At 50.8% G+C, this 71,421-nt stretch overlaps 1 protein-coding gene across 3 annotated transcripts; it reads right to left on the bottom strand.

Moving 5' to 3' along the window:
- Window positions 1–26,597: 26,597 nt before the first annotated feature.
- SYNGR1 (synaptogyrin 1) lies at window positions 26,598–51,858 on the bottom strand (the record flags this gene model as incomplete). 3 transcript variants are annotated; one of them, XM_082849468.1, is made up of 4 exons in its annotated part: window positions 26,598–26,819; window positions 30,906–31,045; window positions 32,474–32,711; window positions 51,758–51,858. In XM_082849468.1, the coding sequence occupies 4 exons, from the start codon at window positions 51,854–51,856 to the stop codon at window positions 26,598–26,600; spliced, it is 699 nt and encodes a 232-aa protein (XP_082705594.1). The 3 variants fall into 3 exon arrangements, with proteins under 3 accessions (XP_082705594.1, XP_082705593.1, XP_082705595.1); XM_082849467.1 differs by having other exon boundaries at window positions 51,650–51,856; XM_082849469.1 differs by lacking the exon at window positions 26,598–26,819 and adding an exon at window positions 29,581–29,673.
- Window positions 51,859–71,421: the final 19,563 nt, after the last annotated feature.

Below are 71,421 nucleotides of genomic sequence, written 5' to 3'. Positions count from 1 at the left end.
GTGATAATCTACCTGACAGAATGACTGCAAGGATTAAATGAGATGCCACGGGGAGACCTGACCTGTGGTAGGTGCTGATGTTTATTACATTCAGAGTAAACTTTAATTTTTTAAAAGAGAATAAACACGCATTGAGCATCTACTGGATGCCAGGAACTTGTTGGATGTTTTTTCATCATACACTTATTTACTTCTCACTCCAACCTGGTGAGATACGTATTGTAATCTCCTAATTTATAAAGCAGGAAACTCCAATTCAGCAAGTCATCCAACATAGAAATGTCAGGATTTTGAACTCAGGTCTGACTCTGCAATGTTGTGATATAGTAAGACATGTATATTTCGTCTTCGTCCCAGTTCCTAGCGCAGAGCTTCTGAAAGGGTTTTGAAATTTCCTGACAGAGGTGATAGGAGCATCTTTTGTTTTTCGTAACAAGCAGCTTTCCACTGTACTGGAGTTTACGGTTAATGAATGACTGGTGTCTGGAGGCCCCTAGATAACTTCAGGTTGGGGGTTAATCGCAGAGGGACCAACCTTGTGATTAGAGGATTGGAACTTTCAGTCCCCCCTCCCCTGCCCCAGGGAGGGGAGAGGGGCTGGAAATTGAGTTAATCACCAGTGGCCAGTGATTTCATCATTCATGCCTATGTAATGGAACCTCCATAAAAACCCTAAATGAAGGGGTTTGGAGAGCTTCTGAGTTGTGAGTACATGCACTTCCTGGGAGCGTGGTACACCCCAAACTCCATGGGGACAGAAGCTCTGTTCTCTGTGGACCCTACCAGATCTTACCCTATGTACCTCTTCATGTAGCTGTTTGTATCCTTTGTAATAAACCGGCAGAAGTAAGGTGTTTCCCTGAATTATGTGAGCTGTTATAGCAAATTATGAAAGGTGAGGAGGGGGTGGAGGGAATCCCTGATTTGTAGCCAAATTGTACAGAAATGTGGGTAACCTGAGGAATCTCTACTTGCAACTGAAGAGGGGGACGGTCTTGTGTACTCGGCCCTTAACCTGTGGGGTCTGCACTGACTCCAGGCACTTAGCATTAGAATGAATTAAATTACAGGGCACCCCATTGGTGTCTGCAGAGAGCTGGAGAATTGCTGGCTGGGGGAACCACACACTTGCTGTCAGAAGTGTCCTGCTGGGACTTCCCTGGTGGCACAGTGGTTAAGAATCCGCCTGCCAGGGCTTCCCCGGTGGCGCAGTGGTTGAGAGTCTGCCTGCCGATGCAGGGGACATGGGTTCGTGCCCCGGTCTGGGAAGATCCCACATGCCGCGGAGCGGCTGGGCCCGTGAGCCATGGCCGCTGAGCCTGCGCGTCTGGAGCCTGTGCTCCGCAACGGGAGAGACCACAGCAGTGACAGGCCCGCGTAACGCAAAAAAAAAGAATCCGCCTGCCAATGCAGGGGACACGGGTTCGAGCCCTGGTCTGAGAAGATCCCACATGCCGTGGAGCAATTAAGCCCGTGTGCCACAGCTACTGAGCCTGCTCTCTAGAGCCCGCAAGCCACAACTACTGAGCCCACGTGCCACAACTACTGAAGCCTGTGCGCCTAGAACCTGTGCTCCGCAACAAGAGAAGCCACCGCAATGAGAAGCCTGTGCACCGCAAGAAAGAGTAGCGCCTGTTCGCCACAACTAGAGAAAGCCTGTGCGCAGCAACGAAGACCCAACGCAGCCAAAAACAAATAAACAAAATTAAAAAAAAAAAAAAGTGTCCTGCTGTTGTGGGTAAAAACACGTTAGTAGGAGACACCAAGGCCTTTCCTGGCAACCAGTGAAGTAAGCAGACCCGCCAAGGCCCTTCCCAGCTAAGCCTCGGCATAACTTCTTCAAGTTTCTCAGACAGCCACGTGTTTCCTGCCTCCGTCTTTGTCTCTGGGGTTCCCACACTTGCCTGCCCGGTGAACTTCTGCTCCATCTTCAAGACCCTTAGCAAATGAAAGCCCTTGACATTTTTCTTGATCCTGTAGGGGAGGAAAAATTTCCCCCTGCCCTTCTAGGTTCTCTTTGGCTGGTCTAATATAATTAAATTGGCATAAGACAGATCAACAGGAGAAAAACAATCAAATTTAATTTCGAACGTCCAGGAGCCCCAAACATATGAAGCTCAAAGAAGTGACTAAAGCAGGCAGCTTTTATACCTTGTAGGCAAAGAAACAATCACTTGTGAAGATTTGACAACACGGAAGCCTTTTTGCTTGGGGTAGCAAATTAATGAAGAAGTAACAAAGTTTGTTTATACAGCCTTCTTGGCCTTGAGACCTTGAATTCGCTATCTCTGGCGATAAGCATGCCTCCTCTCCTCCTGGTAGAGGGTATCTTCACATGGGAGATTTATTTCCTGCTTTTTCAGGGGGACAAAGGAGGGTAAGCATGTTCTCGCACTGGCTGTTTCCCAAGAAACTTTAATTCAAAATAATCAATATGCCAGAGTGGCATGTTTGGAGGCGGCCTGCCCTGAACCCCATCAATTCCCTCACCAAGAATCACTCCCTCAGTCATTTTTTGATCATTTAAAACCACAGGGCTTCCCTGGTGGCGCAGTGGTTGAGAGTCCACCTGCCGATGCAGGGGACACGGGTTCCTGCCCCGGTCCGGGAAGATCCCACATGCCCCGGAGCGGCTGGGCCCGTGAGCCATGGCTGCTGAGCCTGTGCGTCCGGAGCCTGTGCTCCGCGGCGGGAGAGGCCACGGCAATGAGAGGCCCGTGTACCGCAAAAAAAAAAAAAACACAGTTATTGTTTGGAGTGACCTTTCCGAGGACAGGAACTATGGCATTTCAGCTCTGGGTCTCCTCGTAGGCCCTGGGGAAGCTTCTCAGTGACCGTGTGTGGCATCAAATTGATTGAAGAGTCAGAGATGAATGGATACATTGGTAGATGAGGCAGGTGGGGGACAGGCAGTCCCAAGGTCCTCAAGTGACTTACAGGGGAGCTGGGGCTAGACTTGGGGCTTCTAGATAACCCCCCAATGCCTCTTTCCACCCCTGACCCCCTAACCAATGCACTATGATGGGTCCTTTTTCCAAAATCCCTCGAGTCTGATCTTCCAGGGAGCAAAAAGACGCCGGGCTCAGCATGGCACCTGGGAGAACAAGCATTAAGTCAGCGCCTCCTGTTTGCAGGACACTGAGCTCCCAAGGGGTAGGGGTGGATCCAAGGAAGTCCGCTGGGACAGGCCCCCTTCTCTGCGGTCACCGTGCCTGGGAAACAAGCTGTAAAGTGGATCCTGTTTTCCCCAGGACAACCCTGTGGGTCAGGGTTTGCCAGCAGTCCAAGTCATGCTTCTCCAAGGAACAAAGATGTCACAACTGCTGACCTTGATAACTGTTTAAACGGCCAGAGCAAGCTCCAGGTGCCCAGGTGGGCAAGCCACCTGGCAGGGACAAGGGCCCCGATGCGCAGTGAAGCACACACATGGCCCAGGACATCAGATAACTCCGTGCCACCACACCGTGGCCTTTCCAAACCCCCAACAGCAGAAGAACAAACAGCCATGCAGAACAAACAGCCGTGCAGCTCGTTGGCCACCTTCTGGGAACTGAGAAGGGCTGTGCCTGGGGGTTGGATCCGCCCTTTGTCATGAGGTCTTCAGCACGGCTTTCCGTGGCTCCAGCAAGCTCCCCACGGAGCCAGCAGATGCCATCAGTCCTTTGTTCAGCCTCACACACAGCCCTGGCGAATCTGGCTTGCAGGTAACAGCTTGGAAAGGTGCTGTTAAAGACGCTGAAGAATACTTGGAAGAGAGAATCGCAGATTCGCCCACATCCCACCACCCTCATCCTCACCTTCCTTTCTGCCTTCTCCATTCTGGCTGGGAACCCAGGCAGATATTTTGGCCTGGTTGCCAAAAGGGAATGCAGAGACCACCTTGGGCTGGGCTCTCTGCCTTTCTGGGCTTTTCTTGGTCACAGGCGTTTTGCCATGGGGCTGTGTGGTCTTCATACTGACCATCTGAAAGGATGCATCAGAGTCCTCTGAGCACCCCCTCATTTTCAAATGTTAGCTGATAAGCGTGTTTCCAGCTGGGGGCTATTATAAACAGCTTGGCAGCAGTCATTCATGTGATTGAAAACCATTCATTCAATTTGTTAGAGAAGCACAGTGAAATACATGGCGGCGGGGAGAGAATGATTTGCTTTACAATTTTAGCAAAGGGGAAAAAAGAAAACAAGGGGAGAGAGAGAGAACCAGTGGGACAAAATCAGTATAATCTGGGGTGATGCGTGAATGGGATTTTATGGTGCTGTTCTCTCCCTTTTTGGTGTATGTTTGAAATTTTTCATAAAAAATTAAAAATAGAAATGTAAACACAGTTCCTGCCCTGAAGGAACTCACAGTCCTGCAAGGAAACAGACAAGGAACCAGACCCTGGCAGAGCAGCGTGACAGGGCTAGCATGGGGCTAGGGGACCCAGAAGAGGGCCACCTCCTCTGACTTAGGAAATCAGGGAAGGCTTCCCAGAGGAAGTGACATCTTAACTGAGGCCTGAAGGATACATAGGAGGTGGTCAAATGATATGGAAGGGAAGGGAAGGGTGTTCCAGGCAGAGGTACCTGCAAGAGCATACAACTGGTAGAGAAAGAAAGGTGGCAGCTAACGCCTGAAGCGATGGTCTGTCTGGCTTCAGTGTTGGTGAGGCTGAGCCAAAGCTGGAGCAGAGGCAGGGGCAGGACCAGCGGTGCTTCGTGTTCCGTAAGTGTCTGGGGGCCTCCAGGTGCCTGGCAGCTGGGGAAGGATGTGATCAGATCTGGATTTGAGGCTGATCGTTCTGATCTCTGTGATTCCTGGGCGCGGGGTGGATTGTGGGTGGTGGAGAAAGCCCCAGGCGTCCTCACGTTCGCAGCTTTACTTTCCCCTGAATTACTCCTTTAAGATCATTTCCAGAATGCTCACCCCCACGTCGTGCTCTCAATTTCTCTGTGCACTACTGCTATCTTCACTTTGGTTTACCTCTTCAAAGATGCTGTGACCTCTTTGAAAGCCGGGACTAGGTTTTACTCATCTCTGCAACCCCAGTGTTTCGCACATAGCAGACACTAAATAAATGCTTTGTGAATGAATGAACTTTTATTGAGCACGTACCAAGTGCCAAGCACTTTTCTCAGTGCTTTACACATATTACTTCGTGTGCAGGGTTGTCATAACCACTCCCGTGGAATGTGTTACTATTACCCCTGTCTGGGATATGCCATCAGACCATGATGCAGGTCTGAAGGTCTGACTCCTGGGGGTGGGGGTGGGGGGCAGGGGGTTGAGTAAGAAGGGTCTCAGATGGTAGGTATTGCAGTCATAGGAAAGTGTCAGGAGACTAACCTGGAGAGTCCTGGTTAAAGGCGTCCTGTGTCTCGTGGGGACCAGCCCGAGTTAGCTCCCCTCTGCTCAGTCACTAGTTAGGAGCAGTCCATTCCTGCAACCTTGGCAGGAACATGAGGGTGGATCTGGAAAGGCAGCAGCTGGAGCCGTCTGTCAGTGATATGCACAATCCCTATTTTACCGTCATGAGAAATGAAGCCCAGAGAAGTTAGGTCACTTGCCGAAGGTCACACAGCTAGGAAGCAGTGGAGCTTCTTTGCTTCAAGGGCTGTCTTTGTGACCCCCTACTTCATGACAGTGTTGTTATGGGTTGAATCGTGTCCCCCCAGATTCATGAAGTCCTAATCCCCAGTACCTCAGAATGTGACCTTATTTGAAAATAGGTCGTTGCAGCTGTAATATGTTTTGTTTTGTTTTGTTTTGGCCGTGCTGCCTGGCATGTGGGATCTTAGTTCCCCAATCAGGGATCGAACCCACGCCCCCTGCAGTGGAAGCACGAAGTCTTAACCACTGGACCGCCAGGGAAGTCCCAGATGTAATATGTTAATATGTGATCATACTGGAGTCAGGTGGGCCTCTAATCCGATATGACGGTGTGAATTCCTCTCTAAAGTGGAGCCGTAATACCTACTTCACAGTGTTGTCGTGGGTTCACAACACGTGGGGGAATGTATGCAAAGATGTCCAAACTGGGAAAGGCAGGGTGGTGCTCTTATTACAGAAAGGGAGACTGAGGCCCGGGGAGTTGAAGCGGCAGCTAGAATGTGGCAGAGCCAGGATGTGAACGCAGGCCCCTTGGAGCCCCGGGTGGATCTGACTTCCTCTGGTCCCTGCCAACCCCTGGAAATGGCCCAGCGTGACAAGAGGAAGCCGACTCCGGCAGGAATGTGCCCCGGCCCCCAGCCAGCAGCATGACCGAGGCTGGGATCCTTCCCCAGCTCGGTTCCAGCTCCTGACCATGGCCGGGTGCTCGCGGACAACACCATGTCCTGTGGCTCCTGTCCCTGCCTCCTGTGGCTCAACCCTCTGGAGGATATCTGTGCGGGGGACTCCTCTGGCCAGCCACCCCCGGGGCCCAGTCGTGACCTCCCTCCTGCATCTGCCCCTCAGCTCTGTCTGTGGAGACTCCTGGCTTCTGAGCCGTCCAAGGGAAGCAGGTCCTCCTTGAGTCCAGCCCGGTGCCACCAGGCTGCCCATCTGCCAGGCAGGCTGTTTCCCCACCTGGCAGCTCCTGGAGACAAGCCTCTCCTTTCCGGTGCTCCAGACCCCTCCCTGAGCACCCCAGACCCCCAGTGCCCACCCCAGGCTTCAGGAGCCCAAAGGAAGGGGAGTTTGCTGGAAGACGGTCAGAACTGACAAAGAAAAGGGCAAAAGGTGTCTTTCCTGAGCATCCAGAGGGCTATGGAAAAAGCAGGACCGGTGTTTGAGTCTCAGCTAGAACACTGCTAGCTGCGTGGCCCTCCATCCAGCCACTCATTCAACAAACACCTACCTAGCACCTACGGTGCATCAGACCCTTAGAGAGGGCGGTATATGCACGACTCTGGACTCAGACAGACCTGGTTCAAGTCCCAGCTCAGCCCTTTACTGTGTGACCTCAGATGAGTTGCTTAACCTCTCTGAGCTTTCTTTGTCTCATCAGTTCAATGGAAGGAATTTTACCATCCTCTTTTCAGGATTGCTGGGAAGATAGAATAGACATCGGTGAGGAGTTTTGCATGCACCCGGCACCCAATGAGTACTCCATAAATGGCCTTGTTGCTGCTATAGAAGGTGCTGGAGGTTGAAAGGTAAGTAACATGGAGCCCCTGCCCTTGAGAAGCAAATGGAGAGAGAGAGATGAACCTGAATCAGTGATTAGTAAAAACACACCCTGGGTTTGGCGTAGAAGGACAGACACGCTGGATGGGGTGGGGGCGGGGAGGAATAAAGAGGAAGGAGAATCCGAAAGGCTTCCCGGAGGAGGTGCCCAACCTTAGGGAATTCAGCTAACTTCTCTAAACATCTCATCAATTGTTTATTTTCTTTAATGAGTAATTCTTAGGCAAAACTGTAGTCACCAAAAGCAGGTCAGTAGGTACCAGGGGTGCAGGGAAGCAGTTGGATAGCACTGTACATATTATTTTATAACCTGTTTTTTCCACTGAATATAATTTTAATGTTTTATTTCATTATTCTTCTACAATAAAGTTCTTATTTCCCTCATGGTATTCCATTGTAAAGATACAACCAAGATTAATTAACCAGTTTCCCTTGCATGATGTCTTGGTTGTTTCCTGCTCCTCAGGATTCAACTCCAGGTTGCATGGTGTATCCCTGTAGACCAAGATTTCTTAACCTTCTCTGTGCAAGAGAGCCCCTGGCCACCAGAAGAAACCTGCCACCCCCCAAAAATAATATTTTAAAATGCATAAAATAATATACCAAAGTTTGCAAAGGAAACCAATTATCCTGAAACACATTTATCAAAATATGTTGTAAAATTGGGCTACAGCGGTCCAAAGAAGGTGTGAGACCCATGGAACAGAGCAGCCCACGGGTCTTCAGGCTGGCTGTGGCCTGAAGCACCCAGCCCCACCCAGCCCCGCCCAGCCGCGATCAGCTGAACCCCGTAACACCCACAGATGTGTGAGTTTATTTTAAACCACTGAGTTTTGGGACTTCCCTGGTGGAGCAGTGGCTAAGACTCTGCACTCCCAAGGCAGGGGGCCTGGGTTCGATCCCTGGTCAGGGAACTAGGTCCCGCATGCATGCTGCAACTAAAAGTTTGCATGCCACAACTAAGGAGCCCACGTGCTGCAACTAAGGAGCCCTGGAGCCTCAACTAAGCAGCCCGCCTGCCGCAACTAAGACCCGGCACAACCAAATAAATAAATAGAAATAAATATTGAGTTTTGGAATAGTGTGTTACATAGCAAAGGCTAACTGATAACAGTGGGGGAGGATAGTCTTCCTACAGAAAGCATCACCTAAGCTTATGATTAAACCTGGAGCAGAAATGGCAAATAAGCATGTGAAAAGATGCTCCACATGTCTTTGGGGAACTGCAAATTAAACAACAATGAGTTACCACTACATACTTATTAGAATGTCTAAAATCCAAAACACTGACACCACCAAATGCTCGCAAGGATGTAGAACAAGAGGAATTTTCCTTCATTGCTGGTGGGAATGCAAAACGGCACAGACACTTTGGAAGACAGTTTGGTGGTTTCTTACAGAGTTAAACATAGTTTCACAATATGATCCAGTAATTGCGCACCTTAGTATTTATCTAAATGAGTTGAAAATTACATCCACACAAAAACCTGCACATGGATATTTATAGAAGCTTTATTCATGATTACCAAAACTGAAGCAACCAAGATATCCTTCAGTAGATGAATGGATAAAGAACTGTGGGAATCCAGACAAGGAAATATTATCAGAGATAAAAAGAAATGAGCTATTGGGACTTCCCTGGCGTTCCAGTGGTTAGGACTCTGCACTTTTCACTGCTGTGGCCGGGGGTTCAATCCCCAGTCAAGGAATTAAGATCCTGCAAGCCGCACAGCACGGCCAAAAAAAAAAAAAAAAGAGCTATTAAGCTTCATGAAAAGACGTGGGGTAACCTTAACTGCATATTGTTAAGTAACGAAGCCAGTCTGAAAAGGCCACGTACTGTATGATACCAGCTATATGACATTCTGGAAAAGGCAGAACTAGACACAGTAAAAAATCAGTGGTTCCAGGGGTTCAGGAAGAGAGAGGAAGGGAGGAATAGGTGAAGCACAGGGCATTTCTAGGGCAATGCAAATATTCTATATGGTACTGTAATGGTGGATACGTGACATTATGCATTTGTCAAAACCCATAGAATGTGCAACATAAAGAGTGAACCCTGATGTAAACTGTGGACTTTAGTTAAGCATAATGTATCATTCATATATACAATGAAATACTACTCAGCCATAAAAAAGATTGAAATAATGCCATTTGCAGCAACATGAATGGGCCTAGAGATTATCATACTAAGTGAAGTAAGTCAGGAAGAGAAAGATAAATACCATTTTATATCACTTATATGTGGAATCTAAAATATAACACAAATGAACTTATCTATGAAACAGAAACAGACACACAGACATAGAGAACAGACTTGTGGTTGCCAAGGGAGAAGGGGGATGGGGGAGGGAGGGATTGGGAGTTTGGGGTTAGCAGATGAAAACTATTATATATAGAATGGGTAAACAACAAGGTCCTACTGTACAGAGCAGGGAACTATATTCGATATCCTGTGATAAACCATAATGGAAAAGAATATAAAAAAGACTATATATATGTATAACTGAATCACTTTGCTGTACAGTAGAAATTAACACAACTGTACTTCAACAAAACAAATTTTTTCAAAGTAGTAATAATAATGCATCATTATTGGTTTAACAATGGTGACAAATGTATCAGTAATGCAGGACATTAATAATAGGGTAAACTCTGGGGGCAGTGAGATGAGAAGTATGTGGGAACTTTCTGTATTTCCTGCTCAATTTTTTTTTTTTTCTTTTTTTTCCCCGGTACGTGGGCCTCTCACTGTTGTGGCCTCTCCCGTTGCGGAGCACAGGCTCCGGACGTGCAGGCTCAACGGCCATGGCTCACGGGCCCAGCCGCTCCGCGGCATGTGAGATCTTCCCAGACCGGGGCACGAACCCGTGTCCCCTGCATCGGCAGGCGGACTCTCAACCACTGGGCCACCAAGGAAGCCCAATTTTTGTTAACACTTTTTAAATTTTTTATTTATTTATTTTTGGCTGCGTTGGGAATTCGTTGCTGCACACGGGCTTTCTCTAGTTGTGGCGAGCGGGGGCTACTCTTTGTTGAGGTGCGCGGGCTCAGTAGTTGTGGCTCACAGGCTCTAGAGCACACGCTTGGTAGTTACGGCTAATGGGCTTAGTTGCTCCGTGGCATGTGGGATCTTCCCGGACCAGGGCTCGAACCCGTGTCCCCTGCATCGGCAGGCGGATTCTTAACCACTGCACCACCAGGGAAGTCCCTTCCTGCTCAATTTTAATTTTTTTTTTTTTTTTTTTGGCCACGCAGCGTGGCTTGTGGGATCTTAGTTCCCCAACCTGGGATTGAACCTGGGCCCTTGGCAGTGAAAGCGCCAAGTCCTAACCACTGGGTCACCAGGGAATTCCCTCCTGCTCAATTTTATTTTCTGTCGGTTTTACTGAGATATTACTGACGCACAGCACTGTATAAGTTTAAAGTGTACAACATAGTGATTTGACTAACATACATCATGAAATGATGACCCCAGTAAGTTTAGTGAATATCCATCGTCTCATATAGATACAAAATTTAAAAAAATAGAAAAAAGTTGTTTTCCTTGTGATGAGAACTCTTAGGATTTACTTCCTTCAAAACTTTTCATATGTAACATACAGCAGCATTCATTATATTTATCAGGTTGTGCGTTACATCCCTAGTACTTATTTATCTTATAACTGGAAGTTTGTACTTTTGACCACCTTCATCCAATTCCCCCTTTCCCCACCCCCCCACCCCTGCCACAAATCTGATCTCTTTTTCTATGAGTTTGTTCAGTTGTTTTTGAAATATAATGACCTACAATACTATGTTAGTTCTTGGTGCACAGCAGAGTGATTCGATATTTCTGTACATTTCAAAATGATCACTACTCAACTTTTACGTAAACCTGAACCTGCTCTAAAAAATAGTCTTATGAAACAAAAGAAAATGGGTTGTACTTATGGCTGTGCTTCTTATGAATGCATTTAATAGCAAGATCCCATAGTGGGGCTAATAATGATGGAACTCTGAAATGGTGATGAGTGGCCGACGCTCTGATTTCTGCAACGCTGTGATTTCTGTTGACAGCAAAGCCACAGGTATGGCTAATTCTACTGTGGTTTGCTGCCTATATTTGTAAGTGAAGGAAGTGCTAAATTTCATCGAGACGTTCCTGGAAATAAAGGTGTCGTGTTTTTGTTCCCCATCCAGGTTCACAGATCCCTGCTGTACAGTTACCTTTCTTTGACCTTCTGATAAACTCCCAGAAATGGTTTTGTCGGGTCAGAAGATGCACATTTTTAAAAGGTTTTGCTGCAATTGGAAAATTGTCTTCCAGTTTGCAGGTGCAGTTTCCAGTCACCCAGCATATAAAAGGGCTTGTTCTCCTGCCTCCAACCTGCAGCCAGGGGTCCTGGGATTCTGCATCCCCTGGGCCACTCTGCTCTCTAATACTGAAGTGAAAATCACCTAAGCGTCAGCCCGGGAGACCACGCCTTCCAAGGCTCACTTTGCCAGTGACTTCCAAGCCATGCTTTCTGTTTCCTGCTCTGACCTGGTTGCCACTCGTCACCTCGGCCACCTCCCTTCCTCTGGACCACTGCCCTTCTCCCCAGAAATGGGTAACCTCCTGCCATCTGGTGACATCTCCAGGCTTCAGCTCTCAGGATGGCTTCTCTGGGCTCAGCACCCCCCCTGAATTCCCTAAAACACAGCTATCACCAACCTGACAAAACCTGGCTGCAGGTTTGGGGAGAACAAAAGACAGATGTAAATCAGAGATCAGGGACTTCCCTGGTGGTCCAGTGGTTAAGACTCCGTGCTCCCAATGCAGGGGGGCCTGGGTTCGATCCCTGGTCAGGGAACTAGATCCCACATGCCGTAACTAAGAGTCCACAGGCCGCAACTAAAGACCCAGCACAGCCAAATAAATAAATAAATATTTAAAAATTAAAAATAAACTGGAAGTCTACAGTCTGGGATTCTTCACGGGGGCCACATGCCTGCTTTCTTCTTAGCCCCCACTGGCCTCTGTGCAGGGGCTCAGTGCCCTTGACTGGGTCCCTATTGCCCAGCATGTAGACCTCCCCATCCCCCCACCCCAGGGGAGAAGAAATCCTGGCCTCCCGTCTAAAGCTTGCTTCACCTCCTTCTCCTACACCCTCCTGCACAGAGCAGTCCAAAATCGAGATTAAGGGGGGAGAAAAAGTTCTTTAACTAGCTGACCCAGTTTATATAACTGAATAGAATACTTAACATCTTAGTCTAAAGCAGCTGTCTTTGGGCGTCCCCAAGAACAGCAGGAAGCTCTTACTTCACAGCTGCCTGACCAAGAGGGCTCAAGAAAGTGGTCTTTCCAAGACAATCCAGAACAAAGGGACGATCGTCTCTGTAAACAGATCCCCTCTGCTGCCCTAGAATGCAAAAGACGTTTATAACCTTTACGGTTGTCACAGTTTCTCTCATCGGCAGTTTTATGATGCATTCTCCCATGGCGCCCCATGACGCTCTCGTTTTATTAAAATGAATGTTTGATAATTTAGTAAAATTTATTTTTTAAATTAATTTATTTATTTTGGCTGCATTGGGTCTTCATTGCTGCGCACGGGCTTTCTCTAGTTGCAGCGAGCAGGGGCTACTCTTTGTTGCAGTGCATGGGCTTCTCATTGCAGTGGCTTCTCTTGTTGCGGAGCACGGGCTTTAGGTGCATGGGCTTGAGCAGTTGTGGCTCGCGGGCTTTAGAGTGCAGGCTCAGTAGTTGTGGCACACGGGCTTAGTTGCTCCGTGGCATGTGGGATCTTCCCAGACCAGGGCTCGAACCCGTGTCCCCTACATTGGCAGGTGGATTCTTAACTACTGCACCACCAGGGAAGTCCCTAATTTGGTAAATTTTAAATGGTACTTCAATTTGATTTAATTTATATTTCTCTGGTTACTAGAAAAATTGAACTCTGGCCCATTTAAATTTCTTCCTATGTGAATTGTCTGTTTAGATTAGGAACCTATATTTCTCTCTGGTAACATGTAGGAAGTATTTTTCCCAGTTTTCCATTGTCTTTTTAACTTAATTTGTTGACCTAAAGCGTTTACACTTTTACGTAGTCAAGTCTCTTAGTACTTTCCTTTCTGGTGGCCACCTTCTGTGTTATGCTGAGAAAGACCTCCCCTACCCCAAATTCACATAAATAATCACTTAAATGGTTGTGTTTACTCCATTTGGAGTTTTAATGCAGTGTAAGGGGTCCAACTTGATTGTTTCCAAGTATATAGCCAATTTCACATTAAAGTCTTCTATTGAATAGTCTCTTCTTTCCCCCACGGCTTTGAAATGCTACCTTTATTAGTTTTGGAAATCCTATACACCAGTTCCTTTGTTTTTAAAATCCCTACTACCTCCCAGCGATGTGATGATGATTAAATGAAGTAGCATCTTCAGAGCCTTTAGCACGAGAACATAGAATCTGCTCCAAACATGTTGGTTCTCGTCCCTTCTCCTTCTCTTTCCCAGTCCCATTTCCCTCTTCTCATGCCACATGCATCTACCATTTGACCTTGGGATTCTGGGAACAGTCCCAGATTCACAGAAGGTGTTTACTAAGGCCTTTGCCATTTGGGCCCCCCAAACTGCTTTTTCACCTGTTAATCATCTCAGCCAGGGTGACCTTGCTCGTGAGAACTGGATGAGTGAGCCCCCGGTGAGGAAGGTGGTAATTACACAGTGCTGGGGAGGTGGGAAGGGGTGGTCAGGGAAGAGTTCACAGTGGAAGTGACCTCGGAGCTGGGTCTAGGAGGGGAGAGGAATTGGGCAGGCAGAGAAGGGAGAAGGCATTTCAGGCCAAGGGAACAGCACGACCAAGGGGTGGGTTGCGGGGTGTTGGGCAATGGCTGAAGTTGAATGTGGCAGGATGCTGGGGATGGCAAGTCAGGGAGGGTGCACGGGAAAGAGTAGGGCTTCATTTAAGTGGGAGAGTCACGTGATCATACTTGTGTTTTTGGAAGATCACCCCAGGCCAGGCAGCAGGCAGGGAGACCAGGACTAAGAGGCTGCTAAGAAAACCCAAATAAAAGTCCAGGGGTGGTGGCCTGGACTAGAATGGTGGCCATGAGGAGGAAAGGAAATGGGCAGTTTTCCAAAATATCCAAATAGGTAAAATAGAAAGAATGGCCTTAGATTGGCAGAGAGGGGAGCTGAGGATGCCTCCCGGGTGCCTGGCTCGGGCAGCTGGGCCAATGGTGGAGGGTTTCCTGAGACAGGAGGAGCAGGTTGGGGCCCGGGTTGGGAGGACTTGGGGATGGATGGGGAGAGGCAGGGGTGGAGAAGACACAGAAAAATTCAAAATATGCAAACTCAGTGTATTACTGTATGCATTCCTGGCATCTGTTGTGAAAGGGCAGAACCAAGGAAGTGGCAGAAGGATGGTGGGAAGTGGATGGTTTAAAAAATACTTAGGGGGCTTCCCTGGTGGTGCAGTGGTTGAGAGTCCGCCTGCCGATGCAGGGGACACGGGTTTGTGCCCCGGTCCAGGAAGATCCCACATGCCACGGAGCGACTGGGCCCGTGAGCCATGGCCGCTGAGCCTGTGCGTCCGGAGCCTGTGCTCCGCAACGGAAGAGGCCACAACAGTGAGAGGCCCGCGTACCGCAAAAAAAAAAAAAAAATTTAGGAAGTTGAGTCAATAAGATCCGGGGGTGGATTTCTGCAGAGAGGGATAAATCTCGGATAAGACCCCCGGCGGGAACTGGAGACTGATGGCATCTTTTTCTGAGATGGTGAACACAGAGAAAAGTGGAGGTTTGGTGGGAAGATCAATTCAGTAGCTCAACAATTCCCAATTAAGCACCTAACTGCTCTATGCCAGGTACCTTTTTTCTTAAATTTTTATTGGAGTATAGTTGATTTACAATGTTGTGTCAGTTTCAGGTGTACAGCAAAGTGAATCAGTTATACATATATATACATATATCCATCCACTCTTTCTTTTTTTTTAATGCCAGGTACTTTTGTATTTGGGATAGAGCAAAGACAAGATCTCTGCTCTCGTGAGACGTACATTCAGTGAGGAGAGCCAGACAGTAAAGAAATAAACAGACAAACATGTTAAATGGTAAAAAGTGCTACGGAGGAAAATAAAGTGGGGGTGGGGACTGCTGTTTTTAAAGGCATGACTAGGGAAGATGCCATTGAGAAGGTGTCATGTGGGCAGAGACTTGGAGTGGGGAAGAGAATTCCAGGCAGAGGAAACTGCAAGTGCAAATGCCCTGAGGCAGGAACATGCTAGGTGTGTTCAAGACACAGTGAGGAGGCCAGTGTGGCTGGAGAACATGTGATGGGAGAAGTGGCAGAGGCAGATCCTGTGGGGCCATGTGGGTCATTGTAAAGACTCCGGCTTTTATGCTCAGAAGGACAGGAAAACTTTCTGGAGAGTCTTAAGCAGAAGAGGACCATGAGCTAACCTGTATTTTATCTTTTTTTATTTTTTAATTAATTTATTTATTTTTGGCTGCATTGGGTCTTCGTTGCGGTGCGCGGGCTTCTCATTGTGGTGGCTTCTCTTGCTGCAGAGCACGGGCTTTAGAGCGCAGCCTCAGTAGTTGTGGTGCACGGGCTCAGTAGTTGTGGCTCACGGGCTCTAGAGCGCAGGCTCAGTAGTTGTGGTGCACGAGCTTAGTTGCTCCGCAGCATGTGGGATCTTCCCGGACCGGGGATCGAACCCGTGTCCCCTGCATTGGCAGGCAGATTCTTAAGCACTGTGCCACCAGGGAAGCTCTAACCTGTATTTTAAAAGCTTAGTGATTAAGAATTCTTTGGTCTTTAGATTCCCAATTCCACCATTTTCTAGCTGGGTGACCTTGGATAAGTTTTATGTATATATATACGTATATATACATATATGTATGTATGTATGTATTCTTTTCCAGATTCTTTTCCATTATAGGTTACTACAAGATATTGAATATAGTTCCCTGTGCTATACAGTAGGTCCTTGTTGTTTATCTATTTTATATTTAGTAGTGTGTATCTATTAACCCCATGTTCCAAATTTATCCCTCCCTTCTTGGACAAGTTATTTAATTTCTCTGTGCCTCAGTTTCATTATCTGTAAAATGATGATAATAATAGTACTCACTCTGTATGGATATTGTGAGGATTATATAAAGTTAATATAAAGAAAGCACTTAGAACAGTTTCTGGCACATTATAGCACCGTATAGTGGGAGCAGTGATTATGATAATATTGAATAGTTATATCTTGGCTGCTGGCATTGAGAACAGACTGGAGGGGACCACGGTGGAAGCAGGGATGCCATCTGAGCAGCTCCTGCCGTGGTCCAGGAGAACGATGAGAAGGGCTTGGACTAGAGGCCACAGTGGAAATGGAGAATTAGGAAGAGCTTACAGCATTTGCCAATGGATCAGATGTGAAATATGACAGAAAGGGGAACCAAGGACCGCGCCAAGGATTTCCCCCTGAACATGCGGAAGACGGAGTTCACTGAGCTGGGGAGTCTGGGCTTCAGGGCGGAACGTCATCAGGACTTGGGCTTTGAGTATGTTAAGTGGGAGATGTCGACGCGGTATCTCCGTGTAAAGGCGCTTGGATCTGCAAGTGACCTGAGCTGGGGGTGTCACCTTGGGAGTGGTCAGTATACGGTGGATGTTTAAAGCCAACAGACCAGATGGGCTCACCCAGGAAGCGAGTATGGATTGAGAAAAGGGCCAAGGATGGGTCTGGGAGTCTGCCATGTTGACGCTAGGGCTCAACCGATGCCACCACCCAATTGATGTGACTTGAGAAGCCTGCAGACTTTGGAAAAGCTTGAGTAAAAGGTTTTTGGTTTTGTCGGAGCTCTCTCAAACCTTTGAAGTAGCATTTCTAGGACATGTATTGGGACAGGCTTGGGAAGACAGCAGAGATGGGTAAGCCCAGAGGATGGATGGGTACCAAAGCTGGAGCCTTTGCTGATCCAGAAATATTCAGAGCCGGGGGAATTGTTGCCTAAAACAGCCTTTAAGGACATGTGAACTACTGAAAGTGTATAAAAATATTTCCACAAAAAGCAGCAAAGTGGCTAAGAGCATTTTTTTTTTTTTTTTTGGCCGCACCGCCCAACATGCGGGATCTTAGTTCCCCAACCAGGGATCAAACTCGCGCCCCCTGCAGGAGAAGTGTGGAGTCTTAACCACTGGACCACCAGGGAAGTCCCAGAGCATGGGTTTTTTGTTTTTTATAAATTTATTTATCTATTTTCGGCTGCGTTGGGTCTTCGTGGCTGCGCGCGGGCTTTCTCTCGTTGCAGCGAGTGGGAGCTACTCTGCGTTGCGGTGCGTGGGCTTCTCATTGCAGCGGCTTCTCTTGTTGTGGAGCACGGGCTCTAGGCACGCGGGCTCAGTAGTTGTGGCTCGCGGGCTCTAGAGCGCAGCAGAGCCATGGGTTTTGAAGTTGGGTGCACTATGGGGCTTCAGGCTCTGCCCCAGTGTGACCCTGGCTCTACCCAGCTCCTCCTCAGTAGAAATGGGATCAGCTTAGTGCCTCTATCCATAGGCATTGAAGAAGTGAAGTAGATAATACAAAGTGCCTAGCATAGCGCTGGCCCTAAAAGAAAAAAACAGTTTTCTTTTTTTTTTTTTTAATCGGGGTATAGTTGTTTTACAATGTTGTGTTCATTTCTACTGTACAGCATAGTGACGTAGAGTTCCCTGGGCTATACAGCAGGTAAACACTGTTTTCTTCTATACCTAGTCCCACTCACACTTGTCACACTAAAAGTGTGGGGCTTCTCCCACACTGACCAATTCTCTGACACCAGCTGGGTGTCCTAACCGAACCCTACTCAGTTCTGACACTATCCACCTGGAGTTAGGAGTTAGGGTCCCATCCTATAAGTTAGGGGATCAGTTCCACAGACTGCCCTCACTTCAGAAACTATTTCTGACCTACCAGATATAAATCAGAGGTTCCCATGACCCCCTCCTTGTGTTCAATAATTTGGTAGAATGGCTCACAGAACTCCAGAAAGTACTTTACTTATTTTTACCTATTTATTATAAAAGGATACATCTCAGGAACAGTCAGATGGAAGAGATGAATAGGGCAAGGCATGTGGAAGTGGGTACAGGGCTTCCATACCCTCTTCAGGCCTGCCATCCTCCCAGCACCAACCTACAAGCTCTTGGAACCCCTTTGGTTAGGAGTTTTATGGTGGCTTCATGATGTAGGCATGATTGATTAAATCATTGACTGTTGGTGATTGAACTCCATCTGCAGCCCCTCCCATCTCTCCAGAAGTCAGGGGGTAGGGCTGAAAGTTCCAACCCTCTAAGCACATGGTTGGTACCCCTGGAACTAATCCCCCATTCTTAGGTGCTTTCCAAAAGTCACCTCATTAACATCTGCTCAGGTGTGGTTGAAAGGGGCTTATTATGAATAATAAAAGACATTTCTTTTACCCGTATCATTCAGAAATTCCAAGGATTTTAGGAGCTCTGTGCCAGGAACTGGGACTGGATGAAGACCAAATATGTATTTCTTCTGTTAGCACAATATTACAGGCCCACAGTCAAGTGTAGCTATGTACTTGACAAAGAGAGTAAAAGGAGAAGGAAAAAACAGATTCAGAATAGAATAAAGGGGAAATGGAGAGGGGGGCAGAATCAGTATTCTGGGCAGGGCTGAGCTCATGGGCATGTGACCTGTGCAGTCACACAGAGCCCTGCTCTCAGAATGGACCCAGCTTTTGGTTTAATGCTAGCATACGCCATCTTGAAATTCTTAATAATTGACCTTGTTTTTTTTTTTTTTGCGGTACGCGGGCCTCTCACTGTTGTGGCTTCTCCCATTGCGGAGCACAGTCTCCAGACGCGCAGGCTCAGCAGCCATGGCTCACGGGCCCAGCTGCTCCACAGCCTGTGGGATCTTCCTGGACCAGGGAACGAACCCGTGTCCACTGCATCGGCAGGCGGACTCTCAACAACTGCGCCACCAGGGAAGCCCTACTTGAACTTGTTTTGTAACAGAAGTCGAATGGGACGCAGATGCATGTGTATGAGCGGAGAAGATACACCAGGTGGCAGCAAGCAGGCTCTGGCCATCAAGAACAGCAGGGGGAAAAAAAAAAAAAAAAAAAAGAACAGCAGGCAGTGGGCGGTATGGGTGCTGAGCAGTTGGCCCGGCCACCCCAGTGCACCCATTTGGCTGGGCAATCTGGGACACCGTGGGGCTGCAAGGGGCCAGGATCTGAGCCCAGATCGGCAGCAGTAGAAGATGGTAGCAGTCCACCAAGGCCGTGGTGAGAGAAGGAACCCCATATGGAAGAGCCCGTTCTGTAGCATCTACACAAATATAAGCTCTGCGGCCTAAGTCTGGGACAGGAGCTGCCAGCACTCACACAGTAAGATGTCAGCAAATTATCACAAAACTAAAGGATACACATGGATGTTGCAATAAAGCATATCAGGGAGTCATCAGAATTCATTAGAGCTAGAACCTCTGGTTTTAAAAACCGCTGCAGCATGGCAAAGCAAGTATTCACAGGCTTAGAAATACAAATTAAATTTAAAGATCATATTCTTCAGAAAAGAATTCTATTTTCACTGAAGTTTCATTATTAATGAAGAAGGCAGTTTAAAATTAATTTTTCCTTGTAATCGAAGATAGAGCAAGCAAATGTATAAACAGGTTATTAAAATTATATACAGGGACTTCCCTGGTGGCGCAGTGGTTAAGACTCCATGCTCCCAATGCAGGGGGCCCGAGTTCAAACCCTGGTCAGGGAACTAGATCCCCCATGCACGCTGCAACTAAGAGTTCTAATGCCACAACTAAGGAGTCTGTGAGCTGCAACTAAGGAGCCCGCTTGCCTCAACTGAGACCTGGCGCAACCAAATTAAAAAAAAAAAATTATATACAAATCATGAAGTCACTCAGTTTCTTATACAACTTCCACAAGTTACAGAAAATGTTAGGGGAAACATTAAAATGTCACTGTATAACTTTACATATAAAATTAAATTCAGACATATGAAATTGGTTTGTATGAAGAGTTAAGTCTTTTTAGAAAAATTGTTCCACAAGAATCATCAGTTCTAGATGTACTAATATTTGATATATTTTGAAGTAGTTTATCAGAAATTTCTCCTAATGTGACAGCCTATAAAATATTCTTAACAACTCCAGTAACAACTGCATCAGCAGAAAGATCCTCAAAATTAAAAATTATAAAAAATTATTTGTGATCTTGCATTTGCCAAGAATGACTGTCATAGCTTTTAATTATGTCAACGGAAATGAAGTTGACAAAAGTATGTTTTGATGACTTAATAAATGAATTTACAAAAAAGTAAGCCAGAATAGTTTAATGATCAGATATCATATTAACAAGGTATTATTATTTATTGTATTATATAAAATTATGACAATAAAAAATTTATTTTTCAATTTTAGGTTTATGGTGTTACTCATGTATCACTATTACCTCTTACTTATCATTATAAGTAATAAAATGGGCTTTCCCTGGTATCGCAGTGGTTGAGAGTCTGCCTGCCGATGCAGGGGACACGGGTTCGTGCCCTGGTCTGGGAAGATCCCACATGCCGCGGAGCGGCTAGGCCCGTGAGCCATGGCCACTGAGCCTGCGCGTCCGGAGCCTGTGCTCTGCAACGGGAGAGGCCACAACAGTGAAAGGCCCGCGTACCGCAAAAAAAAAAAAAAAAAAAAAAAATTAATAAAATATTTTGAAAGAAAAAAAATTTATATTTTAGTACCTTTAACTGCACTATTTTTTTTTTTTTTTTTTTTACTGCTTTTTGAACAAGAGGCCCTGCGTTTAATTTTGAACTGGGCTCTGCAAATTATGTAGCGGCCCTGATTCTGAAAACTAGTATTTTTTTCAAGGGTTTTCACACTTCTGCAAATTGTCCTGCCTCAGGCTTTTACAGACTTCCCTCCAGTCCAATGAATGGCCACCACGTGATAACTTTCTAAAACCCACATCACAGTGTGGAGCGCTGGTCATCTTGGAAGGCTGACACTCTTCACTGTGATGTCCTGTTCATCCCCTTTGGGGCGCAGTCTTCTCCACCTGAGACACTTTCCTCTGAATCGCTCCCCCACCCCCATCCCAGATGGCAGATCTGAGTCCTTCGATGTCAATTTTTGAAGTCCTTTGGCAATATGTGACAAGTGGTAACTGTAAAGGGTGGAGGGAATACCGGAATAATGATGACGAGGACAGAAAGTGCAAACAGAGGACTGTGTGACTATGATCACAATTTCTTTAATCTTCTTGAAGACTGAGGGGAAAGGCTGTTACAGGTGAGCCCCGGGGTCAAGCAGAAGCTAGCGGGCTGGAGCCCAGCCCCTCTGTGTCCCAGGGGTACGCTTCCTCTCGCCGGGCTGGGGGTGGGGGGACAGCAGCCTCAAGGGCGGGCCTTCCAGGGGTGGTGGGGCTCTTCTGATTGCGAGCAGTTGCGGCGTTCAGGCCTCCTTAAAGCAAAGCAGGACAGAACCTGGGTAGGCTGAAACCTGCGGTTCTCCACATTCTCCTGGAACTCGCGCCTCTTCCTGAGTCTCCGCCCACCCGATTGACCGGTCCCTCTGCTCCATCGCCGAGGGAAGCAACCTGATTGGCTTGGTCATAGTGTGGGGTGGGATGGGGGTCGGTGCTTTATAACAGCCATGGCGCCAAGGCCCTGGAACCCATCAGCCTGTGAAGGGGCGGCCCATGGATCAGGTGTTCACCTCTGTCCAATCAGAGGCCTAGAGGCTATTTCCCAGGCCGGGACTACTGCGGAATTTGCAGACAGCAGGGGAGTGGGCGTGGCCAGCACCATAACTGACAGGTCCATACTGAGAGCGAAGCTCACCTGCTCCTCCCCGCCAGCCTGACCTCCAGCACTTCCAGTACTTGGGAGGTGTTCTCACAGCTACCTCACCCCTCTTTACTCAGTCCATTATTTACTGATCTGCTCCTCCGTCAAACTTCTTCCACTCTTCTCATCGCCATGGTGACCTTCCTGTCTGAACACTGGGCAGCAACCTCGACTGCCATCTCGCCACCAGAGTGGTCTTTTTAAAGAACACACTGGGACGGTCACTCGCTCTTCAGTGGGTTCCACACACTGACTCTGAACCAAACCCCTACGCAGGCCTCAAGACCCTGCGCCATGCAACTCGAGTACCCTCCACATTCTCTCCGTTGTCCGCCACCCTCAAGCTCTTCCCCAGACAGGACAGCGTTTTAGTTCCTCTCCAGAATGCTCACCAGCCCACCTTCTTGCCAGCGAACCCCTGCTCATCCTAGACAGCTCAGGTTAAGGGTCATCTGCTCAGAAGGGCCCAGGTCTAAACCGCATCTTCTGACAGTCTCAGCACTTCACACAGTTGAGATTTTTGCTTGCACGTTGGTTTAACGTCCATCTCCCCTGCTGGAAGACCACCTCTGCAAGGGCAGGGGTGTCTACCTGGTTCAGTGTTGAACTCCTAGGGCCCAGCACAGTGTCTGGCACTTTACAGAGTCTGAATAAATCCTGTGGCAGCTGAGGGCCACTAACTTTAAAAACAGCGCCCTGCAAACATGTGTACGTAAGAGCATGGGAATGGTCTGGAAGGAATGAGGCCAAGCTAATCTTGGCTGCCTGTGGTGGTTGGGGAAGGGGCCAGGAAAGGGAGTGGCGATGGGGTGTGCGTGCATGCACACATGTAAAGGTGAGGGGCACTGGCTTCATCCGTAATGACTTTACTCTTTACTAAACATTAATGAACAAATAAAGCATGTTCCAGGTCAGGGGAGACAGAGGGGATGGGCAAATGCCAAGCCACACCCACCAAGAACCAAAAAAACACCATGACACTCTGCAGTCCACTGGTGGGTTTGGAGTCTTCACTTTATTACTATGTCACCAGAAGTCACCACCTTCACTTGGTTCACCACAAATGGACGGATGTCATAGAGGAGGGTGCCGTGGGGCCACTGGATTCACTCTTGAGACTTAACCAGGTGGTGGGGGAGTCCAGAGTGGGGGCCCAGGATGGGGACTGCCATTCACTGCACACACACACGCACAGAGATATATTTGTGGAGCCTTATATTATACATCTTATATATAGAAAATATATATATTTATACTATACACAGGCAGTAACGCTGCGGGAAGGGCCAGGGCACCCAGACAAGGGTTGTGGGCACCAGGGGATGGCGAGCGTCACATCAAGGGGCAGCGCTGGGAGACGGATGGACAAGTCCATCCTCCCACAAACTCTTGGGAGGGGTGCTCCCCCTTTGTGCTCCTTAGAGAATCAAAGGGGTCTTGGGCCAAGGTTGGGGGCTCCCGAGGGGTAACGTGGGGGGAAGCCTGGGACCCCCAACAGTCTTCGAAGATCAAGAACCACCAGGGAAGGGTGGAGTGGGGAGCAGATGCCAGCACCCTGGGAGTTAGTCCCTCAATTGTTACACACCCAGGTGGACCAGATGCCTGTGATGGAGCAGGATGAGTGTCAACTCGGAGGCAGGAGACCTGGATCCCGAACCTCTGGCTCTGTGCTTGACTTTGGACAAGTCACTGTCTTCCTGGCCCAGACTCTACCACCCCTAAGCGTCCGTGCAGCTCTAAACTTGTGTGGAACCCAGTTTTCCTTGGCCCTCTCTTGCGCTTGACGGGAGGAGGGAGCCCAAACTCAGCAAGGTCGGACTGCAGGGGTGCCCTTCTCCAAGGAAGGGCTTGGAAGCAAGGGGGAGGCAGAGGGGGGCAGCAGGGAGGGAAAAGGGGATACCGCTGGCCTGTGAGCACAGGCTCTAAGCTTGGGGTCCCCAGGGGGCTGTCGTCAGCCAACAGAAGGAGCAGGGCTTCCCCACCAACCACTCAGCAGGGGAGTCGGGAGCCCTGGGTCTCAATCAACTCCCGCCCTGCAAATCTCTGCTCCTGTTTCTCACCCCCGCCGCAGCACAGCCTGACCACGGGACCCTGTCTGGGCAGCACCCCAGGACTAGTGGGGAATGCTGAGTGAGGTGATTCAGCAGCCCCCAATCCTGGCAGGGCCTTGTAAATTTTCCCATTCTGGGGTGGCAGGTAGAGTCTGTAATAAACACCCAGCGACCGGGTAAAGTTTAAATGGTATCCTGCCCTCTAGCCCAGCATCACCAGCAGCTGGTCGGTGCCCAGGGGAAGAGATGGGCAGCACCCTGGGGTCTCCTGGTGCCCATCAGCAAGGGATGTTTTTGGTGGGGAGTGGGTGAGGGAGAGGACTTCTCATAGAATCCTACGTGGGCACAGAGCTTCTCTCTGCCAGAAACACACCCACTCCCACCCTTACCTTTTTCGCAAACCGCTGCTCTGGTACCGGTTCCACTGCTCAACCTGGCAGAGACCAGAGCCCCATCCTGTCCCCACTTGGGCCACCCAGGGGGAGAGAACCATAGATAGAGCCCCTTCCCCAGATGTGGAAAACTGAAGTCAGCAACAAGCAGCTGTCACTTGGCTGCCTGGGGTCCTCTCCCGTCACCGCTGCCCCTTGGGAGGACTTGACCAGACCTGATCCATGCTCCACTGCTAATTCACGTGCTGAGCCTCAGTTTCCCCTTAAGTGGGGACAACGATGCTACTTCTCTGCCTAGGAAATTTCCTCTCCTTCCCTCATTGCCAAGCTAACTGCTGCCCATCCTCAGGGCCCCTCCTTGGGGAGCCGCAGCCCGTCATGCACTCGCAAAGCGCCTCACCCCTGTAATGGACCCTGGATACAGCTGTCGGTTTAATGCTCACCTCTGACGACTGTCAGCTCCTTGAGGGCAGGGACCCCAGTCTCTATATTCCCAGCACAGATGCCCCATAACTGCTGAATCAACAGGCAAGTGAACAAATATTACCTGCTCCTTAGGGTTCTCGTGGGGGCTGGTGGTGGGAACACCCAGCACCGTGCTGACCTGCAATCCCAGTGCCCTGCTTCCCGAGGCACTGGCTGGTGGACGCTGGGCCCCAGGTCTCCCCACACCTCTCCTCTCTTCAAGGCCTCCCCAACCCTTAAGGCTCAGTGGAGAGCCCACGTTGTGTAAGAGTCCCTCCCTGTCCCCCACAACCCTCCCTGTGCCTTTGAGGACACCTGCCACCCTCTCCCCTACAGCCTGTGGCCTCCCGGAGCCTTCCACGCCCCAGGGGCTCTCACCGTTCATCTTGAGGACAGTTTGTCCCACGACAGCAACTGCAGGCTGGCCTTGCTGGGTCTAGAGCCCCTGTCTTCCCATAGGGAGACCGGCCATTGGCAGGCCTTCTGGAAGGCTTTGGCTTGGCTGTCCCAGCCCCTGGGACCCTGGCTGACCCCAAATGAGGGAAGATGACACAGTGTCCCAGATCAGTTCTGTTTCCTGGGAGGTCACAAGGGCAGGGAATGGGGCACCTGCTGGGTAGCTGGGACCAAGGAGACCAGGTAGCAAGCCCAGCCCTGCCACTCACTCACTGTAACCTTGGGCGACGTGCTCTCCATCCAGGCCTCCTTGTCCACTCGGCCCCGGGCAGGGACATAGCGAGCCCCTCCGAGAGGCAGGGACAGTGATCAGTCGCCAGGAGGCCACAAAGGTGTGCTGGAGCTCCTGGCGGGATACGCGCAGCACGGAGCAGCACACGGGAGCCAGGCCCGCCCTCTTGGCTCTCCCGCCCTGGGAGGCGGCCAGGGGAGGGGCTGGCGGGATGTGGGGAGAGGGGCCTGGAGGCAGGGCTGTCCCACTTGAGGGAGCAGTCGGGGAAGAGCAGGCCCCTGGCTTGCAGCAGAATCAGGGTATCTCATGGGCTGAGGTCCCCAAGCCCTCCCAGAGTGACGGTAGCACTGAGCGGTGGAGCCCCCAGCTCGGGGAGGGGGGATGGTGGGAAGGCCAGGGGACAGCAGGTGCTCTGCAGTCAGGGGCCTGGGCTTGGCCCCATCTCTATCACTGGCTGCCTGAATGACCCTGGGTGAGTGACCTTGACCTCTCCAGGCCTCAGTTTCCTCAGCCATAAAATGGAGACAGGCCAACACTCCTAGCAGGGCAGTTGTATCACTCCTAGCGGGTGACAGCCCCCAGTGTCCTGTGGGTGCTCACACCCTGCAGCCAAACCTTCCCAGCATCCTCCCGGTCTAGTTTTCTCTCCATTCCTACTTCTGGTACCAGTAGGGCCTCCTCCACATCTCCTCTTCCCCATTTCCAGGAACCATTTGTCTTTCAGCACTCATGCCAAGCACAGGCCTGATATACAGTAGGTGCTCAACGAACGCTCGAAGACACAAGGAACGAATGCAAACACCCCAGGGCCCTGCTGGACACACCTGCACACACATGTGGATACCCCCCCAACACCTCACTGCCCCATCCCACCCGAGCTGCCCTGGACCTCAGTGGAACCACCTGAAGGGACCGGGTAGGGCAGCCTGGGAGGGAGAAGGGGGCCGGGTGTGAAGGGGAGCAGGGGGCAGCTGGGGCAGGTCACAGGCAGGCGGGGGGCAGGCGGTCACTGTGGCTCAGTAGCCCTGTGACTGGTAGCCCTGGGGCTCGGGCTCAAAGGCGCTGGCCGGCTGCTGGTAGGTGCCACCCATGCCGGCGGGGTCTGGCCCGGTGCTGGGCTCCACGTAGGGGGCGTAAGGCATGCTGGAGTCCTGGCTGGGGTCCATGTAGTCCTGGGAGAAGAGGGCCGAGTCTGCGCCAATCTGGTACCTCTGGAAGGCCAGCACAGCCTGGCCCGCCTGGGGACGGGGGTCGGCGGGGACAAGGACAGGTGGGAGGGGACGGTTAGGGGAAAGACAGACAAGAGCACTGGGTTAGTAGAGGTTAGTCCACAGGACACGGGCAATAGAGGGTTAAATATCCTCAAAACACAGAAGATGAAACAAGCCTGACTGGGGAGGAGGGAAGGCCGTCCTCGAAGCCAGCCCAGAACCACACTCTCTAGCCACAAAGAACTTCAGAAATCACCTGCCCTATGGCCCCTAATCCCAGAGGTCACTCTGGGTCAACAAAAATTCTAGAGTCTTCATTTTGGAGTGTTAAAATGCCCCCAAGGCCCACAGCATCCTTCTCAAGATGTGTTCTTAGGGAGTTAGATGGAATGGAGAAAAAAGTTTTCGGTGGGACAGAGAAATGTCTGCATCTCCTAAAAGCTACTCTGCCTCTCTTGCAGTTAGGCATAGCCATATGACTAAGTTCTAGCCAATGGGTCACCCCCAAGTTCTCTGTCCCACCCTTTGACCTGATGCCTGGAATGCAGGTGTGATAGCGGGCGCTCTAGTTGTCATAATGGACCATGAGGTCCATGAGCCAAATTATAGGGATGGACGAAGCCTGGGTCACTATAGACTTCTGGAGCCACTATGCCAGCCCTGGACTGTCTTCCCAGACTTAGACTTTGTTTAAACCACTGTCATTTGTGATTTCTGTCATTTGTCGCTGAACCTAATTCTAACTGAAATGCTTCACCAAACAAGTTTGGGAAACTGAGTTAAATAGAAGACTATAGGACTTGTCAGAGCTTTGACTAATGACTAATATATGCTGGGATCCCCAAGGGGAAAACTATGGCAAGCAACATTTGCCAACCTTATCCAACCACTGAAGCCCTTTTTTCACAGGACCCAGTTGGGAAAGACTTGTCTACCGCATAAATGCATAGGCGGGAAGTTCTTTTCCAGTAAAAGCAGTTTCATTGTTATGAAGGACAATGACACTGATCACACCAAGCTAGGGAATAAATTAAATCTGTCATTAAACGACAATGTTTATAGGTTTGCACTGAAAGTCTTCTCCAGAGACCTTCCCAATCCAGGTAATCTGCCTGTGATGGGAAAATGCTAATGTTCTACATAGCCTTGTTTGGGGTCTGGGAAGACTGAGGCCTAGAAAAGGGTGGACTCATGGCAGTCAGTGCCAGAACCCAGACCTAAACACAGGGGTCCTGCCCCTTCCCAGGCCACGGCCCTCCCCACCTCCTTCCTTTTGATCAGCCTGCTGACAAGGCACTGAGTCAACCAGGAACCCAAAAGGGTCAATGGGTGAGAGGCAGGGGGCAAAGGGCCAGGGGCCTGGGAAAGGCAGACCAGGCCTCAATGAGGTGGGCTGAGGAGGTTAGGAGTGGCCCTCCTGTATTTTCCACTATGTTGGTAAGAGGTCCTGGCTGTGGGGCACTCGGATGCAGGAGCCTGGAGAAGCAGGGAGGTGGAAAGTCCCCCCTGGGGTACCAGCAACGTTGTCAGCACCCTTGAGCCATCAGTGAGCCCACAAGAGCACAAGGGGAATGAATGAATGAATGAATGAGTCCCTGAGAGGAACTTCTGCAGACCTGGTCCTCCCACAGCTCCCTGGCTCCACTGGGGTCTGCACGGAGGCAGAGGGCTGGAGCAGATGACCTCTGCAGACCCTTCCAGGAAGGGGCCTCTAGCTACAGGCACCTAGTGCTATATCTGTGGTCACTCCTCCATCCCCACTGAGTCAAGGCCTCCCTTAGCCAGCCAGTTCAAAGAGCCACAGACAGGAGCCATGGAGGGGTGTGGGCCCCTGCTGGACTGGGGTGCAGAGGTGAGGCTGGGCGTTCTGTTCAGAGCCCAGGGACCTGGTGGTCCACCTGGCCCTGCTTCTTCAGAGCAGGTGCACTCTCTGTGGCATTTCCACCGTGCAGTGCTTTGCCCTGGGGGCCAGTTTGTACTCCAGGGCAGCAGAGGGAACCTGTGTAGAAATGGGGGCCAAGGTCCTTTGGAAGAACAGGGATTCACCACATGGGAATCACTCCCAAAGTAGAGACTATGAAGGTGTCCTTGACTCCTTGGAGAGAATAAATGAATGAATGAATGAATGAACAAAAGAACCTACATTTATTGAGCATCTCTGTGCCAAGCCCTGTGCCAAGCTTTGTTTCATCTGTGCAACAGCCCTGAGAGGCTGGTCCATTATCACTCCTCCATCCAGGGAAGTAGACTGAGGCTCAGAGAGGTGCACAGGTCTGCCCAGGGTCACAAAGCACACGAGAGCAGAGCCAGACCATGAGTCTTCTGATGTCCTGGGCCAGACCCCCCTTGGCAGCCAGCCTCCATGGCGACTGGAAAATCGGCCTTCATGTTGCAGCCATGGGACGGGCTCTCAGCCCACAGCTCGGCACCCTGACAGCCCATGTGTGGAGCCACCTCCAGCCCTTCTACAGCCTGTGCAGAACATTTGGGGGAGGTTTCGGTTTGTCTGTCTTCGCCTCCCCAGGATGTGGGCTCCTGGGGCCAGGGACCACATCTGATTCATCACTAGGCACATAACAGTTGCTCAATAAATGTTTACTGAATGAACGGACACATGAAGAATAAACAAAGGAGGCAATGAGCGAATGGTGAGTCTTAACTGGCCCCTCTAGCCAGCTTTCCACCGCCCTGCACGCCCTGGCATCTTGGCCGGTCCAGGAAGTGGGCTGCCGCCCAACCTTGCCACTGGGCATGATTAGGGCTCCCTGCCTCTGGAAGCCGGGCGGGCCTACGGCTGTGCTGAGCTGGGAAACAGCGTGCTGTATTCCTCCTGGAAGGTAAGGTCCTTGAATCTCCGCACGGCCAAGGCTGCGGTCAGGCTCTGCCAGGAGACAGCAGGGGTGAGGCCAGCGGGGAAGAACAGGGAGAGGCAGAGGTGCCGGCAGGGAGGCTGACTGCAGTGGGCTGGTGGGCACCTGTCAGTCAGGCTTTCAGACCCACCCCTGGAAGTCCTGGTGTCCAATCACCCACTCCTCCTCTGCAAGCCCCGCCCCCAAGAGAAAAGGGATAGCCAGGAGCCCACAAAAGAGGAAGAAGTGTAGGACAGGCCCAGGAGGGCAGGGGGGACAGGGAAGGCTGGCTGCAGCAAGGCTTCACAGGAGGGGTCAGGACAGCTGGAAGGTCCGGAGGGAAGGGGGCACTGTCAGAGGGGAGGCGAGAACGCTTGGGATGTGGCAACGGAGCCTATATAACCCCAGATATCTGCAGGAGGGAGACGAGAGAAGAAAAAGTAAATCGAGAGGACCCGGAACCAGCGGGAAAGAAGGACCAGCCTTGCTGTCACGCTGATGGGTGCTCAACACCCCGCGGTCTAGAGCCTGCAAAGGGGTGACCTCTGGCCAGTGGGGCCCAGAGGCATGCTTTTTTGGACCCACACAATATATTTCTTTAAACTTGAACAAATTGCTAACACATAAAGATCAGATTTCTCATAGAAATTCAGACTTCTGGGCTCCCTGGGAAAACAGGAAGACCTGGCCTCTGTGGGTCCCCATTACTGCTCAGAACAGGGGCCGGGCAGAGGGTACCCTTTTAGGACGGTGTGCACATGCCACCCGGTCCACTCACACCTTCTCACATCCTGCCTGCCCCGTGGCCATCTGCGTTTGTGACACACCCCACAGCAAATCCAATCTCCCCACTTTACAGATGGGAAGACAGAGGCCCAGAAAATGAGAGGCAGCCCCATGATTTGACCCAGGTCTCCTGACTCTCTGCTTGGGCTCCTTCCCTGCCTTGAACCTCAAGGCCTTATCTTCCCATCTAGGCCTCAGCTTTGTCATCTGTAAAAGGGGACAGTAACTACCTACCACCCAACTATTGGAGTGGCTGGGAGGGGAGTCCATTACCACAGGAATGGTGCTCTGCACCAAAGCCAGGGTCTGCCACCACCACCTGACTGTCTTTGCTGGACAGTCTCCTTCCTCAGGGAGCAGCCCCGCCATGAGCATTGAGGAGGGAAGCAGAACAGAGTCCATGGCTATGCTCAAAGGCCACCAGCCCGGGAGCCTGGCTGGGGCCGGCGAGTGTGGGCTGGGTGGGCGGTGTACTCACCCACGTGAAGATGGAGAAGAAGGAGAAGGCGATGGCAGCCCGGGCCGCGTCTGTCCCTTCGTTCAGCGGGCTGTCCTTGGAGACCTGCCACTGGTTGGCCAGGTAGCAGAAGCCCACGAACCACAGGAAGGCCCAGAAGGCTGGGGTGTGCGCGGGGCCAGGCAGACGCCCGCGTGGGGAGAGAGGGCGAAGAGGGAGGCGATTGGAAACCGAGGAACGGGGGACGTTCAAGAGCACGTCTCCCACGCTCCCCCACCCCCAAAGGGAGAGGAGGTGGGGGTCAGAGTGGGGAGAGCACAGGCAAGGTGCAGGCGGAAACAGAGAGGCCGGTCAGATGCAGAGCGGGAGAGAGACCACAGAAAGGAACCAGCCAGGCCGGGAGCAGATCCAGGGAGGGCCGGGCAGTGAGAGGGAGGGCCGGGCAGTGAGAGGGAGGGAGACACAGAGGGGAGGAGAGACAGAGAAAAGTCAGTCAGCTTCGGCCGGCGTGTCTCTAACCTCAGCCAACACACATTTCCTGGCTGAATCCCTGACTGACCCATGGTCCACCCTGAGACCTGCAGCTCTCTGGGAGGAGCGTCCACCCAACCCCGCAGCCTCCCAGAGAACTGGGCAGGGGAGGATGAGGGGATGCCGGGGCCAGCAGGTCTGAGTTTCAACCACTAGTGTGACTGCAGCCTCACCAGGCCCCGAGGTTAGTGAGGGGCCCTTGGAGAGCCGAGGTCTGGGGAGTTTAGTGGTGCGAGCCCTGTGGCAACAAGATCTCTAGATGCCCACAGTCTATCCATAGAAGTCCAGAGCTGCTCAGGATAAAAAGCGTGTGTGCCGGGGGTGGTGCCTAGAGCCCAGCCCCTCCCAGAGACACTGCTGGGGAACCCAGGGGCTCCATGGAACAAAGTTTGAGAACCACTCATGTCATTCTAGTTCCTTCAAGTCTAAGGGACCCCGGGCCTCACTGCCTGCAAGCCAGGCACATCCTGAGAGTCCTGGGGCCAGGAAGTGGGGGGAGGTCCCAGCCAGACACCTGACACCACAACCCCAGGCCAGCGACACCAAATCCAAGCACCCTCCAATCAGTCTCTCGGAACTCATGGGGACAGAGACCAGGGTACTTCTGCCAAAGGTCATTTCTGAAGGGCAAGGGTGGCAGGTCACGGTGGCTCCCCAGCCCCAGGTCCTGACCCTCCCGGGGTACCTACTGTGTGCGAGGGCCTTCAGCCATCGCCTTGCTTACTTCTCATGGGGCTCCACCAGGGAAGGGGCCAGAGGAGGCCACTGAAAGAAGGGGTAACTCCTCTGGTCGTTGTGCTCCCCTCCCCGCGTGAGCTGTGGGCTGTTCTGGGGTCTCAGGCCCAGCCCTGGTCCCACCCTTCCCTGCTGCCAGCCCTGTGACCCCAAGTCTGTCTCTTCACCTGCCTGTACCTCAGTTTCCCCATCTGGAAAATAGGGAGAAGGGTGGCAGCCGCCTCCCAGGTGTGCGTGAGGCTGAGGAGGACCACGGCCAGGACAGCCCCCTGCGGACTCTGTTGCGCTGGGGTTGGGGGGTGCCCACTGGGATGGGGGCTCACCCGAGACGCCGATGTCAGACAGGACGGCCTTCTTACGGTCCTTGACACTGCTGATCTGCGGGAAGTACACGTCCAGGGCCAGGTAGAGCAGGCAGGTGAGGAAGGCAAGCACGCCCACGGTCACGCCGTAGCCGCAGGCATTGGGGTTGCGGTTGTAGATGCAGAACTCCTTGCTCTCTGAGGGGCTATTGAGGTAGCCCTCATTCACGATGGAGCCGAACACCACAATGGAGAACACCTGCGGTGGCGGGGGAGGGGCAGGGGCAGGCGTGAGACCCCGCCCAGTACCAGCCCTAGGGGAGGGGAGAGCTGCCAACCCCCTCGGCCTGGCCGCTGCCTGCCTCTCTGTGAGCCCTCTTCACCCCAAACAGCCACAGGGCCGGTGTTAAGCAGGCATTTCAGAGGGCAGGCCCAGAGAGGGAGGGGAACTTGCTTGGGGTCACACAGCACAGGCGGGGTCAATCGCCTTTTTCTTCAGCTGCAGGCACTGAGGACCCTCTGACCACAGATGTGGCCCCACTCCCCTTCCAGCCAGGTGCTGAGAGGTCTTCCTGGGCCCTGATACCACAGTTCCTCTAGGACTGGACCTGGCCTCCCAGGAGAAGAGGTCTCAGCCCTCTGGGTGGTAAACTGCCAAGCCAGCAAGCCCCCAGCTGATTCCCCCGGATGTGGGCACGTGCCCAGCCCCATTCTGTGCTCCCCTCTGCTCTGCAGAGCCACGGGCTGTTCTGGGGTCTCAGGCCCTGTCCTTGGTCCCACCCTTCCCTGTTGCCCAGGCCCTGACAAGTGGAAAGAATGATAAATGAAAAAAATACAACAGTCACAATCCTGTCAATTACAGAGCAACAGGTCAATTACTTGCAGGACCCCAAGTGTAACATGTGTTACCTCCTTAAGTGCCCCCCAACAACTTCCAAGACAGGTCTATTTCAGCTGGGCTGGCAGCCAGCAGAGGTGGTCCCCTAAGACCCCACCTCCTGGCATTGCGCGTTTGTGCAATCTCCTTCCCCTAGACTGTGGGCTGAGCCTAGCGATTTGCTTCTAAACAAACAGAATATGTCAAAAGGTGACAGGATGTCACCTGCGCGAGGAGGTTACAAAGACCTGGCCTCCATCGTGCTCACCCCCTCCTGACTCCTCACGTGCTTGCTCTGATTGAAGCAGCTGCCAGGTTTTGAGCTGCCTTATGGAGAAACACACGCAGCATGGAACTGAGAGGCCTCCAGTCAACAGCCAGCAGGGAACTGAGCCCCGCGGCCCACAGGGAACGAGTCCGGCCAGCACCATGTAAGTGAGCTTGACAATGGATCCTCCCTCAGCCTTCAGATGAGACCGCAGCCCTGGCTGACACCATGATGTGAGAGGCAGTGGCACCTCGCTAAGCAGATTCCTGGCCACAGAAACTGTGAGATAACAAATGTTTGTTGTTTTAAGCCACTACATTTTGGGGTGTCGTGTTACACAGCAGCAGCTAACGAGGACAATCAGCATCATCGGCATTTTGCAGATGAAGCAGGGAAGGTATAGGTATTGGTTAATGTGCCCAGAGTCACACAGCTGGTACGTGGCAGGGCTGGCTTCAAACCCAGGGACCTGACTCTGAAGTTCATGCTTTTTCCTCCTACCTCGCGCCTCCCCAGAAACTGTGATTATGAGGAGGCCCAGACCCAACTGACAAACACACAAACAGGAAAACAGAACCTCAGATGTGGCCTACAGTGAACTTGAGGTGCAGGCTGCAGAGCGTTTATTGTCCATTGTCCACTTCACTTTGCTTTCCAACTTTTCTATAATAAGGAACTAGAATTTCAATATGACCCAGACACGTTTTTGTCCTTAGCTAACACCCATGATGGGAAGTGACTCCAGCGCAGGTGCGAGAAAAAATATAAGCAGCATCATTTTTTAAATTGTATCCTTTTAAGATGCCCACACTTTACATGGGTTTTATAATGTACTGGACATATTAGTGTAGCAGTAATATATACAAAACAAATCCACATTTCTTATTGAAGTATAGTTGATGTACAATATTATATAAGTTACAAGTATACAATATAGTGATTCACAATTTTTAAAGGTTATATTCCATTTATAGTTATTATAAAATATTGGCTATAGTCCCTTGTTGTACAATAAATCCTTGTAGCTTATTTTATATGTAATAGTTTGTACCTCTTAATCCCCACTAGTAACCACTAGCTTGTTCTCTATATCTGTGAGTCTGCTTCTTTTTTGTTATATTCACTAGTTTGTTGTGTTTTTTAGATTCCACATATGAGTGATACACAGTACCTGTCTCTCTCCGTCTGACTTATTTCACTTAGCATAATACCCTCCAAGTCCACCCATGTTGCTGCAATGGCAAAATTTCATTCTTTTTTATGGCTGAGTAGTATTCCATTACATATATATACAACATGTACCACATCTTCTTTATCCATTCATCTGTTGATGGACACTTAGGTTGCTTCCATTTCTTGGCAACTGTAAATAACGCATGAACATTGGGGTGCATGTATCTTTTCAAGTCGGTGTTTTTGTTTTTTTCAGATATATGTCCAGGAGTGGAATTGCTGGGTCATACGGTAGTTCTATTTTTAGTTTTTTGAGAAACCTCCATACTGTTTTCCACAGTGGCTGCACCAATTTACATTCCCACCAACAGTGTACGAGGGTTCCCTTTTCTCCACATCCTCGTCAACATTTGTTATTTGTGTTCTTTTTAAAAAAATATTTATTTATTTATCTATCTATCTATCTATTATTTATTTATTTTGGCTGCACCGGGTCTTCATTGCAGCATGCGGGATCTTTAGTTGCAGCATTTGGACTCTTAGTTGCAGCATGCATGCAGGATCTAGTTCCCTGACCAGGGATAAAACCCGGGCCCCCCGCATTGGAAGTGTGAAGTCTTACCCACTGGACCACCAGGGAAGTCCCTATGTTCTTTCTGATGATAACCATTCTGAAAGGTGTGATATGATATCTCATTTTTGTTTTGATTTGCGTTTCCCTGACGATTAGCGATGGTGAGCATTTTTTATGTGCCTGCTGGCCATCTGCATTTCCTCTCTGGAAAAATGTCTATTCAGGTCTCCTGTCCATTTTTTAATCAGGTTGTTTTTTTGATGTTGAGTTGTATGAGCTGTTTATATATGTTGGATATTAACCTCTTATCAGTCATATCATTTGCAAATATTTTCTCCCGTTCAGTAGGGTTGTGTTTTTGTTTTGTTCATGTTTCCTTTGCTGTGCAAAAGGTTTTAAGTTTAATTAGGTCCCATTTGTTTATTTTTGCCTTTATTTCCTTTGCTTTAGGAGATAATTCCAAAAAAATACTGCTATGATTTATGTCAAAGAGTATTCTGCCTATGTTTTCCTCTAGGAGTTTTATGGTTTCCAGTCTTACGTTTAGGTCTTTAATCCATTTTGAAGTTTATTTTTGTATATGGTGTTAGAGAACACTCTGATTTTATTCTTTTCCATGTAGCTCTCCAGTTTTTCCAGCACTACTTGTTGAAGAGACTGTCTTTTCTCCACTGTATATTCTTGCCTCCTGTGTCATAGATTAACTGACCATAGGTGCGTGGGTTTCAAATTTACATTTAATGGGAGGACTGATTCAAAAATTTTTCCTGAAGGACGGCATGAACTAAGGTTTGGAGACCGCTGGTTCATGACACTTGTGTTAACAAGGATTCTGACCCAAATGTCCATGAATGGATGAATGGCACATCCATACAATGGAATATTATTCAGCCATAAAAAGGGACAGAGTTCTGATATATGCTGCAACTGGATGAACCTTAAAACAGGTGAAGAAAGAAGTGAAAGAAGCCCAGACACGAAAGGTCAGTATTATGATTTCTTTTATGTATCATACCCAGAATAGGCAAAACAGAGACAAAAAGCAGACTAGAGGTTACCGGGGGCTGGGGGAGGGAAGAATGAGGAGGGATTACTTCATGGGTATGGGGGGTATTTATGGGGTGATGAAAAAGTTTCGAAACTAGACAGGTGGTAGTTGCACAACATCGTGAATCCACTAAACGCTACTGAACTGTATACTTTAAAATGGTTTATTGTGGGTAATATGAATTTTTCTGCAATTCAAAAAAAAAAAGAAAGGATGCGGGGGGTGCTGTGTCCTGGTTCAGCCACGGGCACTGAAATGGGCAGTGGTGGCCTGTGAGCCACACATGTGCCAGTCCTGATTTGGGAATGTACATGTCACCTCAACCTGCAGACCAGTGCAGGCCTCCTGGCACACAGCTCTGCCCGGTCACAGGCTCTGCATCTTCACAATCTCCGCGTGGAGCAGCAAGGGCAATTCGTACTGCCCCCAATTGACAGAGAAGGAAAACTGAGGCTCAGAAAGAGAAGGTGACACTGTTGTCAGGGTACAGGCTGAACTTGAACCCAGGTCTCTTGAATCTCAGCCCTACGCTCTCTTCCACCTGACCAAGCTGACCCTCAGCCTCAGGACGTGGGCCCTGAAGCAGGCGTGACCCTTTATTTCCAGAGACCCAGGGGATCAGTAGGAAAGCATCAGTGTGATGGGAACAGGCCGTGGGACTGGAATGGCAAGTCTGGCGTTCAGGGGCACAGGAGGGGAGAGGCACGAAGTCCAGACTTCAGAGCAACTGTCAAAAGGACCCCTGGGCTACTGACAGCCCAGACAAGCAACGAAGACGCCACTGGGCGACAAAGGCGGGCTCTGACAGCCAGCTGCCTGGGCCATGCACTGCACAACTCCAGGGACCACCACTCACACAGCGCCTTAGGCCTGTGCACCAAGACAAGTCCAAGGCTCCTACCAGAAGACTGCCAGGCTGGGAATCTGAGGCCCAGTCCCAATGTCATCAGTCATCACCAATCCAGCAAAATGGAAAAGCGTCTTGATTAGACAGAGACTTCAGACACTGAGGAGTCACACAGACCTGCTGGATTCAAATCCCAGGCCTGCTGCTCATGCTGTGTGGCCTCAGGCAAACGACTTAACCTCTCTGAGCCTCAGATTGGTCCTCTGTAAAAATTAACCTTCCCTCCAGGGCTGATGGAAGCATTATACACAAGTACACAGAGCACAGCAGTCAGGACTTCGTTAAGGGTTAACTCCCTTCTCCAGAGGCCCTGGGAGAGAAGACACGCTCCCTGGGGGCTGGAACAAGGGTGGACCCCTTCCCTACAGCAGGCTGAGTGGAGGGGTGGGGGCAGCAGGTGGGCGGAAGTCCGGGCTTTGGGGACAGCAGAGGATTAAGACGGGCCCTCTTGGGGGAGAGGAGCAGGGAGTCCTCAGAGACGCCAGGAGGAAAGTGCTGGTGAGGGCGTGTCCCCAAGAGGGGAAGGAGTAAGATTAAACAGTCTCCGGGACCTGACCAGGCGGGGCCACGGAACTGGCAGAGCTGGCCTGCCAGCTCCCTGCAGCCGGTCCTTCAGCCCCTGGGCTCCCCGCCCTCCTCTCCGCCCACGGCTCCCTCCTGCAGACTTGGGCCTCCGTCAGGCATTCATCACAGGTCACAGGCTTCTCAGTGCCTTGCACTGTGCTGGGAGGGGGCGTCAAGGGGGACCACGTCCGTGGAGCCCCTGCTGTCGGGGAGCTGACCATCTGGAGCTACAGGAGTGAGGGGGCGAGAGCCTGGCCCCTTGTCTAGCGGGGTGACCTTGGGCTTAACCTCTCTGAGTCTCAGTTCCCAACAACAATAGCACCTAAACCACTGACACTTTGTGAGGAATAAATGAGGTCCTACGTGTAAGGAAGAGCATGGGATGCAGAGTAAACAACCAAAAAATGCCAGACTGACACTAAACAAGTGGAAAAGATAATTGAGGCAATGACCCACGGTGGCAAGTGCTGGGAAGAGGTGGCAGTGGTCAGGGGAGGGAGCCCTGAGCAGTGATCTCTGAGCTGGGCCAAGAAGGAGCCAGCCCTGCACAGATCAGGGGAAGCGTGTTTCAGGCACAGGAACAGAAGGGGCAAAGGCTGAAGGTGAGGGAAGGAGCACGGCTGGAGCAGGGACCAGGGAGCTGGGGCTGGAGGAGGCGATGGGACAGGAAGCGGCAGGGAGGGCAGGACCTGGTGGGCCACGGGCACATTGGATTAAATGCAGTGAGAAGCCACAGGAGCAACGAGATCTGGGTCTATGGATCATGGTCCCCACCCTGCAGAACGAAGGTCACCTAAGTGCCCCCAATCCCCGGCCCTGGGCCTTCTGGACACAATCCAAGCTTCTAGGGCTGGTGGTCAAGGTCCTCTAAGTACCCGCTCTGCCCACCTCCCCCGGTGCCTCCCTTCCCTCCACTTCCCACCAGCCACCTCCTTGCCCACCTCACAACCCCCGGCCCCTTCCACTGTTTTCTTTCCGTAATATTCTTTCTACCACGCGGTGGGTGCTGGGCTATAACTAACTTTTCTGATTATGCTGGGTGGCGGTGGGGTGAGCTGCCCCTCTGCTGGGCCTGCACTCCCCAGGGAGATGACCGCTCTGCAGCCACAGGGCCCCCTGCCTCCGGGGCCTGGGAGGCCGCAGCTCGGAGGCCAGAGAACTGGGGCTTGCTATCGGTTGTTCATTCATTTTAAAGTATTTCTAAGCACCTAGTACGTGCCAGGCCCTGTGCGAGAGGCTGAGGGGGCAAGGTCCCTGTTCTCATCAGGGAGACAAACAGCTGAGAAACATGTACAAGAGTCCAGACGAGTGTCCCGAAGAAGCGCCAAGCAAGGCAGGAGGAGACAGACTGGGCAGATGGGGGTCACTGACGTAGTGACCTTTGCGCGGCGCCCATATGCAGAAAGGCAGAGCCATGCAGATACTGGGGAGAGATGTTCCAGGGAGAAGTAACCGCAAGTGCAAAGGCCCTGGGGCGCGAATAAGCTTGGTGCCTCGAGGAGGTGCACAGGGTGTGGCTGGAGCACAGTGAGCGAGGGGAGGTCCCCGAGGTCGGCAGGGGCCGGCCCCCAGGGCCTGCAGGGGAAGGCTGAGTTCAGGAGTCACTTTGGGGTTAAGAGCAGGTGAGTGACTGATCTGACTTAGGTTTAAGGAGACTCACCCTGGGCTTCCCTGGTGGCGCAGTGGTTAAGAATCCACCTACCGGGGCTTCCCTGGTGGCGCAGTGGTTGAGAGTCCGCCTGCCGATGCAGGGGACACGAGTTCGTGCCCTGGTCCGGGAGGATCCCACATGCCGCGGAGAGGCTGGGCCCGTGGGCCATGGCCGCTGAGCCTGCGTGTCCGGAGCCTGTGCTCCGCAACGGGAGAGGCCGCAACAGTGAGAGGCCCGCGTACCGCAAAAAGAAAAGAAGACTCACCCTGGTGAGTGGAGAAAAGACTGTGGGGCGAGGGTGAAAGCAGGGAGACCAGAGGGGCTAGTCAGCGCCCAGGTGAGGGACAAGCGGGCGGGGCTGGCATGGGCAGCGGGATGGGGTGAAGTAGTGGGGGCTGAATGTCCTTTGGAGGTAAAGCCACCAGAATCTGCAGACACTGGCCTGCTGCGGGGAGCAGGGCAGTCGGGGAGGGGCTGGGCTGGATGAGAATTGGGAACAGAGGTGTCGTGCCAGGTCCCCCGCAGGCTGCAGGGCTGGGCCAGGGCAGGGAGCCACCCCTGGACCAGGCTGAGAGTCTACAGATGGAGAAACTGAGCCTAGGGGAGGGGAAGCAGCATTGCCAAGGACACACAACAAGGCCCTTGCAGTCTCACCACACCCCCTGCAGGACCCTCTGGGCCCCAGGTTAACTCCTCCATTTAGCTGCAGTCTCCCCACCCCGAGTGGGAGGGAGCCTCCCAAAAGCAGGCCCAGGCCCCAGGTTTCTGTTCCACAGTCCAAGGCAGGAGGAACGGGGACTCCCTCAAGACCCACGATGTGACTGAAACACATGCTCTTCACTCCACAAGGTCCATGGCCTTATTCTCATTTTATCCACGTCCAGGGAACTGCCCAGGTCCCACGGCTGTTTAAGGGTGGATGGAGTATTGACAAAAATCCAAGGCCGGTGCCCTGTGTCGGGCGGCCTCTGGGGTGACTCGCTAAGGCCGGATGGCAAGGAGCACGCAGAGCAGCCACCAGAGAACCGGAAATTAAACCACAATGAAATTCTACGCTGGCCACAGTGGCAGAGGCATGGGAGGGAGCAGCTCACCCCAACAGGCAGATCTGCTGCAGGGGCCAGGACAGGGCTGCGGAGGCAGAACCAGCAGCCAGGAAACAGGAGAAGATGGAGGGTGAGGGCCCCGGGAGGTACTCAGGGGGCCACTGGGCACAGGCAGGCACAGGAAAAACCACCTCCCTCCCTTGCACTAGAGAAAAATGTTAAAAAAAAACCAAAAAGCACCAAGGTAAACTGGGGCAAGACTCTGTTTTTTTCACCATCTTTATAATCCAATCCTGAGCCTTAAAAAAACGGATTCCAGATGGCACTTAGAGCAGAGCTATCTCCAACTCAGAAAAGCAAACCGAAGGAATCTCAGCATCTCAGGCTCCTGGACTCAGAGACACACAGAAACAGAGACCCCAGAACTGCCAGACCCTGCCCTGGCCTCACATCGCTCTCTCTCCCACCCCATGACTCAACCATCCTAGAGGGCCAGCACTAGCAAAGCCACAGTCTGTTTGATAATTTCGCCCTGGCTGTTCCCACCTCCCAGAACACCCTTCCCCACCTTCTTCATCTTTCAAACAGGAACGAACTCCTTCCCACCCTTCAAAACCCTGCTGGGAGGTGGTGACTTGCAGCTGCCTCCTGGGACACCCTCCTTCCCAGTCACTCTCGCCCACCCTAACCCTGCACATACTCCTGCTTGGGATTCATCTAGCGGTCTGTCTCCCCCGGCCCACCCTCACCCCCGACCCTGAGCCAGCCCACAGCCTCTGCAGGGGCCCTGCATCCACTGGGAGGGCTTGACAAAAATCATCTCATTTAATCCTCATCAAAAGCTCTAAGGAAAAAACTAAACCTAAAAACACCCCACAGATTAGGAGATACACACTACTATGTACAAAACAGATAAACAAGGTCCTACTGTAGAGCACAGGGAACCATATTCAGTATCTTGTAATAACCTAATGGAAAAGAATCTGAAAAAAAAATATATATATATACACCTATATGTATAACTGAATCACTTTGCTGTACACCAGAAACTAACATTGTAAAAATCAACTACACTTCAACAGATAAACGAAAACAACAACAAAGCGCCCACCCCAACAAAGCAGGCTGACTTAGCGCACTCAGCAGAGGGCCGCTGAGGCCCCATGAGGCCTGGACTCCGGCCAGCCCACGGCCGGGTGACCCGGAGCAGGTGAGCATGGTGCCGGGCCTCCTGCCCGGCCTGCCCCAGGTCCAGCCCCATTCCAGAACGTGTGCCAAACCTCGAGCTTCAGCTGCCTCCCCATGAAGAAATGACTTCCAGATCCCAGACTCTAGGACCAGCACGAGACCCAGGAGAGACAGCTGCTGTGCCGAGCCTGTCACCTCCCCACAGTGCCGGAGGGGCCCGGCCCACTTTTCTCCACATCCGCCCAGAAAGCTGGCAGGCTGTGCCTGGGCCAGTGCCGGGCATCAAGCTAACTTGGGCTCCAGGGACAGCTGGGCCCAGCCAGCATCAGGGGCAGGCGGAGACAGAGGTCCCTGCTGTTCTCAGGGAACTTCCCAGAGGCCTGGCTTTAAACATCCTTGGGCACCTGCTGAGTCTTCCCCCAGACAAGCTGTCAAGAGATGAGGTCAGGAGTCCACAACTCTCCGGTCCTGCCAGCTCCGGATGGTACCTTCTATCTACCTCACCCTGTACAGAGACATCTGTTCCCCAGACCGGTGGCTGGGAGGAGTCCCTGGTCCCTGCCTCACGCTGCAGGCAGCCAGCGGACCCGCTCGCCGGCTCTCCAGTTTGCGGCATCGGCTACTGTCCACTTCCAGGCCACAGTGTCGCTTGCCCGACTCAGGACAGCCTCCTCTCCCGCCTCCTCCAACCCAACTCCAGACGGGCGCCAGGGGGCGCTCACCACTCCCCCAACTCTCACCAGTCCCTCCCGGGGCTGAGGATAAAGTCCAGCCCCCAAGAAGAAGACACCGACGGGCTGCTGGTCTCACCTCTGGTCTCTCCCCGCCCCCTCATCCATCTGCACACTGGCCCCCACTCAGCTGCTCAGACCCCAGAGTGGGCGCGTCCTTGAACCCCATCCAACCTGGCACTTGGGTCTATTTCTTCATCCTTCCCCAAAAACTCTCAATTTCCTCCATGCAGCCTCCCGCCCCCGCCCCTGTACCAGTCCAGGCCACCATCACCTCTTGCTAAGCGATGACGGCAGCTTCCCAGCCTCTGTGCGCCACTCCTGAGCCCCTGCACCATCCAGATCTCTCTAAACCTAAGTCAGATCGTGTCACCCCCTGCTGCATCTCACTCACCAACAGCCGCACGGTGAAATCCCCTCCCCACCCCAACCCCCAGGGTTCCAGCTTCCTCTCAGCCTCCTCTCCTGCCACTCGCCTCTGCTCCCTCCTAAGCTCATTCCTGCCTCAGGACCTTGGCACTGGCTGTTCCCTCTACCTGGGATGCCTAGAGTTCCCCAGATCTTCCAGGCTGGCTCCTGCTGGTTCCTTCTCAACGTTCAAATCTCAATGCAAGCCACCTCCTCAGAGAAGTTCTCCAGACCTGACTCCCAATATTCTCCAATACCCCCATTTATTTTCTTGATAACCTCATTACATATTTTTTTCTTATTTTTTGGTTCAGTTGTTGGGTGTATGTCTCCACTCCAGACCCAGAGGGAGGGTCAGGAAAGGCTTCAAGGTGAGTGAACAGCAAGCCTGATAGATGGGCAGAGGCACAGGCAGCACAAGAGTTGGGAGAAAGACTATTCTCTCCTCAGCATCCTTGGCTTGCACACCTCTGACCACAGGGAGCTCACTCCATAACAAAGGGCTGCCACGTCCTCTCCCTCAGCACGAGCTGAGCCCGCCTTCCTGCCCGCATCCCCATGAAGTCCTCAACCTGCCTCCTGGGCCTCACGGGAAGAGCGGACAAAGAAACAGGCAGCCGAGCGTTTGAGGGATGAGTCAGGCTGCAAGGGCCCCCCTTCACGGGAACAGGCCCTGCCTCCCCCCGGGTCACGTGAGGGAAAGGGCCGAAGCCAACGCAGGGGCGCGTGATGGGCACTGGGTGGGGGGGCACTCGGCTTCCTCAAGAGCCTCGTGCAGAGCCGCAGGGCGGGGGCGGGGCAGGCGGGCTCCCTTCTCTCCTCCCAGGCCCGGCCCGGCCACCACCTCTGCAGCCTTGGAAGCAGAGACCTGCTGCGGATTAGGCAGTAATCTTCCCGCAAGCTGTCTCCGTGTGCTCTCCGCAGTGGGGGTGGGGAGTGGGCTTGCTGGGCAGGGGCCCTGTCCCTGCGGCACTGAGACTCGCTGGACCTGGTGATCTGAAGGCTCCCCTGTCTTCTCCCTCCTGTGGCTGCACAAACACCAGGAGAGCAGGGAGCCTCCTTAGAAACGGGGAAACTGAGACCCAGCCCTGAAGACTCCAGACTTGAATGGGGACGGTGGGTGGACGGAGGAGGACAGAGCACGGCAATTCCCAGCCTCATTCACCCACGTGTGAGCCATGACAGGATGCCAGGTGCCGTCTCGCACTGGGGATACGACAGTGACCTGACAGACACGGTCCCTGCCCCCCAGAGCTTACAGCCCATGGGGCGTGGAGGTGGGGGGCAGCAGCCTCTCATCACCGCCCTGCCGCGCCTTCACCCGTGCTGCTCCTGCTTGGAATGTCCCCCTCTCCGCCTGGCTGGCCCCATCCCTCCCGCCTGTCCCGAGCCGAGTGAGCCTGAGGGAGCGTCCCTCACTCTAGGGCTTATGCTCACCTCCATACTTTAAGAGGTTCCTCAGCCACATTTCCCACCGCTAGACTGTGAGTCTCGCAAAGACCAGGCACATTAGAGAGAAGGCGGCAGTCCTGCGGCTGTCGGAACCAACGGAACCAACGGGAGGGCGTACGAACCCCTCACTGCGCCAGATGCGGCCGTGAGAGCCATTAATAACAACTGGCCACAGGATTTGGCAACGTGAAGGTCACGGATGATCTGGACGAGATGGAGAGGTGAGGGCGAGAGCCTGAGCAGGGCGCAAGCGAGAGAAAACCAGGGGAGAAACACCAGAGACGGAGACCATAGACGAATCTTCTGCAGGACCAGAGGCATGGGCAAGGGCGTGGGAAGAACTCCCATTTGTAAGCCGATGGGAACGAGCCAGAGTGGAGGATGGAGGCAAGGGCGGAGGGAGGGAGGGAAGCAGGGAATCTGAGTCCTCCAGCAGGTGAGAGGGTGCACCTGGTGGACCCTGCGAGGCTGGCCTGGCCACCAGAACAGGAGAGAGCCTGGGGGAGGGGCGGGTGCGAGGAGGCCAAGGGTGGATGCAAGCAGGGCTTTGCCAGGTGAGCGCAGCGACGCAGTGGGGCCAGAGCCGGGAGCAGGTGGGTGAGACCACCAGGGAGCCCAAGCTGGCGAGGGGGGCGGGGAGGAGGGGGTGAGGGCCGGTGTACAGAGGGAGTCCCAGGCCAAGGACTGCGCGAGGCAGAGCGCTGGAACGACAGGAGGGGTGGGGAGAGGCGGACACCTGAGTTCTCGCCAGGAACAAGGGCCAGGCCCAGGGTACACCCAGTGAGAGTGGCTGAGGCAGGGAGGACAAGACTGGAAGGCTGGAGGCCAAGGAAGTGAGAGGCCAGGCTGTGAGAAGGATCACGGAAGCGGGAGCTACAGTCAGCAGGATGGAAGGCGGGGCGGTGCTGAGGGACAGGGCAAGTGACCTGGGGCTGGCTTGCAATGAGGGGAGTGGCTGGCCCAGTGCTGTGATGAGATTCAAAGCTGGGGGAGAATGGTCTGGAAGCAGCCTCAGGAGCCAGGATGACTGTGTCCCATCTCCAGGCCCAGCAGAGGGAGGGCATGAGGCAAAGAACAGCCCCCACTGAGAAGGCTGCTGGGGAAGCCGGGTCTGGGTGGGGGGGGAGGCCAGGTTACAGTGCAACTTAAAAAAGGTATCAGGGATGCTCAGAGGGGGGCCCAAGATTTGGGGAAGACCATGTCCTCTTGACCCCTGGACCCTGAGTCATTTGAGGAGCCGGGATGGTTGGGGTTCCCAGGTGATGGCTTTCTCAACAGTCTGGGCCTGACAGCCTGGGACTCTCCCAGCCACCCCTTCCCCGCGGTCCCCCTCCCCCCACACCATCTTCCCAGGCAGAGGTGGGGTGAGCACATCTCCCTCCAGGAAGGGAGGGCTTCCCCAGAAACACAGGGGCACGGGCCACCCTGCCGGCTCCAGCTGACACTGTTCCGCTCCTGCAGTATGGATCTGGGGCCCAGGCTCCCCCTGCAGGCCCCCACAAAGCATCAGGGGTGCAGGAGGCTGGTCCCTGACATCACTTCTTTAAATACTGACCAGTCCCCAAGTTCCCAACCTACAACCCACTAGGAGCAGGAGTAGCATTTGCTGAGGGTAGACAGGCCGGGAACCACCAGCCCAACCTGGCTGTCCTCCCCACATCTGATAGATGGGGAAACGGGCCCAGAGAGCACTGGCAGACGCTCACGTCACACCACCTGTCAGGGGCGGAGTGGGCGCAGAACACGGACTCAGGCCTCGGGCCCCAGGCACTTCCTGACGCTCTGCCCTGCCTCTCCTCCCACCGGACAGCTGGTTCTTCCGGTGTAGGTGCCAACTGTGGCTCCGTGCCAGCTCTGCCATCTGCCCTCTCCCTTTCCTCCCTCCTCCCCGTGGTTCTTCCTCCTCTCCGCCCTCCCTCCCCCAGCCTTTGTTCTTTCTCCCCAGGCTCAAGCCTGCCTAACAGCTCTGCACAAGTGGCCGTGTGGGACTCCCCATGTGGCTGGGGACTCCCCAAAGCAGGAAGAAAGGGCCACGTCCTGGAAGTCAGGCATGGGCTGCAATCCCAGTAGCTCCAGTTAACCTCTCTGGGCCTCAGCATCTCACCTAAAGTGGGGGTCATGAAACCCATTGGACAGGGATGTCACGTGCCTAGAGGAATGAACTGGATGGCAGGCCCTTTATACATCCATGTTCACAAACCGAGTCGGCCCTGAACCCAGGCGCTCCAATCCCACGTTCCAGGTGAGGATTTTCCCAGGTCCCTCTCTGGCGGCCCTGGTCTCGATGCCAAACCCAAGACTCCTCAAGTTCCCACACTGCCACAGGACACGAAGAAATGCCCAAGACGCATGCAGAAACCTACCATCCACGTCTCCTGTTGACCTCCGTGCCCTGACTCTCTCCCAGGCCTGAGAGAGATGGACCAGACAAAGGTCGGTCACAGGCAGGCGAAGAGGACAAGAAGATTCTGAGGCTGTCAGCGATACACACCAAAGGAGCACAGGACATGCCTGCGTGGACCCAGCCCCCTGAGTAAGTGGCAGGGCCTTGCCTGGTGCTGGGATAGGACAGGCTAGACCACACCACACATTTCCTGCTGGGCCTCCTGTCCCCAGAGCCCTCCCCAAGCCACACCTCCACATGGCTCCGCAGGGAACTTCCGAAAACACACCTCTTCTCTGCTTAAAACCCCTCTCTGAGGCTGTCCATGGCCCTCCGATGCAGCCCAGCTCGTGAAACTGGCGTCCAAGGCCGACCCTGGGTTGCCCACCCTGCCTGCGCCCCACACCTCTTTGACTTGCTCTCACTCACACACCCGGGGGCCCCAGGAGCTCAGCAACGTTTCTAAAACCCACTCAGACCTTGTGCCCCCAAGTATTTATTTATACATGTTGTTCCTCCCACCTGGAATGCACCTCCACCCCCACCTTCTTTATTAGGACCAACACAGGGGTCACCTCCCCCTGGAAGCCCTCCACGCCCCCTGGCAGAGGTACCTACTCCCCACTGGATTTCCTTCTCATTGCATCCCAAGCCTTCTGGATGGTGCCTGTCGACTCAATTCTGTTCTCACTGACCTAGAGCATCTCCGGTGGGACACACAGGCTGGCACCGAGCAGGGACTCGGTATTTGTGGAATGAATGAATGAATGCCAGAGCTGGCCAGAGGCTCTGTCTCCACCCTGGACCCATTTCACCCCAGCCCCTGCAGGCTCTAGAATTTCCGTGTGGGACAGCTAGCGTGTGGCAATCTGGCTGGGAACGGAGACAAGGGGTCTCATTTCGAAGCTGCTGCGTCTGCAAAGCAAACTCAGCTTTTTTATTTTTATTTTTTGGCTGAGCCTCGCAGCGTCGGGAATTCCCGACCAGGGATTGAATCCGCACTCCCTGCAGTGGAAGCGCGGACTCTTAACCATTGGACCGCCGGCGAAGTCCCGCAAGCTCGGCTCTTGTACTCAGTGTCTGCTTGGAGTGATTGAGGGGGTCTGATAAAAATGAGGGTGTAAAACCGCTCCCTCAAGCCACTCCTTGGTGCCACTGCGACTCAGACAGGGAAGCCACGGGGAGTACACTGAATGTGGACCCAGTGGACTGGATTGAAACTGCGGCTCTGACAGTCCCGGGCCCAGGAGCTCTGTCTCTAGTCAGTAGAGAAGTCACCTCCAGCCTGCCCCTGACTTCTGTCATGAGAGGGATGACACCCACCCTCCTGAGTGTTACAGCCAAAGCCCTTGAGATCAACCCTGAAAATGGCAAAATTTCCAACATTTTATTGTTTTATTTTTGCCAAAACAGAGCATTAATTTAAAAAAAAAAAAAAGAAAGAAAAAGAAAACCTCTAATCTACCAGTGCTAAATTCTTTTCCCATAGGTCATTTCAAAGCTCTAAAAGGATGTAAATTCCAAATAGAAGGTAGTCCTTTATATGAAATCAGCTAGCTCCCTGATGAAACTCCACTTCCCCCCACCTGGCTCCAGGTAAAGAAGGGGGTCACTGACAGGCTGCAGGATCGGGGCAGGATTGGGCACCTCTGATCCAGCCCAGCCTCCGCTTTCCGATGGGGAGACAGAGGCAGAGGGGGTGGCCACAGCTGGTGCCAGATCTCCTGGCCCCCGGCCAGCACAGCCCACCTCCCCGCCAACCCAGGTCAGAGGAGGCAGCTCTGAGCTCACCCTGGACACTGTCCCAGCTTAGCCATCACCTCCTCGCCCAGGGCAGGAAGGGTCCAAGTTGGGATCTGCCAGAGGGCTCACCAGCTCCCTCCCCACCTTAACCCTCAGGGTCCATTCCTCAATTCCCGAAGTGAGTAATCACCCCCCTCCAGGTGTGTGTGTGGGGTGGGGGGAGGCGGTGTAGGGCACACAGGGGCAGAGAGGAGTTGAGAAAGCCTCGGTCAAGAGATAAGGGGTCCTGCAGGCCTGGGGGCTCAGGTTCCAGGGTAGGTCCAGGTTTGGTGACTCCCTGAAGCTTACATGGTTTGGGGACCCACTTTCAAATAAAAAAATAACAGAAAAAAGATCTTTCTCTTACAAGTTTTACAAAATCGCAAGCCCAAGCGCTCACGTTGTTAAGGCCCTACAGGGCGGCAGAAGGGGTCTTGGGGAGCACAGGAGTCCTGGATAGACTGACCAACCGTCTTGTCTGTCCGGAACAGGGGGGCTCCCAGGTCATGGGACTATCAGTGCTGAAGCCAGGAAAGTTCTGGCAAACCAGGGCAAGCGGGTGCTGAATGCTCAGGCTCCATTAGCTGGAAGGTGAAGCTTAACGCCAGCCAGACCCTGCCTGCCAGACCCTGCGGTGAGCAGAGGGAGCTCGGGGGAGGAGGGCAGGTGGCCACGTGCGTCCACCACGTGCCCCCACGTGTTAAAGTGTCTCAGCGCATCACGTGTTTTTGAAAAAGGCTGGTAGGAGATAGCAGCCCTCCCTAAGTGGTGGGATCACATGTGCTTCTTTTTCCAATTTTTTTTTTTTTGGTGAAATACACACAACATAAAATTTACCATCTTAACCATCTCTAAGTGTACAGTTCAGTGGTATTCAGCACATATATATGGTTGTGCAACCATCACAAGTGATTTATGTTTTCCAACAATCGGCAGGTATTACTTCTATGATCAGAAAAAAACCTACATATTTTTTTAAAGTTCATCAGCCTATATCAGATACCTCTGCTCACGCAAAGGTAGTGAGCAGGGCTGGGAGACTGTTGGGGGCCTCTGGGGGGATTTGGACATTGGATGGAGGTTGACCCAGATGACCCTTATCCTTTCCAAACCTGAAATCCCAGGACTTCAAACTCTTCCTGATCAGGGGAAGCACTGTGCTTTGGAGACAGGAAGATCTGGGTTCAAATCCTCCATCTGCTACTTACATGCTCAGTAACCTTGGGCCTCTCTGAGCCTCAGTTCCCTCAAGTGTGATACAGACTGTGGGGGGAACTATCCAGGTAACCGTGAGAACAGCCCTGCATAGTGGGTGCTCAGTGACTTTTTCTCCCTTTTGCTTGGAATGTCCTCCCGGCACCTTGATGTGCACACATGTAAACCCTCCTCATCCTTCCAGGCCCAATTTGACATCGCCTCCTCCAGGAAGCTTCTCTGATTGCTCTCCTGGTTTTGCTGGCCTCTGCCTGAGGGTGCCTGGCTCACTCCCCAGCGGGACTGTAGGCTCCCTGAGCACTAAGGGCTGCGTCTGAGTCACGCCGCCTTCCCTCGGAGCCTAGCCAACTCAATAAAGCTTTGCTAAATGAAGCCTTCACCAGCAGAAGTGACCCAAGCAGACAAAACGCCCACACCCCGTCACAAAGCCAGTGACTTCACGCTTCGGGCCGGCGGAGGGGAGCAGTGCACAGAGCCACCGCACCTCATCAGGCAGGTGTCCCCCAGAGCTCTACCTTTGCCAAGGACCCGCCAGGGTCTCTGGGGAGCTGGAGACAACACACGGGTGAATGAACTCAGCACCACAAATCCTCCTGGGTGTATCCAGGGTGCCAGGCCATGTGCCAGCACCAGGGACCCAAAGACTAAAGAACAGGGCTTCCCTGCCCTCAAAGAGCTCCCCATCTGGTGGGCACTTGAGAAGAAGGGGTTTAAATGTGGCCACCCTTCCTGTGGCACCAGAGGGAGGTTTTAACGTTTTTAGACAAAGGAAAGGTAGATCCCTTTCCCTCTGGGAGGCCAGAGATAAACACCCCAGCTGTCCCACCCATCACACCCTTATATGGCCCTGAAAATCCAGGAAGTGAGGGAACTTGAGCACCCCACAGCTGGCTTTAGGCTTAGCCCGGTGGGGTGGCTGACAGGGGCCCTGCCCAGTGTCCCCAATCCAGGCCTTTCTGATCTAGGCCCACAGGAAGGGGCCCCAGGCCTGCAGAGGCAAGACCCTCTAGTGAGGGGGTCTGGGCAATGGCCAGCAACCCTAGGGAGCCCCAGACACCCCTCCCCAGACAGCAGCAGGCCTCCTTTCCCTGGGGTGCTGCCAGGTCATGTGAACCCCTCCCCGTGTGCTGACTCTGTCCCATCCTCCTCTCCCCGACCCCAGGTTTGAACAGGGACCCCCACTCAGCTCTCTGCACTGAGGGATTCTGCCCTCGCCAGGCTGGAGGTCCAGAACGGGCTTCTCTGCTCTTCCCTGTGGGCAGGGGACCTCTCTCCCGCCCTCCCGGCCCACGGCCCTCCTCAGGCATCCAGGTGTCTGCACGAATTCAGGAAATATCCGAGCCCAAGGAGGTCTCAAGGAGGCTCCTCCCACCTCGCTACAAATCGGGAAACTGAGGCAAGCTAGAGGAGGTGACGCTGCCCACCTCGGAATTTAACTCCTCACTTTCCGTGAACATTTCTAGGGTGGTTTCCAGCCCAAGGTCACGCTGCAGAAAGACGGTTCCCGGGGAGAGAGCCCAGGTATCCGGCTCCCGGCGCGTCGCTCCACACGAGCCCAGCTAAGCCACAAAAACCCGGTTTCCTGCCCTCTCCTCCTTGAACGTCCATGGCAAGAGCGCGTGCACCCCGCGAAACGATCCACGCCCCGATCCACCCCCGAATAAAGGCCACCTGAAACCAGGGTTCCGTCCCCACGGTCGCCGGTCCGCCCAGGCGGCCGCGCGCAACCCGACCCACGAGGCGCCAGGTCGCGGCCTGGAGGTCACCGCGACGGGGGGGCGGGGGGAGAGTAAGAAGTGGGGACACCGGGAAGCCAGGGGTCGGGGAGCAGGCGCCCCCGCGAGGGCCAGGACCCCCGCCCGGAGCCCGGGAAGGAGGGAGGGGCGGGCGCCAGGACGCCGGCCGGCCGGCTCCCCACCCGCGGCCGCACCCGGGCAGCAGGCCCGGTGGGGTTGGGGTCCGTCGGGGCGCGCCGCCCTCGCCCGCGCCCCCACCCCGCCCCACCCCCTGCTTGGCCGGGCCACCCAGACGTCCTTACCCAGGACACGACGCGCAGGATGGTGTGCGGCTGCCGGACCAGGGTGTAGGGGTCGAAGGCGCCCCCGGCTTTGCCCGCTCCGTACGCACCTCCTTCCATCGTGGCTGCACCCGCGCGGTGCACCCCGCTCGGCGCGCTCCGCCAGCCCGTGCGCGTGCGTGGCGCCCCCGCCCGCTCCCCTGCTCGCGCGACCGGCGAGGCCGAGGGCTCCCGCGAGGGGGCGCCGTAAGCCGAGGGCGCCGGGCAGGCGGGCGCGGCGCCGGCGGGCGGGCCGCGCGCGCCCTCGATCGCGGGGACGCGGGTGCTGCGGAGCTGGCGGAGGGCGCGCTCGTCGCTGGCTTGGTGACCTCTTTGCTGAGTAGTGGGGACGAGGAGTGGGGGGGGTGCAGTAAATGCAGGACTTGTCCCCGCCCCCGGGTGGCGGGTCTGCCGGGCCGCCCTACCCGCTCCGAGCCTACGGCCCTGGATGAAACCACCTTCGTGACTTTTTTGCTGGTTTCCTGTCGCTCTGTCTGCCCCCAATATAGTGAGCGGACAGGGGCCGCGTTTGTATTCCTCATGAGGTGCTTGGGACACAGTACGTGCCGCAGGACTTCTCGAATGAATGAACCACGAATGAATTCGATTCACGAATGAATTACCCTTCTCTCAGAGCCTTTCTAAGCACAGCCCCACCTCCCCGGAGGACCTTTCCACCCTGTTTTTACGCTGACGTCACGTGAGTCCCCGAGTCTGCGCAACCCCACCCCCAGCCTGGAGGGGTCCGAGGTACCTGGCTCAGAGGCAGAGACCTAGGAAGGGCAATCAATTCTTTATGAGACACCCTCACCCCCACCCCACCAGCACGCTACCCTTTTCCTTAATCCACTAATTAATTATGTAGTTATTTGTTCATTGTGCTCCTCTGCTAGTCTGCGAATTTTGTCTGACTTGTTCACTGCTGTAGCCAAGGGCCTGGCACACAGTAGGTGCTCAGTAAACAGACCCTGATCCCCATCACCCCATCACTGCTTGGCCTAGAGCTCCAGCTTTCATGGAAACCGAGGCTGGATGGAGGAGTGCTCGCTGCAGTGAGAATGACTGCGTTCCAGGTCTGGCTCTTAGCATGACCTGTAGTCCCCAGGGCCTCATGTCTCCACTGGTTCCAGGAGGCTGTTGGATAAGGATGTCTATCTGCAGGGACCTTTGCTGTCCTGGTGATGACAGAACATGCCGCATCCTGTGATGACAGGACACCAGATCCGTGCAGAGGAAATGTGGTGGGTGTGAGGCCACCCCTTATAAACATTCCATAGACAAATGTCCATCTTAGGCTCTGTTTAGTGACTGTTAACTCAGCACCAGGGCCTGAGCTAAGGGCTTTACATACGTTATCCCATTTAATACAGCAATCATATTCTATGATTATATGAAACTTCTAGAAGCAAACAAATTTTTTGTGACTTTGGGTTAGGCAAAGAGTTCTTAGATACGATACCAAGACCATGATCCATAAAAGAAAATCGATAAATTGGACTTCGTCAAAATTAAGAACACTCATCCGGGGACTTCCCTGGTGGTCCAGTGGTTAAGGCTCCACGCTCCCAATGCAGGGGGCTGGGGTTCGATCCCTGGTCAGGGAACTAGATCCCCCATGCCGCAACTAAAAGATCCCGCATGCTGCAACTAAAAGATCCCACACGCCACAACAAAGATCCAGTACATGGCAACAAACATCCCACGTGCCACAGCTAAGACCTGGCACAGCCAAATAAATAAATAAATATTTTAAAAAAACACTCATCCAAAGACCTTGTTAAAAGACTGAATGAAAAGGCAAACCACAATCTGGGAGAAAATATTTGCAAAGCACATTTCGGACAATGGATTTGCGTCCCAAATATATATAAAGGACTCTAAAAAGTCAATAATAAGATAAACAAGCCATTTTTTAAAAAATGGGCAAAAGATTGGAGCAGACACACTTCACCAGAGAAGATATACAGATGGCAACTAAGCACATGAAAAGATGCTCAACATCATTAGTAATTAGGGAAATGCAAATTAAAATCAATGAGATATTTCTACACACCTATTAAAATGGTTAATGTTTTAAAAATTTGACAATTTAGGGTTCCCCTGGTGGCGCAGTGGTTAAGAATCTGCCTGCCAATGCCGGGGACACGGGTTTGAGCCCTGGTCTGGAAAGATCCCACATGCCGCAGAGCAACTAGGCCCGTGAGCCACAACTACTGAGCCCGCGTGCCACAACCACTGAAGCCCACGCACATAGAGCCCATGCTCCGCAACAAGAGAAGCCACCAGAATGAGAAGCCCGCGCACCGCAACGAAGAGTAGCCCCCGCTCGCCGCAACTAGAGAAAAGCCCTCGCGCAGCAACGAAGACTCAACGCAGCCAAAAATAATAAGTAACTTAATTAATTAAATTGAATAAAAATTTGACAGTTTTGAGTGTTAATGAGTATTTACAACAACTAGAACCCTTGTACATTGCTGATGAAAATACAAAATAGTGCAGCCATTTAGGAAAACAATCTAGCAGCTTCTTATGGCGGTAACTATACATTTGCCATGTGACCTTGCGACCCCTCTCCTAGGTATTGACACTAGAGAAACGAGAAGTTACATTCACACAAAACCCTGTACAGGAATTTTTACGGCAGTTTCATTGGGAATAGCTGAAATCTGGAAACCACCCAAATGTCCCTCAGCTGTAGATTGTATAAAAAAAATTGTGGAACATTCATACAATGGAATACTACTCAGGAATCAAAAGGAATGAACAACTGATACACTCAACCACAAGAGACTACAGACTGCATGACTTCCTTTACGTGACATTCTTACAAAAGCAAAACTATAGGAACAAACAACAGACCAGTGGTTGCCAGGGGCTAGGAGTGAGGTTGGTGTGTGTGTGTGTGTGTGTGTGTGTGTGTGTGTGTGTGTGTAGGATTTACTACTAAGAAGCACAGGGAAATTTGGGGGGATGTTGGAATCATTCTATATCTTGTTTGTGGTGATAGTTATACAATTGACTATATATGTTTGTCAAAACTTGCAAAAATGTCCATAAAAGGGTGACTTTCACTGTATTGAAGTTATACCTAATTTTTTTTTTTTTTTTGCGGTACGCGGGCCTCTCACTGTTGTGGCTTCTCCCGTTGCGGAGCACAGGCTCCGGACGCGCAGGCTCCGCGGCCATGGCTCACGGGCCCAGCCGCTCTGTGGCATGTGGGATCTTCCCGGACCGGGGCACGAACCCGCGTCCCCTGCATAAGCAGGCGGACTCCCAACCACTGCGCCACCAGGGAAGCCCCCCTAATTTTTTTTTTTAATGGAGAAAAAAGTGTTCAAGGCTGATGGGCTGAATCAGTGAGTGATATTCAGATCAGTGAGTCATGTTCATTCATTTATTCATTCAATAAATATTTATTTGAAGCCCACCATGCATAAGGCTTTGTGCTACGCATAGGGCCATAAGAGTGAAGAATTTAGAGACTGTCCCTAGACCTTCCAGCACTAAGGTTTGATCACACTAATGTATTAAATCTCAGAAAGGGTAGTGTTCAGAAACCTGAGCTTCAGACTGAGATATTCTTGGGTGGTCCTGGCTCCTGCCACCCTTCACTCACTGTGAGACCTTGGGCAAATGGCTTCACCTCTCTGTGCCTGTTTCCTCATCTGAAAAATGGAATAAGCATAGTACCTACCTCTGAGGATTATTGACAGGATTAAAGGAGAGAACTCACAAAATGTGCCTAGAATAGCGCTTGATACAAAGAATGAGCTCAGTAAACGTTAGTGAGCTACCCATCCCCGTTGGTCTTCAGGGTAGCTGTGTACAGCAGGGTATACAGGCACTTTCTTAGAAACACAAAGCTATAAATGGTGGGTAGCTTCCCGACTCACCCAGGAACCTCTACTTTTTAACTATCATTGCAGGTCATAGAAACATCCTCCTCTTCTACTGTCTGTATTTATGTGTTCTGCATTAGCAGCAAGGCCAGGCTGTCCTTCGTAGGTCAAGCTTTTGCAAACCCAGAGCTGCCTGGATCATGCCTTGTACTGCCTGGTCCTTCAAGTTCCCAGCCCAGGCTGAGCTGTAACTCGCCTTTGTTCCTTCTCTCCTGCCCCCTGGAGGCCGCTTTGGTATGGAAGGTGTTTGGTCTGTTTTGTGCGAGTGTGGAGTTACCTGGGCCAATGGGCAATGCATTCATTGTATTTGAGTGCATGAGCCACAGCATAATGATAACGTTAAAAATTTGCCAAAGGTACGTTTCTGGAGAGCTGTTTGGCAGTGTGCCATTTGATACAGAAATCCCATTCTTTTCCCAAGGAAGGGATGTAGGAAGTACACACAGACCTAGTTAGCTCTAAGACTGGGTTGCACATTCGCTTAGTCATTTGTTCAATATATCTTTAACACCACTGTGCTCCAAGTCGTTGAAGACCCTCCAACAGTGACATAGTACGTGGTCTCTTTGATGCTCCTCCCACAGAGAGGTGGAGTCTGTGTCTCCTCCCCTTGAATATGGGCAGGCTTGTGATTCGTTGATCAATAGGATGGCATTGTGCCCTTTTCCTGGCCCAGGCCTTAAGAACATATCAGCTTTCACATTCCACCTCTTGAAACACTCAGCCCTGAGCTGTCATGTAAGAAGTCTGACTATGTTGACACCACTGAGACATCATGTCCATACTCAGGTTAAGAATCCCAGCGGAGGGAATTCCCTGGCAGTCCAGTGGTGACGACTCAGCACTTTCCCAGCTGAGCCCATCCTTCCAGCCATCACCACCACAGTCCTGAACCCTCCAGACTGATCACGTACCAGCTGAATACCACAGCGCAGAAATACGAGCTGGGGAGAGGGCGGAAGTCATGGATACTCGAGCTCTGGATCCAAGCAGCCACCGAAGCTTTGGCTTTTGTAGGATAACAGAGATTAAAACTTTCCAGAAGAGACGGAACCTGAGCCAGGCTCTTGCCTGAAGGCAGCAACAGGGGTGACACTCCATCACCGGGAAAGGAAGCAAAGAATAGAACTGCAGGGGGTTCTTGCCTGGGACTCTGACTTAAGAAAGTGATGGGTCCGGGAAGGGAGGACAAAGATTTAGCTTGCCACCGAATGCTGAAGCAAGGCTCCCACTGCATCCCCAGACAAGGCATCCCCAATATGTCCATAGGAAAGAGCCCTAACACATCATTGTGACAGCTGCAGAGATTTAAAATAATAATACCAATATAGCAAGAGAATATTGTGAACTTTATGCCAATAAAATTTGAAAATAAAGAAAAATGGACAATTGCCTATGTTTTTATAGAAAAATATAGCTTACCAAAACGGATGCAGCGAGCCATAGAAAAATCTATGTAGTCCTATAACCATCAAAGAAGCTGAAACAGTGGCTAAAAATCTAGTTACAAACAAAATACAAGGCCCAGATAATTTTATGAGTGTATTTTAACAATCACCCAAAAAAGATGATTTCATTTTCACACAAATTCTTTTAGAGTGAAAAAGTGGATATACTTGGGCTTCCCTCGTGGCACAGTGGTTGAGGGTCCACCTGCCGATGTAGGGGACAGGGGTTCGTGTCCCGGCCCGGGAGGATCCCACATAACGCGGAGCGGCTGGGCCCGTGGGCCATGGCCGCTGAGCCTGCGCGTCCGGAGCCTGTGCTCTGCAACAGGAGAGGCCACAACAGTGAGAGGCCCGCGTACCGCAAAAAAAAAAAAAAGTGGGTATACTTATTTTATTCTATGAAGTTAGAATACTTTGACATCAAAATCGGAGAAAGATAGTACTAGAAAGGAAAAGCTCAGGGCAATCTCATTCATGAATATCATTGCAAAGAGTGCTGAGAAAATATTAGCAAACCTAGTCCTGCAACGCATAAAATGATAATACATCATGAGCAACTTGACTTTATCCTAGGAATGCAAACTTGGTTCATTTTTAGGGAATCAGTAAATGTCATTTTTCATATAAACAGATTAAAAGGTAAAAACTACATGATCATCTCAATAGATGCATTAAGACTATTCGATAAAATCAATACCCATTCAATATAAAATCTCTTACCAAACTAAAAATACAACATCCTTAACTTAAGATTATCTACAAAAGTCCTATAGGATGAGTATACTTTTTTTTAAATTTTTTAAAAAAGTTATTTATTTTTTTTGGCTGCGTTGGGTCTTCATTGCTGCGCGCAGGCTTTTTCTAGTTGCGGCGAGTGGGGGCTACTTTTCGTTGTGGTGCGCGGGCTTCTCATTGTTGTGGCTTCTCTTGTTGCAGAGCATGGGCTCTAGGCACGTGGGCTTCATTAGTTGTGGCACTCGGGCTCAGTAGTTGTGGCTTGCAGGCTCTAGAGCACAGGCTCAGCAGTTGTGGTACACGGGCTTAGTTGCTCCGCGGCATGTGGGATCTTCCCGAACCAAGGATCGACCCTGTGTCCCCTGCATTGGCAGGTGGATTCTTAACCACTGAGCCACCAGGGAAGCCCCAGGATGAGTATACTTAATAGATGAAGCATTAAAAGCATTCCTTTTAAAAATTAGAGAAAAAACAAGAATACCAGCCATCACTATATTCAACATTGCTCTGGAGATCATAGCCAGCACAGTAAGACAAGGAAAAACCATATGTAAGGTACAAAGATTAGAAAGAAATATTCATTAGTTCCAGGTGATATCATTACTGTACATAGAAAACTCTAAAGAATGTACAGTCAAATTATTAGAATTGATTAGAGTTTAATAAGTATGCTGACTAGAAAATCAAAATACCAAAAGCAATCGTATTTTTATATTCCCACAGCCAATAGTTAGAAAATGTAAAATTTAAAAGGGAGTCATTTATAATGCATTTTTTTAAAATCTAGGGGTAATTTTAAAAGGGGGTGTGTGGGGACTTCCCTGGTGGTCCAGTGGGTAAGACTCCGTGCTCCCAATGCAGGGGGCCCAGGCTCGACCCCTGGTTGGGGAACTAGATCGTGTATGCATGCCGCAACTAAGAAGTCCACATGCCACAACCAAAAGATCCCGCGTGCTACAACGATGATCCCACGTGCCGCAACTAAGATCCAGCGTAGCCAAAATAAGTAAATAAATAAATAAATATTTTTAAAATAAAAATAAAACCTAAGCCCTAACAGAGTAATCCCTGCATACAAACCTTCAAGTTGTGAACTTTCAAAGATGCGAACGTGCCCCTGTGTGCCAGTTGTTGTACGGTACCACTGTACTTTTCAAGGTACTGTACTGTAAGATTAAAATTGTTTTCTTTATGTTTTGTGTTTGTTTTTTATGTATTATTTGTGTGAAAAGTATTATAAACCTATTATAGTACAATACTATATAGCCAATTGTGTTAGTTGGGTGCCTAGGCTAGCTTTGTTGGACTTACGAACAAATTGGACTTACAAACACGCTCTTGGATCAGACCTCATTCGTATGTAGGGGACTTACTGTAAAGAAGACCTAAGAAAATGGAGATGTATTCCAAGATAATCAGGTATGAATACTCAATATTATAGAGATCTCAATTCTTCCCAAATTGATCTACAGAGTCAGTGTAATTCCAATTCAAATATCAATAAGCTTTTTAGTGGAACTTGATACGCTGATTCTAACATTTTTATGGAAAAACAAAGGGCCAAGAATTGGTACAACAGTCTGAGGAAGCAGGGCAAGCCCTATTGGACAGGTAGGGCAGCTGTAAAGGTTGATTATAAAGCTAAAGGAAGGTGGTAGACAGAAAGAACAATGGAACAGAATACAGAGCCCAGAGACAGAACAGTGAACATATGGAAGTGTGTTATACAGCAGAAGTGACACTGCAAACAGAAGGATGGGCCATTCAGTAAGTAAGTAGTAGCTGGGAAGAATGGCTATCCATATGGGGGGGAAAATGAGGTTGGGTTCCTACCTCACATCATTCACACAAGTTAATTCCACATGCTGGTTGCAAGTACCATCAGCGCAAATCAAAAGCCCCAGCGGGTGTGGCAGTTGTGAAAACAGGTGTGGACTGGCCGCAGGAGTCACTTACCCACCCCTCCCCTCCAAATCAGCAGCTCAGGGATGACAGCTGGGAGACGGCCTCCTCCCAAAGCCCCTTCACCCTAAGCGTTTTCAGGTAAAACCATGGTAAAGTGAGAGGTAGTGTCAGCAAGAGGGGATGCTTGGCTGTCTTGTGGAGCCTGGAGCTCTACTGCCCCAGGGCTCACCCTCCCCTCTACTTCAATTTCCTGGGACAAACACACACTAGAAACTGCCTTCTTTCTTTCTTTTTTTTTTTTTTTTAATTTTACTTATTTATTTTTGGCTGTGTTGGGTCTTCATTGCTGCATGCGGGCTTTCTCTAGTTGCGGCGAGCGGGGGGCTACTCTTTGTTGTGGTGCGCGGGCTTCTCATTGCAGTGTCTTCTCTCATTGTGGAACACAGGCTCTAGGCGCGCGGGCTTCAGTAGTTGTAGCACGCGGGCTCGGTAGTTGTGGCTCGCGGGCTTAGTTACTCCACAGCATGTGGGATCTTCCCTGGCCAGGGATCGAACCTGTGTCCCCTGCATTGGCAGGCAGATTCTCAACCACTGCGACACTGGGGAAGCCTGAAACTGCCCTTTTTCTTTTCCCAATACACATTACCAGATTGAATAGTTGAAATCCTTGTGGGTGAGGGTGGGGCTCAGAGGCTAAAATAACTAAATGTCTGAGTAGGACAAGTCCCTGAAAATAAACACAGTAAACTGCAGGACATATACCATTTGAAGCCGGGCTACTGGAAAACACAAACCAAGAATATAAAATAGACCTGACACAGAGCTAAGGGATGATATTAATGATATAAATGAGGAACAAGAAATAATCAAAGTGAATCCAGCAGAAGTATTTCATTTTATTTTATTTTTTGGCCGCACTGCATGGCTTGTGGGATCTCAGTTCCCTGACCAAGATTGAACCTGGGCTATGGCAGTGAAAGCACAGAATCCTAACCACTAAGTCACCGGGGAAGTCCCTTGAAGTACTGAATGAAAAATATAAATGCTGAAATAAAGGACACAGCATGGATACAGCTGAAGAATGAATTAGTGAGATGATTAAATGCCTTGGTACAGTTTACTGATGGCTAGAGCGCCCTGCTGTTTGGTCAAACACTAGTCTAGTTGTTGCTGTGCAAGTATTTTGTAGCTGTAATTAACATATAATCATTTGACTAAGTAAAGGAGATTATCTTCAATAATATGGGTGGGCTTCATCTCATCAGGTAAAGGCCTGAAGCTTCCCAGAGGGGAAGGAATTCAGACTCCAGATTACAACACCAACCCCTTTCTGAGTTTCCAGGCTGCTAGCCAGCTCTACAAATTTCAAACTTGCCAGCTCCCATGATCACATGAACTAATTCCTTAAAATAAATCATACATATATTTTTATTGGTTCTGTTGGTTCTGTTTCTCTGGAGAACTTCAACTCATACAGGTAGGTTGTAAAAATCTCGCCATCACAGAAGTCCCTTTACCCACCCTGCTCTATGTTGTACTTGTCATATGTGTCACCTCTACATATACTGCAAACCCCATCTGTGGGAGTTGCAATAAATTTAGAGGAGCTGAAGGGGAAGGCTTGAGAAGGGGCTGGGGGAAAGTGGAGGCCAGAGCAGCACGATTTGTCTGTTTCCTCAAGATAACACCTATGTGAAACATTTGGACGTTAGTAGTTCACATATGATGTCATGCACTTCACCGTGCTCCCCACTGGGAGGGACATTATGCCAGGTTGTCCTACTATGTGCTGCTGGCTTAAAGTGTGACCATCAGTCTCCCTGATGTTGAAGTGCACTTTTCCTTGGTTATTAATAAGTAATCTGTAGCTGATACTTCGCCTGACCAGCCCGTTTCCCAGCCGTGGTTCACCCAACGGTTTTAACGTCTCTTGACGATCCTTGCTTGATTCAATTAGGGATTACAAAGGGGTGATTTTTCTATTATTTTTCTGTATTTATTAGCACAGCTGTTATCTGGTGTTTTGTTTTTTAACAACATAGTAGTAGATTTTGGTTGGTTGGATTAGAAACACAGCTCATCTAGAATCCTAAAGCTAAGTGGAAGGGGCCTGGGACCATCCATTAAAGAGATTCTGGTCCAACCCCCTCATTTTCCAGAGACGGGAAGGGATTTGCTCAAAGGCTCCCAACAAGAGCTTTCTGGTGCACAGCAAAGACTTATACAATTACTCGGATTTTAAGCTTAAATGATTTGCCCAAACTTTCCCTAGCTGAGTGGACTGTGCCACCAGGGAAGTCCCTAATTTTTAAATAAATAGGATTATAGCATTTGGACTATTCCATGAATTGCTTTTTTTCTTTAACTTGATGTGTTTCGAAAGTCTTCTCACGTCACTATATGTAGATCTACTTAATTCTGATTAACAGGCTGTAAACTATTTCATTGTACAGAAATATCATTGAAGGAAACCAGAATGTGTCACCCCCAAATATGCCTCTTTGACATAAGAATTCTTTTGAGCTGAAGGCAATTAAGAAGTAGCAAATACAGGGGCTTCCCTGGTGGCGCAGTGGTTGAGAATCCTCCTGCCAATGCAGGGGACATGGGCTCAAGCCCTGGTCCGGGAAGATCCCACATGCTGCGGAGCAACTAAGCCCGTGCGCCACAACTACTGAGCCCATGAGCCACACCTACTGAGCCTGCGTGTCACAATTACTGAAACCCACGTGCCACAACTACTGAAGCCTGCGTGCCTAGAGCCCGTGCTCGGCAACAAGAGAAGCCACCGCAATGAGAAGCCCTCGCACCGCAACGAAGAGTAGCCCCCGCTCGTGGCAACTAGAGAAAGCCCACGCACAGCAATGGAAGACTCAACGCAGCCCAAAATAAATAAATAAATAAATAAATAAATAAAATCTATTAAAAAAAAGAAAAAAATTTTTTTAATAAACAGCAAATACAGGAAAAGCTCTCTTTCCCCTCCCCTTTTCTAGGGTATAAATTTTCCTTTCCTGGAGACAACTCTAGACTCTTATTAGCCCAGAGACAGCACCAGAGGAATCTGAAAACAAACTGTATTCCATTCGTTTCCCCCCCATGTATTTACTTCCCCACAGTTTGCCACCCTTGGAAGCTTAAACCCATTTCCTTTGTCCCGTCATTCTTCTATAATCGTGTGGTTCCTTATTGCAGCTGCAAGATAAGCCCAAGGTTTAGCCACTGCTTTGAGTTACTCATGGGTTTCTCCCATGTGTATATACTATATAAATGTTAATAAACTTCTGTTTGTTTTTCTTTTGTTAATCAGTCATATGTTATAGAGCCCCAGCCAAGAACTTAGAAGCGTAGAAGGAAAAATAATTTTTTCCTCCCCTACAAGCATGATGGTAATAATAATAATTATTGTTCTTTGTTCACCTCAAGTGCAAACTGCCAGGTTCATTGGTCTCCTCAGCTCACAACACATTTTGGTCTCCAGACTGGGTCAAAAGCCCTCTCCTGTCTCCTCTAATTTCTTGCCTTCTCCGCTCCCAGGCCCTTCCTCACAACAGTTTCTAAAGAGAGGTTCTCAAACGCTGGAGTGCATCAGCCTCCCCGGGAGAGCTAAGAAAGAACACGGAGCCCGAGCTTTGCTGACAGGTATGTCCTGGGCTTTTGTGTTTCTACCTTGTTCCCCCTTGTAAATTAAGTATGGATGCATTTGTGTTTTTAAATAGTATTAATGGCATTGGGCTATACATCTTACTGTTTCTTCCCTTTTTCAACTCCACATTATGTTTTAAGACTTCTCCACGTTATAGTAGGAGCATCGAACTTGGCAATTCCAAATGTGGTCCAGCATCCCATTGTGTACATCCCCACATCTTATTCATCCATCCCCCTAGTGGTGGCCACTGGGGCTGCAGCCACCTCCTGCTTCAATTCCACTGTTCACATTTGCTTCAAGAACTACTGAATTAAAGTAAAGGGAAGATGTACTGTATAGCACAGGGAAATCTCTTCAATATCTGTAATAACCTATAATAGAAAGGAATCTTAAAAAGAGTATATATGTATAGTTGAATCGCTTTGCTGTACTACCTGAAACTAACACAACATTGTAAATCAACTATACTTCAAAAAAAAAAAAAAAAGAAAGAAAAAGAAAGGAAGATAAGGGTTTATATATCCACTTAGGGACTTCCCTGGTGGCACAGTGGTTAAGAATCCGCTTGCCAGTGCAGGGGAGAAGGGTTCGAGCTCTGGTCTGGGAAGATCCCACATGCCACAGAGCAAATAAGCCCGTGCACCACAGCTACTGAGCCTGCGCTCTAGAGCCCGTGAGCCACAACTACTGAGCCCGTGTGCCACAACTATTGAGCCTGTGCTCTAGAGCCCAAGGGGCACAACTACTGAGCCCGCGAGTCTACAGCCCGTGCTCCGCAACAAAAGAAGCCACCGCAATGAGAAGCCCACGCACCGCAACGAAGAGTAGCCCCCGCTCGTCACAACTAGGGAAAGCCCGCGCGCAGCAATGAAGACCCAACGCAGCCAAAAATAAATAAATAAATAAATTTATATACCCACTTAATAAGGGGATAGGGAGTGGGTAGAAAGGGCTTCTATGGAAGAACAAATGGAAGGTGCGACCGTTTCAGATAAAATTGGTTTAAGCAATATTCAGGTTATGATGCTTAGTCTCCTTTCTGACCGTGAACCTCCCAGACCGGGGATTTATGGTGGCTGTATCTTTCAGGAGGTTCTGCTTAAGGCAGCAAAGACATTTAGGTAAGTTTTGTTTCTGTGGCTGCGGTTTGTTCAGATATTTTCAGCTTAAAATAATCTTAATGCCACTGGAGTGCATTTTGAATCCCCACAACTATATGGTCCACAAAACCCCAAATATTTCCTCTCTGGCCCTTTACAGAAAGCTTTGTGGATCCCTGGCTAATGACTCCAGGCCTTGGGCCCAGACTACTTGTGCTTGAATCTGCTCTCATCACTTTCAAGTGTACCTTTCCATGGCTCTGTTTTCCTATGTATGAGATGAGGATATGAATGGAACAGAGCTCATAGAGCTGGGAGATGAAATGGGTTAACATTTGTGAACACATAGAACAGTGCCAGGCACCTAGGAAATACTCGGCAAGTGCTAAGTATAATCTCCTTCAATGGAAAGCAATCCTTAATTTTGACATAGATGAATACAATCACCCCCTTATAATGTGTTTTTCTGGGGCTTTTTTTAAAAATTTTGTTTTTAATTTTTTTATTGAAGTAAGTTGGTTTACAATGGTGTCGATCTTTTTTTTTTTTTTTTGGCTGCATTGGGTCCTCGTTGCTGTGTGCGAGCTTTCTCTAGTTGCAGTGAGCGGGGGCTACTCTTCGTTGCGGTGCGCGGGCTTCGCATTGTGGTGGCTTCTCTTGTTGTGGAGCATGGGCTCTAGGCGCGCAGGCTTCAGTAGTTGTGGTGCTCAAGCTCAGTAGTTGTGGCTCACGGGCTCTAGAGTGCAGGCTCAGTAGGTTTGGTGTAGGGGCTTAGTTGCCCCGAGGCAGGTGACAGCTTCGCAGACCAGGGCTCGAACCCGTGTCCCCTGCGTTGGCAGGTAGATTCTTTTTTCTTTTTTTTTAAAATTAATTAATTAATTTTATTTATCTTTGGCTTTGTTGGGTGTTCGTTGCTGCGTGCGGGCTTTCTCTAGTTGCGGCCAACCTGGGCTACTCTTCATTGCAGTGCGCGGGCTTCTCATTGTGTTGGCTTCTCATTGCGGAGCACGGGCTCTAGGCGCACGGGCTTCGGTAGGTGTGCCACGCAGGCTCAGTAGTTGTGGTGCCCAGGCTTAGTTGCTCCGCGGCATGTGGGATCTTCCTGGACCAGGGCTCGAACCCGTGTCCCCTGCTTTGGCAGGCGGGTTCTTAACCACTGTGCCACCAGGGAAGCCCTCTGTGGCCTTATATAAGAAGTCTTTCAGCATCCGTAAGTCACAAAGATTTTTCTTGCATTTTAAAAAGAGCTATCTTTATAGTCGTACATTTCTTTAATCTACCTAAAATTTGCCTTCATATACGGCATATGTAGAAGATGCCATAGTTTTTCTCCCCCCAGTGAATCGGTTCTCCCCACACCATACATATCACTTTTCAGTCCATCTGTGCCCCATGGCCTGTGGCTCATCAATCATGGGTCCGGTCCCAATGTGCATGGAGATCTGCTTCCATGCTGTCTTTACTCCTTTGTCTGTACCTGTCCCAGTTCCATGCTCTTTTTATCATTAAGGCTGGAATGTGAGCACCCAGAGGGCAGGAAGCGTTGTGTTTTTTTTTTTTTTTTTGCAGTACGGGGGCCTCTCATTGTTGTGGCCTCTCCCGTTGCGGAGCAGGCTCCAGACGCGCAGGCTCAGCAGCCATGGCTCACGGGCGCAGCCGCTCCGCGGCATGTGGGATCTTCCCGGACCAGGGCACAAACCCGTGTCCCCTGCATCAGCAGGCGGACTCTCAACCACTGCGCCACCAGGGAAGCCCAGGAAGCGTTGTTTTAATCACTGATTTTTCCCAAATGCCTAAATCAGTGCCTGGCACACAACAGGTGCACAAAAAATATGTGCTGAATGAGTGACTTTGTGAAATGTCTTAATGTCGTGTAAGGTGAGCTGTGATTTATTTCACCACCCCTGACTGATATGTATTTTTTTATCTTTCAGGGGATTCTGTGCCCACGAACCACACCAGGGTCACCTCAGGTCCCTGGGAGACTTACCCCAGCACAAGTTACTCAGCCCAGGAGCCTGTAGGGCAGGACACAGAAACGCTCTCGCCTCAGGGGAGATCTGCCTCCTTCTGAAAGGCGGCCCCCTCTCCCCCTCCCCTTCCCCCCTCCTCCCCCTCTATCCTTCCCCTCCTACAGCCCTTCCCCACCTCTCTCCAGGTAAATTGAATGAACACCAAAGGGATTCATCTCCAAATCCCCAACCCCCCAGGGCAGAACATAGCACACATTCAGAAAATAGAAAAGATTGGTTGAATGGATAAAGTTGAAACCTACAACTTCATCCTCCTCCTGAATTCTCTAGCCCAGTAGTTCTCAGTTTTGGCTATACTTGGAATCACCTGGAGAGCTTTTCAAAATGTCTAATGCCTGAGTCTCACCCTCAGAAACTACAATTTGTTGTGCTGAGATTCAGCCTGGTACTCAGAATGTCTAAAATCTCCCTGGGTGATTCTAATGTTCAGTCAATGCTGAAGAATCTCTGCTTTACTCTGTCCCTGAAACCCCTCTCCACCCTTGCCAGCTGTGGGACCCTCAACCACTCTGAGCCTCAGGAATGGACTGTAAAATGGGTATAATTAATAAGATGTATTTAGGGCCTTGCTATTTAAAGTGTGTACCATGGACCAGCAGCCTCGGAACCCCAATCCTCCTGAATCGGAACCGACATTCTAACAAGCTGCCTGATTTGTTTGCATATTAAAGTTTGAAAAACACTGTTTCAGGAGATTTTGAAGAATCACTGAGATAGTGAATATTATAATTATATAATGAATTATATGTAACGAGTATAACAGAATCTGGTAACAGGCATTCCTTATGTGTTCACTGAATGAATAAATGACCCCTTGATTTAGATGTGATTGTTCTCATTTTACAGCTGAGGAAACAATGGTTTAGTTGGCTATTAGGTTAGCTGGTCGAATTAGTAAAATGCTGGGGGCAATGGGCATGGTGTTTGGGGGAATGGCAAAAAAGGAAGTTTCCAGAGACTTGAAGGCCAGGACACACAACTACACTTTTTGTTAGAGAGACCCAGGATGTCCAAGCTTGAGGCTCCACTGACAATACTTACATATCCCCAAAACAAACAGGCTCACCATTGCATTTACCCACAAATATTTATGCAGCCCTGCTCTGTGCTTGCTGCTGGACAAAACAGAAAATAGCCCCATCTCTGAAGAAGCTGATAAGTTAGAATCCACAATGCAGGATAAGATCTGAGAAGGGGGAACTTCCCTGGTGGCGCACTGGTTAAGAATCCGCCTGCCAATGCAGGGGACACGGGTTTGAGCCCTGGTCCGGGAAGACCCACATGCCCGGAGCAACTAAGCCCGTGCTCCACAACTACTGAGCCTGCACTCTAGAGCCCGTGAGCCACAACTACTGAACCTGCGTGCCTAGAACCTGTGCTCCGAAACAAGAGAAGACACCGCAATGAGAAGCCTGCGCACCGCAAAGAAGAGTAGCCCCCACTCGCCGCAACTAGAGAAAGCCCCCCCGCCGCATGCAGCGACGAAGACCTAACGCAGCCAAAAATAAAAATAAAATTTAAAACAAAAAGATCTGAGGAAGGGAGAGAGGCCAGTTTATAAGATCAGGTGACTGAGGAAGGCTCCCGAAGAGATAACATACAAGATAAGATGTGAAGAGTATAGGAACATTTAAAGATTTTTGGAATAAGAAAAAGAGATCACTGGCTATCCTTTTTTTTTTTTTTTACTGGCTATCCTTTTAATGACAAGCTGGAGCCTCAGAGATTATCTAGTTCTTTGTAGTTTAAAGGTTCTTCTTTGCCCTTAAACTATTTTGCATCTCTGTACACTGTAGACAAAGGATAGCAATGCACATAATCCTTATCTGTACACATGCAAATAAATCCTGTCCAGTGGAAGGACACTCCCACCCCCACCAGTGGAAAAAGCCAGTTTTATGTCTATTTGTAAATTCATTTCAACCTTTCTTTGCTCCATATAACTACGTGGTTCTGTGTTCTCCTTTGAACCATTTGCAGCATCTGTCTGGTTTCCTCGTTAATTAATGAGCTAAATAAAAATCTTTCACATATGTTCCTTTTATATCTGTACAAGTGTCGTGATTTTATCATCTTTTACAATTTATGCTTTAACAAGAATAGAAGTCAGCCCATGTTCCGGGCAGGAAGAGAAGCAGGTCCAAAGACTCTGCTGCGGGGAGGGCTGCATGTGGAAGCAGGGAGGTCAGCGTGAGGGGAAACCCTGGGACCAAGGGATGTGCTGGGACCCAGCTGGCAGTCCCCAGAGGCCTCATATGGAAAGCCACTGGAGGTCTTAATCAGTGGAATAATGGTCTGATTCTCAGTATAATACCTACCTAGCTACTGAGTGGAGAACAGCTTGAAGGGGCAGGAGGGGGACCAGGAGGATGCACCTGTAGATTGGTTGAGCAATCCAGGTGGGAGGTGACTGTGACCTGGACTTGGTGAGTTGAGGGTTGAGTATCTGCTGAACTACAAACAAATGGGGATGGCACAGGCGAAAGTCTACAAGGGGACACTGCATCTGATTTCTTTTCTTTCTTTTTTTAATATTTATTTATTTTTGGCTGTGTGGACTCTCTAGTTGTGGCACATGGCTTAGCTGCCCTGAAGGATGTGGGATCTTAGTTCCCCAACCAGGGATTGAACCCGCGTCCTCTGCGTTGGGAGGTGGATTCTTAACCACTGGACCACCAGGGAAGTCCTGCATCTGATTTCATTCATAGGATAAATGCTCTAGGCCTTTAGCAGGGAACTCAGCAGAGCCCATCTACATGACACCTGAGCAGGAGGTGAAGGCTTGTGGTTGAAGGTGTGAGCTCTGCTGTATGATCTCAGGAAGTTACTTAATTCTTTTGAGACAATTTCCTTAACTATAAAATGGAGACACAAAAGAGTGCTTTCCTCAAAGGGTGGATTGGATGATCCAATGAAATAAAAGACTGTTCTGCCCTCAGTAAATGGCAGCTAATATCATTTCCCCAAGAATAATAAATGCCTCAAGAACATTAAAATAACCTCTGTGTTGGTATACTGCCGCAAATATATTTGGACCTTAGGTATAGAGTTGAGATACAAGGTAAGGATCTGTATTAGTCTCCTATGGCTGCGGTAAGAAATCACCAAAAACTCGGTGGCTTAAAACAACAGAAACTCCGCCACAGTTCTGGAAACAGGAAGTCTGAAATCAGGTGTCGGCAGGGTTCGTTCCTCCTGGAGGGGCTGAGGGTAAAACTGTTTCATGCCTCTCTCCTAGCTTCCGGTGACTATTGGCAACCCTTGGCATTCCTTGGCTAATCTGCTTCCCGCTTCACATGGCCTTCTCTTCTGTGTTTCTCCTCCCTTTAGCTTCTCTTATAAACACACGTGTCATTGGGTCCTCCATCCTAATCCAGGATGATCTAATCTCAAGATCCTTAGTTCAAAGTCCCCTTTGCAAAGATCCTTTTCCCAAATAAGGCCACATTCACAGGTTCTAGATAGACATATCTTTGGGGGACCACCATTCAACCAACTAGAAGACGCATATTTATTTATTTTTTCATAGAGTGAACCAATTTCTCCAACTCTATCTGCTAAATAGCTCCTGCTCTCCCCACTGGTTTGTGATGTCACCTTTTCCATGTACCAAGTTCCCATGTGTAGCCAGCTTATGTCTGGGCTCTGCATTCTGCTCCACTCATCTGCCTGTTTTTTTCTGCCACATTGTTTTTACTACTGTGATTTCATACTATGTCTTAATATTTGGTAGATCACGTCTCCTACCTTGGCTCCATTTTTTTTTAAATGCTTTAAAATTTTAAGGACCTTGACTTTCCATATACATCTTAGAATCACTTTATGAGTCCTCTCCCTTGCCCTCAAATACCTTGAGGTTTTTTTTTTTTTTTTTTTTTTTTTTTTTTGTGGTACGCGGGCCTCTCACTGTTGTGGCCTCTCCCGTTGTGGAGCACAGGCTCCAGACGCACAGTCTCAGCGGCCGTGGCTCACGGTCCCAGCCGCTCCACGGCATGTGGGATCTTCCCGGACCGGGGCACGAACCCGTGTCCCCTGCATCGGCAGGCGGACTCCCAACCACTGTGCCACCAGGGAAGCCTCCCTTGAGATTTTGGTTGGAATCCTAATGACTTTATAGACTAATTTGGAGACAATTGACTTTTTTAAGACATTAGGCCAGTTCACCCGTAAATTGATTATGTCCCTCTTTATTTGGGTCTTCTTTTTATGTCCTTTAATAGAATCTAAGTGTTCTCCGAGGAGGCCTTGTACGCTCTGTTAGGATACCTGAGGGGGAAGAGCACTCTGTAACTTACAAATGGCTCCATTTTATATATCTCTTCTCCCTGGAGGCTTATTATCCACATTTTACAGAGAAGGAAACTGAGGCCCAGGAAATTCCCCAGGGACACATAGAAGTGACAGAGCTGAGACCAGGTCCCCTAGCCCAGGCCCTGCTATGCAATGTGGCTTGCATACTGGTTACCACCCACCCTTGCCCCCAGCCCAGCAAAGGCTTGGGTAGACAGATCTGATGCCATTCAATCTTTTCTCGACAAAGCAAGTCATGGACATACCAGAGGCTGGCTCACACTTGGTCATTTATTTTAAGATCTGCACGAAGAGACACATGGTGTAGATATACAGAAGAACGATGAGAATACAGGTCGTCTTGACTTGTCGTGCGAGGGCCTGCTTGGATGGAGCCCTGAAGGCTATCTTGCTTGTACTATTGCTCTGGAAACTGGTGCTAACAGGCGCCTTACTGACCCCCAGTCTGCAGCCTCCCTCTCCCTCACTGGCATCCTTGTCCCCAGCCACTAGGCACAGGCTGACGGAGGCTGGCGTGAACCCACCTCACAGTGGCCAGGTCAGGTCCAGGGAAGTGCTGGCTAAAA

Source organism: Leucopleurus acutus, assembly GCF_964270905.1.
Source record: "Leucopleurus acutus genome assembly, chromosome: 11".
In the NCBI taxonomy this organism is placed as follows: domain Eukaryota; kingdom Metazoa; phylum Chordata; class Mammalia; order Artiodactyla; family Delphinidae; genus Leucopleurus; species Leucopleurus acutus.
The sequence above is the reverse complement of the archived record's forward strand: the minus strand, read 5'-3'. Positions and strand labels throughout refer to the sequence as shown.